The sequence below is a fragment of the Salvelinus namaycush genome, chromosome 36 (assembly GCF_016432855.1).
Source record: "Salvelinus namaycush isolate Seneca chromosome 36, SaNama_1.0, whole genome shotgun sequence".
Classification (NCBI taxonomy): Eukaryota; Metazoa; Chordata; class Actinopteri; order Salmoniformes; family Salmonidae; genus Salvelinus; species Salvelinus namaycush.
Genome location: NC_052342.1, coordinates 14,268,489 through 14,319,720, shown reverse-complemented (window position 1 = coordinate 14,319,720; position 51,232 = coordinate 14,268,489). Strand labels below are relative to the sequence as shown.

The following is a 51,232-nucleotide window of genomic DNA, read 5'->3' as shown; positions in this document are numbered from 1 at the left end:
GAGGAAGAGTGTATACAACATGGCTTCCACTCCCAATCTGAATAAAAGACAAGTGCCCAACCCATTTTTTTGAATATCTAAACCTACATATATGACCTACATACATTTTTAAGCGGTTGCCCTTACAAATGTTGAGCTGTAGCCTACTGGCTATCCAGGTAATATGGAGGTATATTCATGCTAAACATAGTCGCAAGGGTAGCCTATCAGAAGGGAATTCCCTGACATGTATTTCCTGGTTTCTTCCTAAAGGTTACTTCCCTGTCACGGGATGCTGACAGGAATGTGATTCTGAAGAATTTACATGTATTATTAGACCCTGGATTTGGATATGTGCCTAAATTTGAAGTAGCTACATGGATAGTATAAATTCCTTTGTATAGGCTATTTTATTCCTATCATCACAAGTTACAAGCAGTCTGACAAGCAGTCAGAGAAACTGAAATGGGATTACATGAAAATAAGTCTCAAAACATTTTGGGACTGTATCAACAGTGGACTACTGAAAATAAAATATAGAGGGGGAACTTTCCTTTAACAATTTAAGATGGATCATGTCACTTCATTTTCTTTAGATTATTCATGTAGGCATAGGGGACAATCAGGGACCAAGAACAATAATCAACATTTAAGATTAACAAAGAGATAATACTGAATGAAGTCTGAATTAGCTGGTAACGTAGCTAGCTAGCTATCGAGCTAGCTTTACATACTGTATAGCTAGCTAGCTAAGTTAATGAAATATCACCAGCTACCTAACTTCATATTAGCCAGCTATCTTGATGTATTTATCATTGTAAAAAAAACTAAAAATGCATTTGTAGGTAGCTAGCTAACAGCCATGGAGGAGGGTGAAAGTATAACGTTAGCAGCCCCAACTGTCAAAGAGAGAGTAGGCTATTCTGTATAGGGCAGGTACTTTCGTGTAGTTCCAGTCCCTAGAAGTGACGACAGCGATAAGAGTAACATAATATTCAGTGCTGTCTAATTTGAGTATAATGAAGTCTGTTTCTTGTGATGTTTTTTGTCCACAGATACAGAGAGCTGTGAAAGCCTGTCTGCAGATGAAGAGGTCCCAATGAAGAGCAGTGGTTCTCAGTCCTGTTCTTGGGGACTCAAAGGAGAGCATCTTTGTTTTTGCCTTAGCACTACACAGCTGATTCAAATGATCAACTCATCAAGCTTCAAATGGTATTTATGTATTCATTTTTGATGCTATCTGTAATGCTCGTCTTCCTCCTCTTCTGAGGAGGAGTAGTAGAAAGGATCGGAGGACCAAAATGCAGCGTGATGATTATCCATTTTAATAGAATACTTTAACAAGGAACAAAAAACAATAAACCGACAAAATGAACGAAGACGAAACAATCCCGTAACGTAAACACAGGAACACAGTAACAGGAACAATCACCCACAACCCAGAATACAAAACAGGCTACCTAAATATGGTTCCCAATCAGAGACAACGACTAACACCTGCCTCTGATTGAGAACCATATCAGGCCAAACACATAGAAACAGACAAACTAGACATACAACATAGAATGCCCACTCAGATCACACCCTGACCAAACAAACCATAGAAACATACAAAGCAAACTATGGTCAGGGCGTGACACTATCCTTGATATTGTCATGATTTTACTTTAACATTAATCTGAAGACTGTTATTTATCTAATCAACTAACTATATTTAATTGTTACTCGATTCAATTAATCATGTAAAAATTAACTCATTAGGATCTGGGGCACCAGGAGAGCAGTTCTTTAAAGAGTGACCATCTCCCGAATTAAACTAAAGGTCTTTACCTATCACATCTATAAACAGTCAATTTATTAATCATAACCTCGTATCATATCATCCTTCTGAACAGTCGTAACCTCCTTGCATCTGCAAAAACCAGAACCTTACTTATGATTCAGTACTACACAAATTGGTTGAATTATTTATTTACTAGCTAATTAAATGGTAACACAGAATAAACATACACACTTAAAATGTTAAAAACAGGTCCCTAGCAGACTGACAACAATATGGCTGCTCTTTACAAAAGACATATACCACAGCTAAGGGCTGTATCTAGGCACTCTGTGTTGCATCATGCGTAAGATCAGCCCTTAGCCATGGTTTATTGACCATATACCTCACATCCTCGGGCCTCATTGCTTAATTTATATACATTGCTATCTGCTGTCTGAGAGAACAGTCATAGCAGACAAAAAGTTGCCAATCATCATAATATATCCAGTAGGCTATGGAACCGTGTAAAAAGGAGGCAGATTAGTTGATTGAGGGTGTTTTATTCTGTGCAGATTCACCACAATAAAAAAAATCCCTCGGTTAGTAGGGTTTTCTGAGGAAAATATAATGATGAAAAACTGTATCTAATATTCCACACAGTATATTGGCTATTGCTTTTCAATCTCCTTATTGAACTGCGCATTTTATTAAAGCCTAAATAGAATGCATTTTCTGCATGCCACTAATGAACACCATCGCCATTTTGGCTCTGGAGAGCGGCTCGAGCGAGTGAAGTCCATTGAAGAGAGAGCTTACAGCGCCCTCTAACGGTCTCTCTCATCGAGCTCAAATGTCGACGGAGGGTGGTGCTGATGCTAGAAGGATACAGAAAGCGTCAACATAGAGGGATGTGAATATCTAAACCTGACCAGGATCACGTTTATTGCCGTAGTCTCTGTGGCGCAATGGAATAGCGCGCTGGACTTCTAATCCAGAGGCTCCGGGTTCGAGTCCCGGCAGAGATGTGCCACTCTTGATGCTTCACGGCAGACCTGCGAAATTTTTATTATAGAAAATGAATGCTGTCCCATAATAAACTGCAGCCACCATTTCATTCAATGCATCCTTCTAAGAAGTATTCTAAATATATGGCTGCACTTCACTACATCTCTATACACCATAACTTTAAAAAAAAATCCTATATACTAATAATGATACAAATGTATAATCTGGCGTTTAATTCATATCAAATAAACACTTATTTACATATTTGTATGCTTCGTTTTATTTGTTCTTTACGTGATAGAATGGTATGTTCGACCACTTATTTAGCATTACAATATCAAAGGACATTTTTGCTAGGCCTATATTATAATATATATATTTTAAATCCCATGCTACTATTGACAGATTTATTTAACCTCACAAACAATCCATCCCTAGCCTATATAGTTTTACCCGAAGTAGATCATCTCTGAGTAATCGTAGAAAATGAACCACTTATTTAGGAAAAATATATCAATGCCAGTCTACTGAATAAGCTATACTTGCAATAACGGACCAAACAATGTAACACTGTAATGATGGCAATGCCTGTAATCCTAATTATAGCGGTAAATGTTTCCGTGAACAAATTAGTGTAGCTGAATTTGTTGTTTTTAATGAGGTGCATTCGTGTGAAGGTATTTGAATAGTTGCTCCAGTTGTTTGGGGAGTAGTTCAGGAGTCAGTGCACTTGAGGGCGCTCCAACACTGCTCTATACTTTAAAGCAAAGCGAAGGGTGGGAACATGAGAGCAATAGCCTAATAGACCACTATACAGACTCAGCGGTGACAGTGAACTCCACATCTGTATAGCCTTCATCATTAAATTGAGGGAAAGGAAGCAACATATGCTGTCACTTTTGGGGTAGAACTTGGTTGTGTCACGCAGAATGAATGCAGAATGATTTGCTTTACAGTATGATTCAACTAGTCAAGTCCATAACCATGACACGTCATGAGATCTATAACCTATTGCTCCATCTCTCTTACAAATAAAAATACAGAGATAATGATGATTCAAAATTCAACAAACATGGACAAAGTATTTTAGTTGTTTCCTGGTGACAAAGAAATGCGCATCTAATAGCGGTTAACATCTAACGCGAGATTCAGACTAGAAAGAGGAGGGGTGTGTGCTGTGGCGCTGACGTGAGCGCTAGAGAGGGAGAGAGAGAGAGAGAGAGAGAGAGAGAGAGAGAGAGAGAGAGAGAGAGAGAGAGAGAGAGAGAGAGAGAGAGGAATGCGTCGCTAATGAGTAAACGGACCATCGCCGAGCACGAAAGAGCGGACAACGGAAAAGGGAAAGGAGGAAAAACGGAGAAATGTTGTAGACCTCAAAAAAAGAGCAGAAAGGGGAGGTGGAGAACGACGAAAATCGTCACATATATTAATTGGAAGGATTACAATTACCCTATACTGGTGAATAGAATCCAACTAGGATTTTTAATGCTGTCCTCACGGAGAATTGAGCTAACGGACTTACTGGTCTTCTGAACCATGCAGAGGCTTTTGCTCCTGAGTTTGGCGTTGAGTTTTCACCGTGGTAAGATTGGGGTTTTCTCTGTTACCTTCCCTAATCAATGACACACTGTTTCATGTTGTCGAACAATACCGAGGCTTTCAAACTTGATGAGGGGGAAAGTTATTCTAGTTTCGCTTCAGATGTGTGTGTGTGTGTGTGTGTGTGTGTGTGTGTGTGTGTGTGTATGTGTGTATGTGTGCGTGCGTGCGTGTGTGTGTGTGTGTGAGAGAGAGAGAGAGAGAGAGAGAGAGAGAGAGAGAGAGAGAGAGAGAGAGAGAGAGAGAGGTAGATGCTCAATTGTTCAGAGTGTATGGCGATGAGTTTGTCATTACATGCGCCGCAGTGTGTGGTAGGCTATTTCATATGGTGCGTGTGTCTAACATGATCATGGCCTGATTGGTGCAAGAACCTAGTATCCACAATATGACCCTAGTTCTGTGCATTCGGTAGCATATAGCCTTTTATTCAAATAGGATGTTAGACAGAAAGGACGTGATTTGAATGACAGTGCACGTCTAAAGTGATTGACCAAATGTGCTCGATATTGGAATGTGGGAACGGTTTGCTTCAATCATTCAAACGTTGCTTGCCATATTTGATTGGTGCCTGTGATATGTATAGCCTAATAACACACGCACGCACACACACACACACACACACATACCACGGACACTGGAGACGAGGTATGGCCAACATAGCTTCAACTATAATACTCCTAATGTCGTCTAGATATCATATCTGAGTAATGACAGGTAGGCTATTGTTATAACGTAGTTCCTAGGAGACAATTGCTCAAGGGTAAAGTGATTTCTCAGGCTACCTGTTAGATTACATCTTCCTCGTGCTCACGCGCACGGCACAAGGCAACCCTCCCTTTTCATTGTCTACCTTGTGCGTGTGACAGTAAGAGAGTGTGTGTGCTGTGGATGTGCAGGCGCGCGCAGGTACTGACCATCCGACCACTTTATCATATTGTAGGTAGGGGGCGTGTTTGAAAAGTCTATAGGATGATGTCATCCATGTGTCTCTTTTTAGAATGCTATAGGCCAGAGCTACTCCTTTGTCCTTCTCTCAACATCCATACACAATATTAGGCTACTAGTTATTAACTACATACTCAATGTTAGTATTGTATTACTTTTTCACTGCCTAATCCTGTATAACAACTCACAAATGACCTATGTTGTGGCTGCTGTAATCAGTATTCCTTATGAATAGTCATTACACACATACATCACATTTACACATGGAATGAAGGGAAACAACTACTTCAAGGTCTCAGAGCGAGTGACGTCACCGATTGAAACGCTATTAGCGCGCACCCCGCAAACTAGCTAGCCATTTCATATCGGTTACACACACACTAACACATGCACATACACACGCATGCACACACACACACACACACACAATCATACCAATTCCAGTTGTTTTTCTGCAGTGATGTTTCTCCTGGGCTCATTGCCACATGCTGAATGCATGATGTGTCCAGTCTTCTCTCTCATAAACCCATCATTGCACATATACACTACATTACCAAAAGTATGTGGATACCTGCTTGTCGAACATTCTCATTCCAAAATCATTGGCATTAATATGGAGTTGGTCCCCCCTTTGCTGCTATAACATCCTCCAATCTTCTGTGAAGGCTTTCCACTAGATGTTGGAACATTGCTGTGGGGACTTGCTTCCATTCAGCCACAAGAGCATTAGTGGGGTCGGGCACTGATGTTGGGCGTTTAGGCCTGGCTCGCAGTCGGCGTTCCAATTCATCCCAAAGGTGTTCGATGGGGTTGAGGTCAGGGCTCTGTGCAGGCCAGTCAAGTTTTTCCACACCGATCTCAACAAACCATTTCTGTATGGACCTCACTTTGTGCACGGGGGCATTGTCATCAAGCGTTAAGATTTCCCATCACTGGAACTAAGGGGCCTAGCCCAAACCATGAAAAACAGCCCTAGACAATTATTACTCCTCCACCAAACTTTACAGTTGGCACTATGTATTGGGGAAGGTAGCGTTCTCCTGACATCCACCAAACCCAGATTTGTCCATCGAACTGACAGATGGTGAAGGGTGATTGTCACTCCATAGAACGCATTTCCTCTGCCCCAGAGTCCAATGGTGGCGGGCTTTACACCACTCCAGCCAACACTTAGCATTGCACATGATGATCTTAGGCTCGTGTGTGGCTGCTCGGCCATGGAAACCAATTTCATGGAGCTCCCGACGAACAGTTATTGTGCTGACGTTGCTTCCAGCGGCAGTTTGGAACCCGGTAGTGAGTGTTGCAACAGACGATTTTTACTTCAGCACTCAGCGGTCCCGTTCTGTGAGCTTGTGTGGCCTACCACTTCGCGGCTGAGCCGTTGCTGCTCCTAGACGTTTCCACTTCACAATAGCAGCACTTACAGTTGATCGGGGCAGCTCTAACAGGGCAGACATTTGACAAACTGTCTTATAGGAAGGTGGCATCCTATGACGGTGCCACGTTGAAAGTCACTGAGCTCTTCAGTAAGGCCATTCTACTGCCAATGTTTGTCTATGGAGATTGCATGGCAGTGTGCTCGATTTTATACACCTTTCAGCAACGGGTGTGGCTGCAATAGCCGAATTGACTCATTTGAAGAGGTGTCCATGTACTTTTGTATATATAGTGTAAGTGGCTCTGCTACAAGCCACGCACGCACTCACACACACACACACACACACACTATGTAACATAGCCTGCATGTCTCTATGTTATGTTTGTGGCATGGCTGTAAACTATCTCACACACTGTGCTCATTATGCCAAAGTGCAATGTCACCATTTCATCATTCATTTGTAGGACATACTCTTTGAACTGCCTGTCCAATACACTGTTCTCAAAACACTTGAAGATACAAGCTATTCTGTTGTTTTTATTCTATGTTTCCAGTTTTCTTAACAGACATTTCACATGGTTTGAAGGTAAATGAATGTGCTGCTAACCATTCAACTACAAAGACTCTTTATAATTCATGAAAATGTTATTGTTGATAGTAGACCTACACTTCCTAATCTTGCCACACTGCAACTTGCTGTTGCTACTGTTCCTACCTGGACTGCTTGAAGTGCTGGCTATAACAAAGGCCTCAGTGCAGGTGTAACATTTGTCCATTTGTCAGGCTCTGTCCTTGTGACCATGCCACAACTACTGACACATACTGAGACACACACACACACACACACACACACACACACACACACACACACACACACACACACACACACACACACACACACACACACACACACACACACACACACTACTGACCAAAGAAACCAACCCTTATCAGTTATATAAGACCTGCTGTTTTCAGCTCTTAATGATCGGCTATGAAAAGCCAACTGACATTTATTCCTGATTATTATTTGACCATGCTTGTCACTTATGAACATTTTGAACATCTTGGCCATGTTCTGTTATAATCTCCACCCGGCACAGCCAGAAGAGGCCACCCCTCATAGCCTGGTTCCTCTCTAGGTTTCTTCCTAGGTTTTGGCCTTTCTAGGGAGTTTTTCCTAGCCACCGTGCTTCTACACCTGCATTGCTTGCTGTTTGGGGTTTTAGGCTGGGTTTCTGTACAGCACTTCGAGATATTAGCTGATGTACGAAGGGCTATATAAAATAAACTTGATTTGATTTGATTATATATCCCATTTGAATGTTTTTGCACATTTAGTAAAAAAAAGTTTAAAATGGAACATGTAGCTCATGCAACTGTGTAGTTCGAATCACATGTGGATCTATTCATAGTGTGGATCTATTCATAGTGTGGATCTATTCATAATGTGGATCTATTCATAATGTGGATCTATTCATAGTGTGGATCTATTCATAGTGTGGATCTATTCATAATGTGGATCTATTCATAATGTGGATCTATTCATAATGTGGATCTATTCCTAATGTGGATCTATTCCTAATGTGGATCTATTCATAATGTGGATCTATTCATAATGTGGATCTATTCATAGTGTGGATCTATTCATAATGTGGATCTATTCATAATGTGGATCTATTCATAATGTGGATCTATTCATAATGTGGATCTATTCATAATGTGGATCTATTCATAGTGTGGATCTATTCATAGTGTGGATCTATTCATAATGTGGATCTATTCATAATGTGGATCTATTCATAATGTGGATCTATTCATAATGTGGATCTAGCTGTAAGGTTTTGAACCATACTCCCAATTCCAGAATGTAATCAAGGAATGCTTAGTATTTTTGGCACATTAGTTATGGCTGTGCTACAGTGTTACTTTCACTGTCAACACAATGTGACTTGATGCTTTAGTGCATGTTTGTTTGGTAAAACTATTTGTCATAATAGTATGACTGTATTAGTATGTTTGTTCTAGAAAAAAACTAAAGCTACAAATTAGATGAGGCTCATTGTCCACTTTATACTAATATATAAAATGATCTTAACCACTGTAACAAATTATATTACGCATTATGTAGCTCAAAATTACAGCTAGCCATTTGGTTATGATCATTCAAAGTCATATAGCAGTAGGGGTTAAAGCCTCTACTACATTTATCATCTGTTTAACTGGGCGAACAAATGGAGTTCTGAAAACATTCTCATAATATGTTCTCTGTCTCCACAAAGCGAGACAGAGCAAGAGAGAAAGAAAGCGATAGAAAGAGAAAGAGAGAGAGAAAGAGCCAAGTTTATCACATATGACTCAGCCTCTTTGCCATGTTTTCAAACTGTGTCTACATTATACCCGAGCATATTTTGGGGGTGGGGGAAGGGTGACAAAAAGTTGTGGTTGGGGCATGGGGGGGGGGGGGGTCACTGGTAGTGGGAGTGGTCTGGTGGGCAGGTGGGTAAAGTCGAGGGGGCCAGAACAAGACCGATTATAGTTTTTTGGTGAGTGGCTGTAGTGGGGGATGGGGGGATGAAAAGAAAGAAAGCGAGAGAGAGAGAGAGAGAGGCGGGGAGAGAGAGGAGGGGTGGACCAAGGGACGATTACTCAAGCCTGACTGGCTCCTCTGTGGGGACAGCTAGCCACACACACACACACACACACCTCATTCACAGAGAATATGGAAGAGCGAGTTCAAAGGGCTATGCTCAGATCAGAATTCTTTAACCCACATCTGAGGCCTCTCCCTCCTTCCCTGAGCTCCGGGTCCTTGGAAGATGCCTCTGCACATGCCTTGGCTTAGACTAGAATTAATTGGTATTAATCGCTTTTGAAACTTCTCGCCTTATCCCTCTTCATTCAGATGTATTTTTCTCCCTCCCTCCATTTTTCTCTCCCTGCTCTCCGTCCTTCCATTTCTCCTCTTCCTTCTTTCTGCTAGCTAAGCTCGATTCCCTTCTCTGTCTTTCTATCTGTCCCTTCATACTTTTAAAAATATTTTCCCCTCTCCCTCTATTTCCATTTACCCCTCAGCCTTTTTCTCTTTCTTTCTTTCTTTCTTTCTTTCTTTCTTTCTTTCTTTCTTTCTTTCTTTCTTTCTTTCTTTCTTTCTTTCTTTCTTTCTTTCTTTCTCTCTCTCTCTCTCTCTCTCTAATAAGTTCCAGATGTGGTTCTCACATTCCTTTAGTCAGTGGAGAGGAGAGGAAAGGAGAGGGGGAGGGGTCAGAAGAAGCACATGAATTAAAAGAGGGAGCACATGATGAAGGAAGAGTACAGAAACCCTGTACTGAAGACACACACACACACACACACACACACACACACACACACACACACACAGGAGAGGGATTCTATTCTGTTGTGGGTCGTGTTCTTCTCCTAAAAAGTTTTGGGACATTTCCCCTTCCCCCTCTTCGCCCACTGTCCCCCAATCCCCCTCCCTCCTTCCCTCCATCCCTCCCTCCTCCCCCTGTAGGAATGTGGCCGACGGGTGATGATGTCATTTCATTTCTCCCTCGCTGAGTTTCTCCTCGGGAAGGGGAGGGAGATTTGTGTCGCTCCATCCATCTCTCTCCCCCTCTCTACAATAACAACATTACAGCTAGCCAACTAACTAATAAGCTTATTGGCTGGTCTACACTGCTATCCATACAGCCATTTAGCCTGCGGGGAAATAGTCAGGATAACCAGATAACTTTTTAGGGGGGAGAAGGATATGGTTACTTACAGCTTATCCATATAAATTCCATACTGTTGACATGTAAACATTTCACTAATAACTGTTAAACTATTGAGCTTACAGTAGACTTTCAATTGAGAATTCCTTCAATTTTGCAATGATACACACCTGTAGGTTAGCACTTTGCTATTAAGCCCCTTACATAGTGTGTTGCTATAGCCATACACCTCCTCCTCGACAGCCTGCAGATGTTAGTGATCCAGGGGTGTGTGGTCTGGCCCATGAATATATAACCTAACATCGCTCCAGGGGTCAAGGCCACAGCTTTTATTAGATTGTTGGTGACGGATGACATTGTAAGAAGCGACATACTAATACAATTAGATTGAACTGGATTGAATTAAAGTAGACCTTGAAGAACATGAGTTATGGAAAGCACTGAACACAGAAACTCGGCTATTTGAATAGTTAAATCAGTGTTTCCCTTAGGTTGGGTAGGTCAAGGTATGGGCGATTCGCGGTGATAGACTGAGGTCTGGCTGGATACAGCATATTGTTTGTTTATGTGGTGGGTCACAGGGTAGGCCACAACTAAACATAGTTTTGAAACCACTGTGGTGAAATATTGATTCAGCTACCTAATTCAGATTTTGAATTACAATATTCTAGAACAAGGATCTAGCTTAGTATAAAACAACCACTTTGATATTTGTGGATCGTGTAGCCATTGATCAGGGTTGGAAGCTGTCATTGGTAGTCCGTGGTAGTCACCCTTGGTTACCCTCAAGTATTCTTTTGTCACTCATTCACATGCTCGTTTCACAATGGAGGGCCGGGGCTGGCCTATTTTAAGGAGAAGGGTTGTGAAAAGCCCAGGCATATTCCTGTGGTCCCGTAACGTGTCAGACACTTTGACCATGAATTATCATATTACCCTACACTGATCACAAGAGGTTGCCATGGCCACTGTGTCTATCATTGTGTCAGTGGTCCTCACTGGCTGTAGCCATGGTAACAATGTCTGTAATGGTGGTTCAATACAAATAAAGCACTTGAGATGTGAAATATGGGTGATTAGCCCTGGAGAAGAGGGCAGAGAGAAAAAACACGCAGGGCGACAAATGGAGAGAGAGAATAAATAATTATCTTCCCTCCATTTCCAAATAAATCTGTTTCTATGGCAACCATTTTACCAGGGTCTGCATGGATAGAGGGAGCGAGAAATAAAGAGAGGGAACAAGGGAAATAAATAAGATAGGAGGAGTGATGGAGAGGTAGAGAGGGAAAATGTAAAGAGATGGGGAGATAGACTGAGGGAGGGAGGGCGTGATTATTTCTTAGTATGTGCCACTGGACAGACAAAGGAAAGAAAGCAAGAGAACTGGGAGAGCAAGGAAAGGAACCGGGGAAACATGGTGACAAAGGGACAGGGAAAGAGAGGGGTCTACGAGTGTTAAAGGGGAGGATAAAGAGGTAAGATGAGACAGAAGGGAAAAAATGGACACAATGCTTCTTTCTCTTTCTCCTTTTCTTCCCCTTGTTCTTTCTCCACCTCAGGCCAGTCATCTTTGTGTATTGACTAACATGATGGCAGCATGGTCCCTCTTTCAGTCCCTCTATCCTTTCTCTCTCTATCCTTTTTCTCCCTCTATCCTTTCTCTCTCTATCCTTTCTCTCCCTCTATCCTTTCTCTCTCTATCCTTTCTCTCTATCCTTTCTCTCTCTATCCTTTCTCTCCCTCTATCCTTTCTCTCTCTATCCTTTCTCTCTCTATCCTTTCTCTCTATCCTTTCTCTCTCTCTATCCTTTCTCTCTCTCTATCCTTTCTCTCTCTCTATCCTTTCTCTCCCTCTATCCTTTCTCTCCCTCTATCCTTTCTCTCTCTATCCTTTCTCTCTATCCTTTCTCTCTCTATCCTTTCTCTCTATCCTTTCTCTCTCTCTATCCTTTCTCTCTCTCTATCCTTTCTCTCTCTCTATCCTTTCTCTCTCTATCCCTTCTCTCCCTCTATCCTTTCTCTCTCTATCCTTTCTCTATCCTTTCTTTCTATCCTTTCTCTCTCTCTATCCTTTCTCTCCCTCTATCCTTTCTCTCCCTCTATCCTTTATCTCTATCCTTTCTCTCCCTCTATCCTTTCTCTCCCTCTATCCTTTATCTCTATCCTTTCTCTCCCTCTATTCTTTCTCTCTCTCTATCCTTTCTCTCCCTCTATCCTTTATCTCTATCCTTTCTCTCCCTCTATCCTTTCATTCCTCTATCTTTTCTCTCCCTCTATCCTTCCATTCATCTATCCTTTCTCTCCCTCTATCCTTTCTCTCCCTTTATCCTTATAGCCATATAGCAGTATTACCATTACGATAGGTTATGCCCAGTCTAGTCTGCCATGCCTCCATGTGGTTATTGTCAGTTAGACTCAGGTGGTGTCAGGCAGCGACAGTTGCACTGCTAACTTTTTCATTGTGCCCTTATCCTCAAAACTATAATCATCCTCATCCTCATTTTCATCACAGTTTTGTCACGCTTCCACCTCTTTGCTTGTTCTGCATTTTAAATATCACCAACTGCTGTCCACATATACAGTAGGAGAGACGTATTCCATATTGAATGGTTAACATAGTGAAAGTGGATAATATGAGCTGAAAGGGAATAGAGAGAGAGAAAGAGAAACAAAGGGAGAATGAAAGAGAAAAAGAGACAAAAGCGGGCTGGACAATTAATTGGATAGGTGGAGGGATGAGGTCATGATTAATGGTTTGCAGAAAATGGGTGTATCAGACACAAGGGAGGGTTTCGTCAGACACACACACACACACATGCATGTATCCACACAAACACATAGACACATGCATGCACACACACTTACACACAAACTTTTTGGGGGGCAGTTACTTTAGACGTCAGCTGTTGCTATGGTGATGTCTGTGATCCAACGACAGAGCAGGATTGGCTAGAGTGGAAAGAGGGAGAGAAAGGTAGAAGGACTGAGAGAGGGAGAGAGAGAGGGATAGATAGGGAGCAATACAGAGATAGATAGACAGATAGAGATAATTAGATTGATTAGTAAATCCGTACAAATGTAATTTTATCAAACATTATTGCTTTAAAAGGATTAATAAAATGCACTCAATTCATTCAGGCACATCAGACAAAGCCCTGACGTCATGACATCATACTGTATGTAGCCTTTTGTTGCTCAGGAGACAATAAAACTTCATGACATATATGTGGTGAGATATCCGAGGGCATCCTCTCTAGCAAAGACGAATGTTATCTGTCCTGATGGCATTCCTCTTAGCAGGGTGGCTGGAATAGTTTTCACACAATATTTCACACACAGCTAATAGGGCAAGTCTGTAACATGTTGTGTTATTGTTAAGATTAAGGGATTGTCAGGCACAAGAGGTGTTAATTGTAGCTCTTCGTACCATTTCACTGTGTGCTCAGGCTGTGGTGTGTCAATGTGGCTTTGTTAACAGCAGGGCTTGGCTTGTCGTTGTGTCTGTGTGGATAGGGTTTGGTGATCATGATGTGTCTATTCGACCGCATGTTATAGATAGACAGTCAATGTGGTCGATGTTTGGTTTGACGTGTGTGTTTATGTGTGTGTGTTGACAGGATATGCTATTTTTATGTGGTCACTGGTCAGGGTTAGGTTTGACCGTGTGTGTGTTTGTGAGGCCACAGTATAGTATGTCAACATATGTCATTGTGGCAGAGGTTTGGTTGTGTGTGCGTTCGTGCGTGCATGTGTGACTGTTTCATAAGGGTTCTGTGAAACTGTGTGTGTGTGTGTGTGTGTGTGTGTGCGTTCAGGGTTTTTTGTGACCATGTCTTTGTGCGGTCAGGGTACTCGGAGTCTCTCGATGGTATCTGGGGATCACTGACTCAAGGAAATCAGGACACTCTAAATTTGTCACTGCAGCATAGCCCACATAATGGAAGAATACAAGAGCTCTCTCTCTCTCTTCTGTCTTTTCTTTATTCCTATCTACCTCTCTCTCTCTCTCTCTCTCTCTCTCTCTCTCTCTCTCTCTCTCTCTCTCTCTCTCTCTCTCTCTTCTGTCTTTCTTCCTATCTACCTCTCTCTCTCTCTCTCTCTCTCTCTCTCTCTCTCTCTCTCTCTCTCTCTCTCTCTCTTCTGTCTTTCTTCCTATCTACCTCTCTCTCTCTCTCTTCTGTCTTTCTTCCTATCTACCTCTCTCTCTCTCTCTCTTCTGTCTTTTCTTTCTTCCTATCTACCTCTCTCTCTCTTGTCTTTTCTTTCTTCCTATCTACCTCTCTCTCTCTCTCTCTCACACTCTCACACTCTCACTCACTCTCTCTCTCTTCTGTCTTTTCTTTCTTCCTATCTACCTCTCTCTCTGCACTCTTTCTATAGCTTTTTTTCTCATTGTCTCCTACTCAGACACACACACATATTGAAGAATTATATGAGTAAGTAGTATGGCCATACACAGAGCATATAACATATTGATATGGTTTATGGTATGATATGGACCGTATTTTCAGTTTGCCCCTAATGTAGGCCTAGCATTACCTGGGAAGGTATTGTGTGCTCTCATTGTCAAGCTATTGAATATCCTCCCCATAGTCCCAGTGTGGATCTTGTTTGTGGTTTCTTGGATGACAGTGAAGGGAATATCTTGTCCAGTGGTGTTTAAGGTAGAGGGAGTGATGCCTCGTCTGCCCTGGGGCTGTTTGGTCCTTAGTTCTAGCCTTATACTCAGTGGTCAGAGGAGGTTAACAGATCAGATAGTATTTCTAGCGAGCTACGTTGATTTGATCTGACTGGATAAGAGCCTAATTTAGAGGTATTTGTAGTCATCCCATGGCTTACATTTGGACTAATGGTGGATCACATTGATATTGTCACTTTCGAAGCAGCCTTTTCTTTAATGTGGTGTGCCACAGGGCTCAAGTCTAGGACCACTGCTCTTTTCTATTCTATTTTCATCTGTGATTTACTTGTAGTAGGCCTATGCTAGACATACAAATGCACATTGTTTGAATGAACATGTTCTTTCTCTTTGGAATCGTTTATGTTCTGCTTCTGTCAGAAGCCATTGCTATTATTGTCCGGGACATTTTTTACACATGACTGTGTTTTTCATGATATCAGGCATACTGTAGGCTACCTCCTCGAATCACACACATTCAATCTGGTTTGGAGGGGGTACAGTATGCCCACACATGAGAAAGGGAGAGATAGAAAGAAAGAGAATTGGAGGGAGTTAGAGAGACAGACTTGGGGTCATGGAGGGATGAGCAGGCATATGCCAGTTGTTAAGAAAGTGAGAGAGATGAGGACCTACAGAGGAACGCTGGAGGGTTCAGAGAGCAAGAGAGAGAGGAAACTGGGGAGAGAGAGTGAAAGTGCTAGAGGACTGATATTTAATGTGATAAATTGGTTGTGACAGTGTGGCTCTAAACCCCCTCCAACCAGAAGAGGAGGAGGAGGAGGACCACCGAAATAGAAAGCAGTATGGGTAAAGAACATATAGTATATACATATATTATGTATGTATAGTATATAGTACATTCAGAAAGTGTCACGTTCCTGACCTATTTCTGTTAGTTTGTTGTATGTGTTAGTTGGTCAGGACGTGAGGTTGGGTGGGCATTCTATGTTTTCTGTTTCTGTGTTGGTTTTGGGTTGCCTGGTATGGCTCTTAATTAGAGGCAGGTGTTTGGCGTTCCTCTAATTAAGAGTCATATTTAGGTAGGCGTTGTCACAGTGTTCGTTGTGGGTGATTGTCTTCCGTGTCTGTGTTTGTACACCACGCGGGACTGTTTACGGTTTGTTCGGTTTGTGTAGCCTATGTTCCTATTCGTGCGTTTTCTTGTTTTATGTAAGTACGTCGTCTAGGTCTGTCTACACCGTTTGTTGTTTTTGTTAGTTTAATCAAGTTCGTGTTTCGTTAATAAAATATGTCTTTTCACTACGCTGCGCCTTGGTTCCCTCAATACTCCTCCTCTTCAGATGAAGAGGAGGAGGACCGTCGTTACAGAATCACCCACCAAGAATCCAGAACCAAGCAGCGTAATTTGGAGCAACGGGGAAGTATACAGGACTTGTGGAGTTGGGAGCAAATATTTAACGGAGAAGGACCATGGGCTAAAGTGAATCACCGTCCATGGGAACAGCTGGAGGCAGCTCGGAGAGTGGAGGAAAAGAGAGAGAGGAACCGGAGTTATGAGGGAACGCGTCTGGCACGGAAGCCCAAAAAGCCCGTGAGTAACACCCAAAAATTTCTTGGGGGGGGGCTAAGAGGTAGTGGGCCAAGGGCAGGTAGGAGACCTGCGCCCACTTCCCAGGCTTACCGTGGAGAGCGGGAGTACGGGCAGGCGCCGTGTTTTACGCAGTAGAGCGCACGGTGTCTCCTGTACGAGTGCATAGCCCAGTGCGGGTTATTCCACCTCCCCGCACTGGTAGGGCTAGATTGGGTATTGAGCCAGGTGTCATGAGGCCGGCTCAACGCGTCTGGTCTCCAGTGCGTCTCCTCGGGCCGGCATACATGGCACCTGCCTTACGCATGGTTTCCCCGGTTCGCCTACATAGGCCGGTGCGGGTTATTCCACCTCCCCGCACTGGTCGGGCGACCGGGAGTATTCAACCAGGTAAGGTTGGGCAGGCTCAATGCTCAAGAGTGCCAGTACGCCTCCACGGTCCGGTATTTCCGGCGCCACCTCCCCGCCCCAGCCTAGTACCTACAGTGCCTACACTACGGACTAGGCTACCTGTGCGTCTCCTGAGCCCTGTTCCTCCTCCACGCACTCTCCCTGTAGTGCGTGTATCCAGTTCGGTGCCTCCAGTTCCGGCACCACGCACTAAGCCTCCTGTGCGTCTCCAGAGCCCTGTACACACTGTTTCTTCTCCCCCTACTAATCCTGATGTGCTTGTCCTCAGCCCGGTGTCACCAGTGCCGGTACCACGCACCAGGTATAGAGTGGGCTTTGAGAGTACAGTGTGCCCTGTCCCTGCTCCCCACACTAGTATGAAGGTGCGTATCCTTAGCCCGGTGCCTCCAGTTCCGGCACCACGCACCAGGTCTACTGTGCGCCTTATCTGGCCAGAGCCATCCGTCTCACCAGCGCCATCTGAGCCATCCGTCTCACCAGCGCCATCTGAGCCATCCGTCTCCCCAGCGCCATCTGAGCCATCCGTCTCCCCAGCGCCGTCTGAGCCATCCGTCTGCAATGAGCCTGCAAAGCCGCCCGTCTGCCATGAGCCTGCAAAGCCGCCCGTCTGCCATGAGCCTGCAAAGCCGCCCGTCTGCCATGAGCCTACAGAGCCGTCCGCCAGACAGGAGCCGCTAGAGCCGTCCGCCAGACAGGAGCCGCTAGAGCCGTCCGCCAGACAGGAGCCGCTAGAGCCGTCCGCCAGACAGGATCCGCTAGAGCCGCCCGTCAGACAGGATCCGCCAGAGCCGCCAACCAGACAGGATCCGCCAGAGCCGCCAACCAGACAGGATCCGCCAGAGCCGCCAACCAGACAGGATCCGCCAGAGCCGCCAACCAGACAGGATCTGCCAGAGCCGCCAACCAGACAGGATCTGCCAGAGCCGTCAGCCAGCCATGAGCGTCGAGAGCCGTCAGCCAGCCATGAGCGTCGAGAGCCGTCAGCCAGCCATGAGCGTCGAGAGCCGTCAGCCAGCCATGAGCGTCGAGAGCCGTCAGCCAGCCATGAGCGTCGAGAGCCGTCAGCCAGCCATGAGCGTCGAGAGCCGTCAGCCAGCCATGAGCGTCGAGAGCCGTCAGCCAGCCATGAGCGTCGAGAGCCGTCAGCCAGCCATGAGCGTCGAGAGCCGTCAGCCAGCCATGAGCGTCGAGAGCCGTCAGCCAGCCATGAGCGTCGAGAGCCGTCAGCCAGCCATGAGCGTCGAGAGCCGTCAGCCAGCCATGAGCGTCGAGAGCCGTCAGCCAGCCATGAGCGTCGAGAGCCGTCAGCCAGCCATGAGCGTCGAGAGCCGTCAGCCTGCCATGAGCGTCCAGATTCGTCAGTCAGCCATGAGCTGCCCTTCAGCCAGCAACGGCTATATACCCAGAACTGCCCCTCAGTCCAGAGCTGTCTCTCTGTCCGGAGCTGCCTTTCAGTCCGGAGTTGCCCCTCTATCATGATCTCCCTCTCTATCTTGATCTACCTCTTTATTCTTATCTATCCCTCTGTCTGGTGCTATCCCTCTGTCTTGATCAATCTCTCTGTCCCGGTGCTGTCCCTGTCATTTATGTTACTAAGAGGATTTTGTGGGGGTAAATTGAGGGTGGACATTTGTAGGGGGAGAGGGAGGCTAGGATTGATTATGGTGGGGTGGGGACCTCGCCCGGAGCCTGAGCCACCACCGTGGTCAGATGCCCACCCAGACCCTCCCCTAGACTTTGTGCTGGTGCGCCCGGAGTTCGCACCTTATGGGGGGGGTTATGTCACGTTCCTGACCTATTTCTGTTAGTTTGTTGTATGTGTTAGTTGGTCAGGACGTGAGGTTGGGTGGGCATTCTATGTTTTCTGTTTCTGTGTTGGTTTTGGGTTGCCTGGTATGGCTCTTAATTAGAGGCAGGTGTTTGGCGTTCCTCTAATTAAGAGTCATATTTAGGTAGGCGTTGTCACAGTGTTCGTTGTGGGTGATTGTCTTCCGTGTCTGTGTTTGTACACCACGCGGGACTGTTTACGGTTTGTTCGGTTTGTGTAGCCTATGTTCCTATTCGTGCGTTTTCTTGTTTTATGTAAGTACGTCGTCTAGGTCTGTCTACACCGTTTGTTGTTTTTGTTAGTTTAATCAAGTTCGTGTTTCGTTAATAAAATATGTCTTTTCACTACGCTGCGCCTTGGTTCCCTCAATACTCCTCCTCTTCAGATGAAGAGGAGGAGGACCGTCGTTACAGAAAGACATCGTGAGAAAGAGAGAGAGAAACAATAAGTGTCATTTTTTCATTGTTTATCAAGAAAGCAGTATGAAAACATGGCATATACAACAGTATATATGTATGTACAGTTGAAGTCGGAAGTTTACGTTCACTTAGGTTGGAGTCATTAAAACTCGTTTTCAACCACTCCACACATTTCTTGTTAACAAACTATAGTTTTAGCAAGTCGGTTAGGACGTCTACTTAATGCATGACACAAGTAATTTTTCCAACAATTGTTTACAAACAGATTATTTCACTGTATCAGAATTCCAGTGGGTCAGAAGTTTACATACACTAAGTTGACTGTGCTTTTAAACAGCTTGGAAAATTCCAGAAAATTATGTCATGGCTTTAGAAGCTTCTCATAGGCTAATTGACATAATTTGAATCAATTGGAGGTGTACCTGTGGGTGTATTTCAAGGCCTACCTTCAAACTCAGTGCCTCAGAAAAAGACCTCAGAAAAAAAATGTTGACCTCCACACATCTGGTTCATCCTTGGGACCAATTTCCAAACGCCTGAAATTACTATGTTCATCTGTACAAACAATAGTACGCAAGTATAAACACCATGGGACCACGCAGCCGTCATACCGCTCAGGAAGGAGACGCGTTCTGTCTCCTAGAGATGAACGGACTTTGGTGTGAAAAGTGCAAATGAATCCCAGAACAACAGCAAAGGACCTTCTGAAGATGCTGGAGGAAACAGGTGCAAAAGTATCTATATCCACAGTAAAACGAGTCCTATATCGACATAACCTGAAAGGCCGCTCAGCAAGGAAGAAGTCACTGCTCCAAAACCGCCATAAAAAAGCCAGACTATGGTTTGCAACTGCACATGGGGACAAAGATCGTACTTTTTGGAGAAATGTCCTCTGGTCTGATGAAACAAAATAAAACTGTTTGGCCATAATGACCATTGTTATGTTTGGAGGAAAAAGGGGGAGGCTTGCAAACCGAAAAACACCATTCCAAACGTGAAGCACGTGGGTTGGCAGCATCATGTTGTGGGGGTGCTTTGCTGCAGGAGGGACTGGTGCACTTCACAAAATAGATGGCATCATGAGGCAGGAAAATTATGTGGATATATTGAAGCAACATCTCAAGACATCAGTCAGGAAGTTAAAGCTTGGTCACAAATGGGTCTTCCAAATGGACAATGACCGCAAGCATACTTCCAAAGTTGTGGCAAAATGGCTTAAGGACAACAAAGTCAAGGTATTGAAGTGGCCATCACAAAGCCCTGACTTCAATCCTATAGAAAATTTGTGGGCAGAACTGAAAAAGCGTGTGTGAGCAAGGAGGCCTATAAACTTGACTCAGTTACACCAGCTCTGTCAGGTGGAATGGGCCAAAATTCACCCAACTTATTGTGGGAAGCTTGTGGAAGGCTACCCGTAATGTTTGAACCAAGCTAAACAATTTAAAGGCAATGCTGCCAAATACTAATTGAGTGTATGTAAGCTTCTGACCCACTGGGAATGTGATGAAAGAAATAAAATATGAAATAAATCATTCTCTCTGCTATTATTCTGACATTCCACATTCTTAAAATAAAGTGGTGATCCTAAGTGACCTAAGACAGGGAATTTTTACTAGGATTAAATGTCAGGAATTGTGAAAAACTGAGTTTAAATGTATTTGGCTAAGGTGTATATAAACTTCCGACTTCAACTGTAAATATAGACACTACTGTTCAAAAGTTTGGGGTCACTTAGAAATGTCCTTGTTTTTGAAAGAAAAACAGATTTCTGTCCATTAAAATAACATCAAATTGTTCAGAAATACAGTGTAGACATTGTTAATGTTGTAAATGACTATTGTAGCTGGAAACTGCCAACATAGGCGTACAGAGGACCATTATCAGCAACCATCACTCCTGTGTTCCAATGGCACGTTGTGTTAGCTAATCCAAGTTTATAATTTTAAAAGGCTAATTGATCATTAGAAAACCCTTTTGCAATTATGTTAGCATAGCTGAAAACTGTTGTTCTGATTAAAGAAGCAATAAAACTGGCCTTTAGACTAGTTGAGTATCTGGAGCATCAGCATTTGCGGGTTCGATTACAGGCTCAAAATGGCTAGAAACAAAGACCTTTCTTCTGAAACTCGTCAGTCTATGCTTGTTCTGAGTAATGAAGGCTATTCCATGCGAGAAATTGCCATAAACTGAAGATCTCGTACGACGCTGTTGTGATAAGGTGCGTCTAGGTGATAGGTGTAGGAGTCAGGCGCAGGAGAGCAGGGATGTCTGAGAAGCGTGTTTTAATAAGACAGTCCACCAACACTGGAATGGCACAATCGAAAAGGACGACGCCCTCGTAACAGAGAACCCCATGCAAACGCACGGAGGAACAAACACAGTTCCGACACTCATACACTTACGTAACCGTGAAAACAAATAACGGTAAATCCAACCGAGCACATCACAATGAAAGACTAATCCCGCACAAACCTAGGCAGGCAACAGGGTACATATATACACACAGAAATGAACGCAAATGAAACCAGGTGTGAACCAAAGACAAAACAAACAGAAAAGGAAAAAGGGATCGGTGATGGCTAGTAGACCGCCGAGCGCCGCCCGAACAGGGAGAGGAGCCACCTTCGGTAGAACTCGTGACAGCTGTGTACTACTCCCTTCACAGAACAGTGCAAACTGGCTCTAACCAGAATAGAAAGAGGAGTGGGAGGCCCCGGGGCACAACTGAGCAAGAGGACATTAGAGTGTCTAGTTTGACAAACAGACGCCTCACAAGTCCTCAACGGGCCTCCCACTCCTCTTTCTATAAAAATCTGCCGTTTCCAGCTACAATAGTCATTTACAACATTAACAATGTCTACACTGTATTTCTGATCAATTTGAGATGTTATTTTAATGGACCAAAAATGTGCTTTTCTTTCAAAAACAAGGACATTTCTAAGTGACCCCAAACTTTTGAACGGTAATGTATATACAGTACCAGTCAAAAGTTTGGACACACCTACTCATTCCAGGTTTTTTCTTTATTTTTACTATTTTCTAGTGAAGTGAAGACATCAAAACTATGAAAGAACACATATGGAATCATGTAGTAACCAAAAAAGTGTTAAACAAATATTATATATTTGAGATTCTTCAAAGTAGCCACACTTTGCCTTGATTACAGCTTTGCACACTCTTGGCATTCAACTTCAGCTTCATGAAGGGATGCAAACTAGTCACATTTCGGTGAAATTCGCCGTTTTGAATCCAAAGTAGGTGACCTACATGATTCGTGTTGATCCGATGAGAAAAGTTGGAATCACTACTGGCTGTAAGCAAACGAGTGATGCACGTTTGGAGCAATACTGGCTGTATCCAAGGCTCAGCCAATCATTCACGTAACAACAGAATGCAGCACGCGACTGAAGAGAGGAGAGACAACCAACTTACTAGTTACAGCATCAGCGAGTGCTCTGGAAAGGCAGCTTGTCAGTTACAGCAGCGCGTCCACTGAACGATAACGAAACGGTAACGTTAGTTGAGAAGCCTGACCACGGAGACAAGGGGTGAGAAAGTGATGAAGCGTACTTCATGAGCTCTAACCAAAAAACTACTAGCATTTGGAAAGTTTGAGGTGAGGCAGAAAGTGTGGTGGAACAAGTATTGGCATTGTTAAGTATCTTGCTAGCTGGATCGAATTCTCCGTAGCTAGTCAGAGAAATGTTGAGGAACATTAGCCAACTTATCTGATCAAATAATTGAGTTTATGGTGTGACAATTAGCTTGAAAATGAAGTCAGACAGCTAACATTAGTAACCTAACCAATTCGCTATAGCATTAACTGGTATACAACTCCTTGCCGTTCCTCAAGTTATAATGCGTTAGTTGCTTCCTGGACCCTGGCAATCTGTGTGAAATGTTGACTACTAATAAACTAACCTGTTAACAAACCTGTTAACTAATGTTTTCCCTCTACAGTATGTGGTTAATTTTCAGAATTAGTTGAAAATGAGGCGTTGCTTGTTAAACAAGTGGATTCAGGGATGAAGTGTAGCTGGAGCTGGGCCTGGCTTAAGCTGGATGCCACTATAGAGGTGAAAGGAACACCACACACTTTCCCTCTTTCTCACTTTTGCTGGTACATTGTAGAACAGATGTCCACAGGCAGAAAGTGTACAATGTAATAATGTGTAGCCCAAATATATTGTATTTGTTGTGTTGAACACGACAGTAACACTTGTGTGAGTGAGGGGAGATTATATATTTTTTTACTCAGTGAACGTTATTTTTGCACACATCGCCTTGTGCTCTTGATCGATGTCTACTGTAGTGGCCACTATAATAGAGCAAAAATAGAATGTCTGTTTGTTTCATTCTATTTCTACTTTAAGATGTGTTTTTCTCAAGTGCAATATTTAGATGTTTGTGGTCACAAACGTTCTATTATAAAGGCTGTCATGGTAACAAGTGTTCTATTATAAAGGCTGTCATGGTAACAAGTGTTCTATTATAAAGGCTGTCATGGTAACAAGTGTTCTATTATAAAGGCTGTCATGGTAACAAGTGTTCTATTATAAAGGCTGTCATGGTAACAAGTGTTCTATTATAAAGGCTGTCATGGTAACAAGCATTCTATTATAAATGCTGTCATGGTAACAAGCATTCTATTATAAAGGCTGTCATGGTAACAAGCGTTCTATTGTAAAGGCTGTCATGGTAACAAGTGTTCTATTATAAAGGCTGTCATGGTAACAAGCGTTCTATTATAAAGGCTGTCATGGTAACAAGTGTTCTATTATAAAGGCTGTCATGGTAACAAGTGTTTTATTATAAAGGCTGTCATGGTAACAAGTGTTCTATTATAAAGGCTGTCATGGTAACAAGTGTTCTATTATAAAGGCTGTCATGGTAACAAGTGTTCTATTATAAAGGCTGTCATGGTAACAAGTGTTCTATTATAAAGGCTGTCATGGTAACAAGTGTTCTATTATAAAGGCTGTCATGGTAACAAGTGTTCTATTATAAAGGCTGTCATGGTCACAAGCGCTCTATTATAAAGGCTGTCATGGTAACAAGTGTTCTATTATAAAGGCTGTCATGGTAACAAGTGTTCTATTATAAAGGTTGTCATGGTAACAAGTGTTCTATTATAAAGGCTGTCATGGTCACAAGCGTTCTATTATAAAAGCTGTCATGGTAACAAGTGTTCTATTATAAAGGTTATCATGGTAACAAGCATTCCATTATAAAGGTTGTCATGGTAACAAGTGTTCTATTATAAAGGCTGTCATGGTAACAAGTGTTCTATTATAAAGGTTGTCATGGTAACAAGTGTTCTATTATAAAGGCTGTCATGGTAACACGTGTTCTATTATAAAGGCTGTCATGGTAACAAGTGTTCTATTATAAAGGCTGTCATGGTCACAAACGTTCTATTATAAAGGCTGTCATGGTAACAAGTGTTCTATTATAAAGGCTGTCATGGTAACAAGTGTTCTATTATAAAGGCTGTCATGGTAACAAGTGTTCTATTATAAAGGTTGTCATGGTAACAAGTGTTCTATTATAAAGGTTGTCATGGCTAACTGCAATATTAGTGTATTGTTTTTTCTCAAAAGTGTCATTTGCAGTAAAGTTTAGGCAACAAATAACATTGGATTGCTTTCTTTACATTTTGTAGCTGTGAGTTAGGGTCACATGAACCTTTTTATTTTACACACAGCGACATGCAGATCATATTCTTTGCTGTTTAATTAGTTAAAACCTGCATTTCCCCCTAGCAGGGATTTTATTTGCATGTTTCAGTGCAACAACAAAAAAGTGTCACCTTTTGGGCCCTGACCAGTTAGGTAGTGAGGTCGTCACCTGGAATGCATTTCAATTAACAGGTGTGTCTGGTTAAAAGTTCATTTGTGGAGTTTCGTTCCTTCTTAATGCGTTTGAGCCAATCAGTGTTGTGAGAAGGTCAGGGTGGTATACAGAAGATAGCCTTATTTGGTAAAAGACCAAGTCCATATTATGGCAAGAACAGCTCAAATAAGCAAAGAGAAACGACAGTCCATCATTACTTTAAGACATGAAGGTCAGTCAATGCGGAACATTTCAAGAACTGAATTGCAGTCGCAAAACCCATCAAGCGCTATGATGAAACTGGCTCTCATGAGGACCGCCACGGGGAAAAAAGACCCAGAGTTACCTCTGCTGCAGAGGATAAGTTCATTAGAGTTAACTGCACCTCAGATTGCAGCCTAAATAAATGCTTCACAGAGTTCAAGTAACAGACACATCTCAACATCAACTGTTCAGAGGAGACTGTGTGAATCAGGCCTTCATGGTTGAATTGCTGCCAAAAAAACACTACTAAAGGACACCAATAAGAAGAAGAGACTTGCTTGGGCCAAGAAACACGCGCAATGGGCATTAGATCGGTGGAAATTTGTCCTTTGGTCTGATGAGTCCAAATGTGAGATTTTTGGTTCCAACTGCCGTGTCTTTGTGAGACGCAGAGTAGGTGAACGGATGATCTCTTCATGTGTGGTTCCCACCGTGAAGCATGGAGGAGTAGGTGTGATGATGTGGGGGTGCTTTGCTGGTGATACTGTCAGTGATTTATTTAGAATTCAAGGCACATTTAACCAGCATGGCTACCACAGCATTCTGTAGCGAAACGACATCCCGTCTGGTTTGCACTTAGTGGGACAATCATTTGTTTTTCTACATAACAATGACCCAACACACCTCCAGGCTGTATATGGGCTATTTGACCAAGAACGAGATTGATGGAGTGCTGTTGGAAAAGAATTCCAGGTGAAGCTGGTTGAGAGAATGCCAAGAGTGTGCAAATCTGTCATCAAGGCAAAGGGTGGCTACTTTGAAGAATCTAAAATATATTTTGATTTGTTTAACACTTTTTTGGTTACTTCATGATTTCATATGTGTTATTTCATGTATACGTTAATAAAAACTATACACATTCAGAGAGAGCGAGACAGAGGGAGGGGAGAAACATCACAGATAAGTGAGACAGAAATGCAATTCGATTGCCATTCTTTCATTGTTTACCAGTCCAGTCAAGAAAACAGTACATTACACTGTATGTATACGGTACATTCAGAGGGAGAAGGAGAGAGAGATGGACAAGAGAAACAAAACAACACAACCAAAAGACTGCTCGACATAAATCTGACTTGGACTGTCAGTCTCTCATTGTGTAGCGGTCTTGATGAGCAGTTTAATTACAGCGTATGTCATTATGTACCATGGAACAAAACTTTTTTCATATTGGACAAGCAGTCACAACACTTTATCAGATGAATACAGTACAGGTTTACATTGCAGAAAGAACTATGATGGCTCTCAGTAGAGCTGGAACAGCCCTGTGGAGTAGAGACAATGACATGTACTGTAGTTAGACATGAGAGAGAGAGAGAGAGAGAGAGAGAGAGAGAGAGAGAGAGAGAGAGAGAGAGAGAGAGAGGAAGCCTGGGAGATGACTCATACTGTAGGGAGGAATGGAGAGAGAGAGAAAGAGAAAGAAAGAGAGGGCAAGACAAAGATAGAAAGAGAGGTTTGAGACAGGGAAGCCATGAGGGACTGGGAGATGGGGTGAGACTCGATGGGTTAAATCGTAAGGGTTTGATCTATCTCTCTTCTCCTCTCTTCTGAGTCAGCTCAAGTCTCACTCCCTCGTTCCCACTCTATCTCTCTCTCTCCATTGTTGAAATCTTTTTCTCACTATTTTCCTAATCTTTCTATGTCTCGATGTCTTAATGCTCCCTCGATCTCCAACTAGTTATCCTTGTCTTCAGTTGAAGGAGAACGAGATACCATATCAAACACACCATCATAAATGGTAGATCGTAGTAGATGAAGAACAATTTAACTTTTAGGCCTAGCTACTAATTTTACCACAAAAACGCCAATGAGTGAAATCCACCTCTCTGTCCCTACATGGCCCCTTTAAACAGTTTATTCTCAGTTTGTGTATAATGACGCTGTATGTATGTACTGTAACAACAATCTAACAACAACACAGCTGTGGGCTTGTAACAAAATGTGATGTTATAGGTTTGTATTGATGCTTATGCACCCTTCTCTCTCTCCCCCCATCTCTCTCCCTCTCGCTCCCCCCTTCCCTTCCTCCCTCCCTCCTTCTCCTACCCCAGTGTGGACAGCGCGTTTCTCCCAGGAGCCAGCGGACCAGTCGGTGGTGCTGGGCCAGAGGGTGATTCTATCCTGTGTTGTGTTTAACTACTCGGGCATTGTGCAGTGGACCAAGGATGGACTGGCCCTGGGCATCGGAGAGGACCTCAGGGGTGAGACTACAACAACTCTAAGACCCCCCCCCCCAACAACACCCAACACCCATCATTTCTAGTTGCCCTGCTTAAAAGGCCTCTCTGTATATCGCCCTGTTTGTCACTCAATCGTGTTGTGCTGTTGTGGTGTTTACCTTTTCTCTACCACCTCTCCCCTTCTTTCTATCTCTACCCTCCCCCTCTTTCTATCTCTACCCTCCCCCTCTTACTCTCTCTTTCTCTTTGTCTCTCTCCCTCTTTGTCTCTCTCTTTCTTTCTCTATGTCAGGCTCTCTCTCTATCTGTCTATCAATTTCTCTATACCTATACCTATCTCTATCACAAACACACATGTTCTATCTCCCCTATCTGTAAGAAATAAGGCTTGTTAAAAATAAAAAATAAATGTAAACTCATTGCTTTTCTCACATTCTTTCTCTTCCTGCTTCATTCCCTCTTTCTCCCTCTATCTCCCCTTCTCTCTCTCTCTCTCTCTCTTTGCCTCTGTTCAACCCCTCACTCATTCTTCATTCTCCCTCCCCCTCTCCCCCCTCTGCTGCTCTTTTCCTCTCCTTCACACTCGCTCTTCTTCCCTCTCTTTGTCTCTGCTTTCCCTCAAACCCTCTCTCATTTCTCTCTCCCTCCCTTCCTCTGCTGCTCCTCTTCGTCTGTCCCCTCACCATTCCTTTCCCTCTCTCTCTCTCTCTCTCTCTCTCTCCCTCTTTCTCTCTCTCTCTTTGTCTCCCTCTCTTTCAATCATATTGATACTGTAATGGTTCAGTGCTTCAAGCCAAAGCTTTTAAATAGAAACATGTGAATGAACACTGGTTCCATCATACACACGCTCCCTCTCTCCCTTTCTCCCTCGCTCTCTCTCACCCTGCCTCTTTCCCTCGCTCTCTCTCACCCTGCCTCTCTCCCTCTCTCCCTTTCTCCCTCGCTCTCTCTCTCCCTGCCTCTCTCCCTCGCTTCCTCGCTCTCTCTCACCCTGCCTCTCTCCCTTGCTCCTTCGCTCTCTCTCTCCCTGCCTCTCTCCCTCGCTCCTTCGCTCTCTCTCTCCCTGCCTCTCTCCCTCGCTCCCTCGCTCTCTCTCTCCCTGCCTCTCTCCCTCTCTCCCTCGCTCCCTCGCTCTCTCTCACCCTGCCTCTCTCCCTCGCTCCTTCTCTCTCTCTCTCTCCCTGCCTCTCTCCCTCGCTCCTTCGCTCTCTCTCTCCCTGCCTCTCTCCCTCGCTCCCTCGCTCTCTTTCTCCCTGCCTCTCTCCCTCTCTCCCTCGCTCCCTCGCTCTCTCTCACCCTGCCTCTCTCCCTCGCTCCTTCGCTCTCTCTCTCCCTGCCTCTCTCCGTCGCTCCTTCGCTCTCTCTCACCCTGCCTCTCTCCCTCGCTCCTTCGCTCTCTCTCTCCCTGCCTCTCTCCCTCGCTCCCTCGCTCTCTTTCTCCCTGCCTCTCTCCCTCTCTCCCTCGCTCCCTCGCTCTCTCTCACCCTGCCTCTCTCCCTCGCTCCTTCGCTCTCTCTCTCCCTGCCTCTCTCCGTCGCTCCTTCGCTCTCTCTCTCCCTGCCTCTCTCCCTCGCTGCCTTGATCTCTTTCCCTCTCCCTTTCATAAGCTTTCGCTATCTCGACATTTCACATGCAATCACATGCATAGGCAACATACAGACACACATGATATGTCAGGTACAAGGACACACAAGGTTAAGGGAGGGTAAGCTCATTTGACGCATATGGATATACATACAGTACATTCTACTTTGACAGAATGATTCAGATGGAATATATTTGTGAAGAGAAAGGACATGAAATCTTCACCAGCATTTCTGTCCGTTTGGAGTCCTCTAAAACGTTGTTGTCATAATGCATGCATATTTTTCTCTTGCTGGTGAAAGAGAGCACGGCTGCCACCTGCTGGTAAGAATGTATAGCACCACATGAGCTGTGTGAGCGCTAGAAGAGAGAGCGAGAGAAGGGGGAGGGAGGGGGCGAGAGAGAGAGAGCGCATACATACGAATATGTGCATGGTTGTGTGCATTTGCATAAATAATTATGCACAGGTGTTCTTTGTTTATCATTACCTTCAATATATTCCAAATGAGCCTACCCTGCTCATTTATCGTTTAACCAGCCTCCACTGACTGTCCCTATGTCTGACTCTCTCTCCCTTCCCCTCCAGCCTGGCCGAGGTACCGTGTGTTGCGGGTGCAGGAGCTGGGCCAGTATAACCTGGAGATCATCTCAGCTGAGCTGTCTGATGACTCCCTGTACGAGTGTCAGGCCCCTGATGCTGCACTACGTTCTAGAAGAGCCAAACTCACGGTCCTCAGTAAGATACAGCAACTGTGTGTGTGTGTGTGTGTGTGTGTGTGTGTGTGTGTGTGTGTGTGTGTGTGTGTGTGTGTGTGTGTGTGTGTGTGTGTGTGTGTGTGTGTGTGTGGTTGTGCGTGTGGTTGTGCGTGTGTATGCATGTGTATTCCAGTACATGTATGTGTATAACACCCCTGTCCTATCTCCAGTCCCCCCAGATGACCCAGTGATAGACGGGGCCCCTGAGGTGCTGCTGAATGCAGGGGACCACTATAACCTGAGCTGTGTGTCCCGCGGGGCCAAGCCCCCTGCCATGATAGAGTGGCAGAAAGATGGGATCCCTGTAGATGGAGCAGTCAGCACCACCGTGAGTCAATGAAACAAGTGTGTACACATACAAACACATAGTATTATAACACACACATGCACACACACACACACACACACACACACACACACACACACACACACACACACACATATCACATGCACGCATACACGCACACACACACACACACACTCAAATCCATACACACAGTCACTGACTTTGATCGTGTTACTCCTACCTTTTCTCATCGTTGTATTGGCTGTCGTCTCTTGAGTCTATCGTTACCCCTCTCTTGACCATTTCTGTCCCTCCCATCCTCGTTCCTTCTTTCCCTCCCTCCATCTCTCTCCATCAGGAGGTGCTCCCGGACAGGAAGAGGGTGACGACCCACAGCTTCCTGCCCGTCCACCCAGTGGACACAGACACAGGGAGGAACTACAGCTGTGTGGCCAGTAACCTGGCTATCCCCGCCGGGAAACGCACCACCGTCACCCTCAACGTGCACCGTAAGTCACCCTCAACATGCACCGTAAGTCACCCTCAACGGACATCGTTAAAGACTCGTTCATAACCGTCCCCCTAGCTTGACATAGTGTTCACGACAGACTGTGATGACTGAATATCTGATCTTATTCACAGACAACAGCTCCTAATGAAAACCAGTACATCACTTAGATCACGGGACCGGGATCCTTGAGGGGGTTCTCTCTCTGCCCCGTCCTCCCTCCTTCTCTCTGTTATTTGCTTTTGTTGTCGGTGTGCCTCAGTAACCCTTTGTGGCCTCTCTTTCCAGACCCCCCCACGGTGACACTGTCCATCGAGCCTCGCTCCGTCCTAGAAGGGGACAGAGTTACCTTCACCTGCGCCGCCTCCGCCAACCCTCCTATCATGGGATACATGTATGTCCTCTATCTACCTACAAGTATCTGTTCACCTTTCTGTCTGTCTCCAGTATATGTCCACCTGTCTCTCTCTCTAGCTGTGCATTAGTCTGGCTGGATAGTTGTGTTTATCTACAGTACCAGTCCAAAGTTTGGACACACCTACTCATTCAAGACTTTTTTCTTTATTTTTACTATAAGCATTCCTCATGAAGCTGGTTGAGAGAATGCCAAGAGTGTGCAAAGTTCTCATCAAGGCAAAGGGTGGCTACTTCAAAGAATCTCAAATATAAAATATATTTTGATTTCTTTGAACACTTTTTTGGTTACTACATGGTTCCAAATGTGTTATTTCATAGTTTTGATGTCTTCACTATTATTCTACAATGTAGAACATAGTAAAAAATAAAGAAAAACCCTTGAATGAGTAGGTTTGTCCAAACTTTTGACTGGTACATGTGTTAGTCGTGGTGACCAAGTGTTTGGCCAATGTGGGAACCAAACCTGGCAGTATATGTTTATTCATACAACATGTGTGTTCTTTCTCAGGTGGGCTAAAGGTGGAGTGATCCTGCAGGGGGCCAGAGAGAGTGTGTTCACCACCAAAGCTGACCATTCCTTCTTCACTGAGCCAGTGTCCTGCTCAGTGTTCAACGCCGTGGGCAAAACCAACGTCAGCATCCTGGTCGATGTACACTGTGAGTCTAACTAGACCTCCATGGCTGGCAAAGAGCATCTGTCTGTCTGTCTGTCTGTCTGTCTGTCTGTCTGCCTGTCTGTCTGTCTGTCTGTCTGTCTGTCTGTCTGTCTGTCTGTCTGTCTGTCTGTCTGTCATTTCTCTTTACCTGGTCATTTGACCAGGTATTGTATTTGACTTTGTTATCAGTAGCTGACCTGGTTAAATAGAAGTCCCCTCTCTCTCTCGCTCTCTCTCTCTCTCTCTCTCCCTCCCCCTCTCTCCCCAGTTGGTCCTATTCTGGTAGTGGAGCCCAGGCCAGTGACAGTGGACATAGACTCTGATGTCACTCTGAACTGCAAATGGGCCGGCAACCCTCCTCTAACACTTACATGGACCAAGAAGGGCTCCAATATGGTGAGAACCAGTTCTCTCTTCCTTCTGTCGCTCTCTTTATCTTTATAGACTCCCTTTCTTTTATATCCTCTGTCTCTCTCCGTCTCTCTATTCTCTTTCGCCCCAATGCTCTGTCCATCTCTTTCTCCTGGCTTCTTCCTGATGCTCCCTCTCCTCCTTTTGTCTCTCTCCCACTCCTTCATCTCTACTTTATTCTCTTTTGCATTCCTTCTCTGTCCATCTCTCTCTTTCTCTCTCGTTGTGTAGGTCCTCAGTAACAACAACCATCTCGTCCCCCCTTTCTTGTCTATCCCTTGTCTGTCTCCTTTCTTCTTATCTCTCATTTCTTTCTTTCTCAAGTCTTTCTCTTTTAATATCTAAAAAAGTAGAATGGCGTCCGGCCACATCATCGCACTCCCCCTTTCTTCTGTCCACGTCGTTCTCTCTGTTTGTTCCTGACTCTCTGTTTGTTCCTGACTCTCTGTTTGTTCCTCTCTCTCTGTTTGTTCCTCTCTCTCTGTTTGTTCCTGACTCTGTTTATTCCTGACTCTGTTTGTTCCTGACTCTGTTTGTTCCTGACTCTCTGTTTGTTCCTCTCTCTCTGTTTGTTCCTGACTCTGTTTGTTCCTGACTCTGTTTGTTCCTGACTCTCTGTTTGTTCCTGACTCTCTGTTTGTTCCTCTCTCTCTCCATCCCTTGTGTAGGTCCTTAGTAATAACAACCAGCTGTTCCTGAAGTCAGTGAGCCAGGCGGACGCTGGGCAGTACGTGTGTAAGGCCATTGTCCCCAGGATCGGAGTGGGAGAGACAGAGGTCACGCTCACTGTCAACGGTAAGGAACACCACACATCACACAAGAATAGATAAGCTTGAGTTTATAGTTCAAAGGTGTGTGATGATGGGATGTAGGCTTTAATACTGCTATGAAGACCAGAGTGTGCAACTTTTATTTCAAACTATTCATTGGTGTAGTATTTATTCTTGTTTATACATGGAGCGGAATGTACCACCCCTCACTCGTTCTCACGCTCACTCTCTTTATCTCTTCCTATCCAGGTCCCCCCATCATCTCCAGTGAGCCCGCCCAGTATGCGGTGAGGGGGGAGAGAGGAGAGGTCAAATGCTACATCGCCAGCACTCCTCCACCGGACAAGATTGTAAGTTGACAGTCGATAGTGTACAAACTCTACTGCAGGCTTTTACATGACCACCTATACTTTATCGCCATGAGATTACCACCTATACATTATCGTCGTGGGATTACCACCTGTACATTATGGTTGTGAGATTACCACCTATACCTTATCGTCATGAGATTACCACCTATACCTTATCGTCATGAGACTGACATGGTTGACACTCTAGCAGCGGTTCCCAAACTCTTTCTGTTTTATGGCAGCCGCCAATTCTTTTTTGAATTGTCCTGAGACCCACCAAGTAAACTAGATTTCTAGTCGAGGGACACTTCTAGTGCAGCCGGTCAGTGTCTGAAAGCAGCTGATATCTCCTCTCCTCCACTCGTCTCTCTGGTCCGGATGCTCTCAGGCATGGCTGCATCTGAAATGGCACCCTTCTCCCTCATAGTGCACCCTATGTGCCCTGGTCAAAAGTAGTGCACTGTACAGGGAATAAGGTGCTATTTGTGACACAGTCAGTGTGTAGTTGGTCTCTCCTCTCTAAGCCTTGTGAGTTTGATTCTCTCTGATGCACCAGCTTACTGTACGTCCTTAATGCAGGGACAGAAAAGCAGTTATAAAATATGAAGGACTGGAACAGTTGTCCCGGTAAATGCCTCCGCCAGAGTTTCTCGTTTTTCAGAATAAATGGTAGATTACAGGAACATGTGGCCTCATGCATTTTTAAATACTCTTTCATACTTCAGTGTGAATAATAGCTTTTAGTGGGTTAGAAGTTGCGGAAGTGTGTAAGATTCTCACCAGCTCTAAAACCACTACGTGTTACTCTATAGTCCAAGGATAGAGAGATAGAGAGGCTTGGAACAGTCGCTGTTGGTAGTGTGGGAATCTCATTCTGTGTGCGTTGTAAGTGTGTGTGAATGTGTTTTTAATGGTTGCATGTGCTTGCTTGTTTACTTCAGTGGGGATGTGTCTGTGTGTACGTCTTTGTATGCCCAGTTGTGTGTACTGTTGCCTGCATGTGTAAAATATGTGTGTATATGCCTAATGCATATGTATGTGTGTGTCAGTACACATATTTCAATGGAGTCCATATGGGTGTGTTAACTTGCGCCTGTCTGCCTGCCTGCCTGCCTGTCTGTCTGTCTGTCTGTCTGTCTGTCTGTCTGTCTGTCTGTCTGTCTGTCTGTCTGTCTGTCTGTCTGTCCGTCCGTCCGTCCGTCCGTCCGTCCGTCCGTCCGTCCGTCCGTCCGTCCGTCCGTCCGTCTGTCTGCCTGCCTGCCTGCCTGTCTGTGTTTCAGGTGTGGGCGTGGAAAGAGAACGTATGGGAGAAGGAGAAGGGGACTCTGTTGGAGAGGTACACGGTGGAGCAGAGTAAACCTCTGTTTGAGGGAGGGGCTGTCCTCTCCACCCTCACCATCAACAACGTCATGGAGGCTGACTTCCTGTCCACCTACAACTGTACCGCCTGGAACGCCTTCGGACCCGGGACCATGATCATCACCCTGGAGGAGACTGGTATGACCAGAGACAAACAACAACAAAAACAGCAACAACAACAACAACAACAACAATAACCACCATTATATTCACCACCATTATATACACCACCATTATATTCACCACCATTATATTCACCACCATTATATTCACCACCATTATATACACCACCATTATATACACCACCATTATATTCACCACCACCATTATATTCACCACCACCATTATATTCACCACCATTATATTCACCACCATTATATTCACCACCATTATATTCACCACCATTATATACACCACCATTATATTCACCACCATTATATACACCACCATTATATTCACCACCATTATATACACCACCATTATATTCACCACCATTATATACACCACCATTATATTCACCACCATTATATACACCACCATTATATTCACCACCATTATATACACCACCATTATATTCACCACCATTATATTCACCACCATTATATTCACCACCATTATATACACCACCATTATATTCACCACCATTATATTCACCACCATTATATTCACCACCATTATATACACCACCATTATATACACCACCATTATATTCACCACCATTATATTCATTATCCTAACTTGATACAACAATAACCACAATGTATATTCATACCTGCTCTATGACAATGTTTTAGCTGAATCTGCATGTTGTATTGTGTTGAATAGTGTTTCTCTCTCTCTCCCTTCCTCTATCTCGCTCCCTCCTTCTCTCTCTCCGTTCCTCTATCTCTTCTCTCCCCATTCTCTCTGTCTCTTTCCGTCCCCCTTTCCTTCCTCCCTCCTCTCTACCCCCCCTCTCGATCTCCCCATTCTTCTCTCCCTTCATTCCTCTCTCCTCTCTTCCCTCTCTCAGAGGAGGTCCCAGTGGGTATAATAGCAGGAGGGACTGTTGGCTGCACCATCCTGCTGTTCCTGTGTTTACTAGTCCTGGTCCTCATCTTCTACCGGCAGCACAAAGGCAGTGAGTGACACCTGCATCTATTCCCCACAGACAAACCATCTATAAAGTATCAAACACACACCAATACATGTTTCAGATGCCCATGCCCTAAAAACACCATACACCTGATTGTCTTCAGGTATCTACCCTGTACCCCCACACATTATCTCAGTACCGGTACCCCCTGTATATAGTCTTGTTATTTAGATCTGTCACTTTCTCTTCTTTTTCTCTTTTTCTTCTACTTTGGTCCCCCTCTTATGTTGGATTCCTCCCCACCTTTGTTGTTTTTTCGTTGTTTGATGGTTTAGTTTCTGCCCTCCTCTCTCCCTCCTCTCCCTCCTCTCAGCCCTTTAAATTGTCGTCAGATATCTAACCTGTACCCTCGTTATTGTTATTTTATTGTGTTACTATTTATTATATTTTTTTACTTTAGTTTATTTAGTTAATATTTTCTGAACTCTATTTCTTGAACTGCATTGTTGGTTAAGGCCTTGTAAGTAAGCATTTCACAGTAAGATCTACACAGTAAGATTTCACAGTAAGATCTAAGATCTGTTGTATTAGGCATGTGTCAAATACAATTTTATTATTTTTGATTTGATATCAATATATGAACCCATTATTCGCATAATCCACATGCACGTATACATATGGTATCTATCTAAATCAATATACCCTGACATATCCAGCAGTATTCAATTGTGTGCTGTGCTGTTGTGCCGTGCTTCCAGGTCGTCGCGGGGTCACGCTGGGTAAGCCAGACATCAAGGTAGAGACAATAAACAAGGAGACCCACAGTCTGGAGGAGGACTCCGGCAGCGTTTCCACGGCATCACGCATGGTCAAGGCCATGTACTCGGTGAGTTGCCATGACAACGGGACAGCAGGTTGCCTTGAACTTTCCTGCCTTTGGTTTATGTTACCCAAGTTTCCCCTCAGGGGATCAATAAAGTTTATTCAATCATTCCAACGATGCCTGAACTCTGAAGCTCTCACATTACACAACCAACCTCTTAGGAGAAATGCTAAAATTATTTTTACCTCTCAATTGTATCAACTTTTGCTGTTCTATCTTTTCAATCACAATACTCACATTTTTAACACTTATGATGACCCTTTTTCAACCTTAATTTAGATCTGTCACTTTCTCTTCTTTTTCTCTTTTTCTTCTACTTTGGTTCCCCTCTTATGTTGGATTCCTCCCCACCTTTGTTGTTTTTTCGTTGTTTGATGGTTTAGTTTCTGCCCTCTTCTGTGCCCTTCTCTCCCTCATCTCAGCCCTTTAAAGACGATATAGAACTGAAACAGGACCTACGCAGCGACACTCTAGACACACGCCAGGAGTACGACCTTAAGGTGATATCATCACACACAAACACACACACACGCACGTACACACCCACGCACACATTCACACGGACACCCACACACACCTTATCTACAATATGTCTTCTTCTCTCTCTCCAGGATCCCACCAATGGCTACTATAACGTGCGAGCCTCCACCCACGACGAGGGCCGTCCCGCCTCCCGCTCCATGCACTACTCCGACTACCGGCCCTCCAACACCCCAGGGGGCGCTGCCTCCGTCAGCAGCAGTGCTGGAGGATCAGGGGCCACGGCCAGCGGAGGAGGCCCTCCAGGCCCAGGGCCTCTCAACACCCCTGGCCGCCCCAGCTGCTACGACCCCCGTCCCCCCTCCAGACTGTCCCATAACAGCTATGCTCAGTTTAACACATTCACCCGGGCTGGACAGAGCCAGCCGCCCCCTCCCAACCCCCCGCCGCAGACCAGCGACTTCCCTGGGGACTGCAGCCTGTTGGACTCCTCTCAACTGGCCTACGACAACTACGGCTATCCCTCTCACCCCTATACCCCCTACCGCATGGGCTTCGCCCCGCCCACTCTGGCTCCCTTGGAAGCCGGTCCGTCCTATGAGATGTACGGGGTTGGGCCGGGGGTGGGCCCTGTGCCAGGGGTGGGGCCTGGTGTGGGGGTGGGGCCTGGGGCAACTCCGTCAGGGTCAGAGACTGGACTGGGGAAGTATGGAAGCTCGACCCGCTTCTCCTATACCTCGCAGCATTCTGACTACGGCCACAGAGGGCACACACAGAGGATGCAGACACATGTGTGAGATACAGTACATTCTCACGTAGAGGGTGAGGGCGCATTCTCATACACACTGTCACTCAGTCGCACACACACATTCGCATTCTCAAACATACACACACAAACACACTTGAGTGTACACAGACACACACACTGAGACACACATGCAGGCACACACACAGACACACACACACACACACACAGGAGTTAGGATTTGCCCACGAGACAGGGACGGTATGAGAAAGAGAGATAGTCTAGATCAGTGGAAAATAGAGAGTATCCCAATGAGACAGAGGGGAATTCCTTGTAATCAGAATTCCAACACTCCCAGTGTTCAATTCTTCGCTCTGAAAGAGCAGAAAGCGAAAGTCACAATCAAGACCAGAGAAAATAGGACTAGAGAGAACAAGAGATCTTTAGATCTTAATTGTCAAAATAAATAGCCGAAGTGCTATGAATTTAGACTGTAATGAGTGACGAGAGGGAGGGTGGGGGCGTTACAGGCAATTTATTCCATATACGATTGCCAAATATTAAAGTAAGGCATATCATGGAGAAATTGACCATCAAATATGGTACTCGTTCGTTGGGCGGGAGAAACCTCAACCAGTGAGGAGTAATGACTGTCCGCCATTTTGTTTTAGCTGGTGTTTGTTTCATACAGTGATCTTAGAGCACATATATATCCCAGAATGCTTTACTTCATTCGCGCCATTGGTGCTGGTTAGTGGGGCCATGGTACATTTTGCACTGCATTACAAACAGTATTCATTGCTTAGACATCCGTTATCTATATCTATAGCTGTATTATATATATGTCTGTTTTTATTTGCACACCAACAAACTAGAGCTTTGTATTCTATTTTTTAACATTTTACTGAATTATTTTTGTCATATTTCTGTGAAGGAAGTGTCTGTGGACCAAAATGTTGAAACTTGAGAGGGTTTAGTATTTGTTGGGGTGATATTCACCCCAACAAACAAAGAGAAACATGAAGAAGTATTTGTGGACCTGTTTCTGTCAGTCATGATGACTGGCAGAATTCAGGAAGGGGGGGTGTATACAGGAACCTTTTTACCAAGTGTCCATGTTGCTCTTTATTTTGATGTAAATCTTGGGTTACAAGCATTTATGCAGTAGATAGCATGCAGGAGGTCCTTATATTGGCAGGTGTTGTGTGTTGCTAGGCCTACCAAGGGTTTAGGTATTGAGGCAGTTCCGGGCATATGGAACTACAAGCCTGGTAGCCTGTGATTCAAACTGAAATCGCTTTGTTACACCATTTATATGAATATACTACATAATTGATATGATGAAACATAGCAAATTCAGCTTGGATCCAGACTATAAGCCTTAGCCTGGTGCCCCCTGCTGAAATAGAAAGAGGTGATGTGGTAGCCTGGTCCCAGGTCTGTTTGTGCTGTCTTGCCTACTCCTATGGCCATTGTCACACTTGCGAACAAACAGACCTGGGACCATGGCTAGTGAGATGGTGTGTACGGAGGTTTAGAACAGAGTGGCCTTCGGGAACATGTGGTAAACGCTTTCATTACTCATACACAATCAGCCATGATGACGAGGCCTGAGGAGAATGTGTATGGAAAGGTGCAATGAAGGTTTTTCTACAGTATTGACATATAGTGGTGTGTGATTGTGTGAATGTGTATGGGTAAAAGAAAGAATGAGCAAAAGGGAGAGAGAGTGAGAGAGTGTGTGTGTGTGTGTGTGTGTGTGTGTGCGTGCGTGCGTGTGTGCGTGCGTGAGTGTGTGTGTGTGCACATCTATTTGTACAGTTTTTGTATAGATGTGTGAATGGCTGTGTGTGTATGTAACACATATACATACCGTACTCTACCTGCGTGTGTGCGTGAATATTGTATGCGTGTGTGTATGTCTGTATGTGTTTATGTGTGTGAGTGTTTCAGTAATACAGCGTTTCCCAAACTCGTTCCTGGGGCCCCCCCCTGGGTGGATGTTTTGGTTTTTGCCCTAGTACTACACAACTGATTCAAATAACCAACTCATCATCAAGCTTTGATTATTTGAATCAGCTGTGTAGCGTTAGGTGCAAAAACCAAAACGTGCCCCCTTTGGGGTCCCCAGGACCGAGTTTGGGAAACGCTGCATTAATATGTCCATATCATTTCTCTTTGCAATCCTGTTCCAATACTTGTATACCTCTGGTAGGACTGTATCCTGTATTATTGTGTCTTTGAATTTAGAAATACAATGTTTATCTTATTGTACTGTTCAACGTAGCAGAGAAAAACTGTTCAAAAGATGTACAACAAAAATCACATTTTCATTTTTTAAGTTCATTATCTCCAATATTTTTTAAAAATGGTATGTAATTATTTTTCCACAGTATTACAGAAATAAAAAGCACTGTTTTTTATAAAATAAACCATATTGTGTGATGCTTTCAGGGGAATGGGATAACTTCCAATTCAGAGAATACAGTTTATTTTGTTTTCCCCTACAATCAACATATATTATTACCTACAACACAATGTAATATAAAAAACAAAATAAATGGAAACTTCTTTAATTAGAGCGAAATTTGAACAATGTCTGAAAATGCTATTAATCACAGCAAATCAATACAAGTAACTTTATTAATGATTTTAAATCATTTGACAGCCTTTATCGGTACACATTAATTGTACTAATAATTATATTATATAAATGTCAAAAAGCACAACAACACTGTGCTATATACTTCTACTGGGCAACAGTCACTTGACTATTTCCACTACCACTGTATTCACTATTTCTACTGTTACTATTCCACTAAAGGCTTCTATCCTACTACTACAGTTATACTTCTACAATACAATAGCGTCAAATTTTCAACACTAACCATTTAAACTACTTCCACTATAATAAAAAAACTTATGGTGTATTGTCACACAATTTTTCTAGCGCCAACTCAACTTCCATTATATTTCAGTACGATAGGTGGCAGTAACATAACTCTGTCATCTTTGCTTCCTAAACCAAAAAAATAAGAAAATCATTGTTGCCGACTGCACAGCCAGAGATACTTTTGAGGAGATAGGAAACTTTCTAGGAATTTAACTATGGTGATTAATGGCACTGCCAAAGTGGAGAGGAAATCCAAGAAAATAGCTATTATTGTGGATGCGGCGGAATGGTTCCTGGGACTGAAAGACTTCTTGGCGGAGGAGTTGCATGGACTATTGTCACAAGCAGTACCTCCCTCTCAGGTCATAGAGCTTGAGAAGGGAGATTTGAAGGAAGGAAGAAGTGTACGTGTTTTGGTTTTGTCAATGTGGTTTTTATTGTTTTATTTTTGGTGGATTAAGTTTTTCCTATCAAGTATGGGTTTTATTTGTACCTTGTTTTTGTTTTTTTACCCTGTCCAATTGGTGGCGGTAATCACCTTTTGGGGATGTAGTCGGCTATACATTCCACAGAAGAAGACAGCCAAGATGGTGGGGACAGTATTGAGGTCGCTTAGCAAACTTGGACGTCATTCAACAAAATGTATTTTAAATAGTAATATGGTCAGCACTGGTTGCACTATCCTGCAAAATAGGTGAGAAGTTAAAATTTTGATAAATGCAATAATAATTTCACTTGTTATTAATGATATCCAAATAAGTCATTCGGGGATACAAAAAAAATATACTGTCACATAACCGCTAACGTTACTGTAGCTAACGTTAGTATTAGCAAGCTAGAAAATTAGTCCATAGGGCTTACCTGCTCACCATATAACAGCGTTTTGGTTTTTTGTTCAGACTTAACAGCCCACCCTACAAGGGGGGGGGGGGGGGGACATGCATTTGTGCCTTGACAATTAGGCTATGGACCCTACCTACCTCTGCTGTGTGAAATGTGATTAGTGACCCGTGTTAGTAAAACGTTTACTGTTGACAGGAGAACAAGAGGAGACAATAGGACGAGGTGGATAATTTTATAATAAGGCCGTTTAATCACATGTAAAGATATCTTAGTAAAATCTTGCAGCAAGGCTCTTTCTGTCTGACTCCTATTGAATCGTCCGGGAAAGAGATAGTTTCAAGAACCGTACAGTATTATATAGACAACAAGCAAAGTAGGTAGATCTGCGAGTCTGGCCTTCCGATTGGTCGATCTGGGTCTTGGGTAGTCCTGAACAGGCCTGGTGTCCACGTTCCATTGGTTCCTGAGATAGTTCTTTGTCCTGAGCTCCAAGCATGAGTTGTGTGTGTCTGTGTGATTGTCATGGGGGAGGGGAGTTGTGGGTATCGTGTATATGTCTAATGAGTCCAGCATATGTCCAAGAAAAAGAGGGGGTGTGTATGTTGTGTCAACTATAGCTAATGTTGAGAAGTTGTTAAAACAAGTTACCAATATCTAATACAATTTCTTACACCCGTCTGTTTTGGCTGACCTAGAGCGTAATAATGCCCAACCCTGAGCTCTGTCGTCATTACGAGGTGTTTCCTTGGTACTTGTGGTTGCTCAAGACTGAGTTGCCTTACCTCAAGAGCCATTGTAGGTTAAACACTGGCTAAACAACATCCACACCCACACTGTGCCTTAGAAACAGTACTGATTCCCTATTGACACATCATGGTTGCTTGTTCTTTTCTTCTAGACAGAAACAACGGCAGCCAGATGTGGCGTGGACGGAGCGGTATGCCGGGGCGGTGATGTATCCCAGCTCCATCACTGAGAAATGGGTCCCCCCCACCATGGAATGGTACGCCCCTATGAATAGGCTAGTTATTTAGGTAGAGACCTCTATAAATATTGATATGTATGGTAGTTGTATTTTATTGCCTCCTATTTTATTGAACCAGATTTGCACTTAGTCAAAGTGGTTGTCAGTGGTTTCTAAACACAGCCTGTGACTTGATAACTTTATTATAGATTTAGTCATACGCTGTGACTTTATCATAGTCATTCTACATATAGCTTTATCTCAACTCGTATGCATGAATTCCAAACCAACTAGCCCCTCTGCAACCTATCAATCTGCAAATCCCTGATGGCCAAGAGCCGAAACGCATTGGTTTTACTTTTTAAAAGAAGCTTTCTTATCAACTTCAACTGTCCTCCAAGAGTTGCTGACTCTCCTCTCAACCACTCTTTCTCTCCACAGATAAAGATGCTCCTATGGAGAAGGAGGTGTCTAACCTGACCATTAACTTTGGGCCCCAGCACCACACTGCCCACGGCATGCTGCGTCTGGTGCTGAAGCTCAGCGGGGAGTCGGTGAAGAAGTGTGATTCCCATGTGGGTACAAGACCAACCTGCAGGTACGTAGTTGCTACCCTGTTATAGCACACCCAGAGACAGTAAGGTATGCGCAGCGGATATGAAAATTGGCTGAAAGTAACTTGCATCAGTGTCCTGGATTGTAATGTACATGATGCATGTTTAGACTCTTCTGTATCAGGCATGTTTTTATTGGATGAATTGCATTCACGTGTGTGTGTGTGTGTGTGTGTGTGTGCACTTTAGGCGCTGCCCTACTTTGACAGGCTGGACTACGTATCCATGATATGTAACGAGCAGGCCTACTCTCTGGCCGTGGAGAAGCTGCTCAACATCCAGGCCCCACCCCGTGCACAGTGGATCAGAGGTGAGACTAGGTGCTGCTAGATGACCATGCCAGAAAGGACAAACATACCAGTATCTCAGGTATTCATTAGTGCACACACCGTTGCAAAATGTTTTGCAACATAAAAAGGGTTTCCTATTTCAGACGGTTTGCTGCCATTTGGTTTCGAGTGAATGTCACTAATAATCAAGCCAAGTATATAAGCTTTTTGCCCTTAATTTAGGCTTAGAGATAAGGGTACATTTTGAATCAGGGATGAACATTTGTGGTTAGAGAAGTGCTGCACCTCCCTCCTTTACCAGCAGGACAGTAACAAGCGTGAGAAGCATAACCTTGTAAGATCCTCTGGACCCAAATTGCCATTTTATACAAGGTCACTAGGGGGCAGTAGTTCGCAGTCAACATGGATATTCAAGTTCAACAGTCAACATGGATATACAGAGGGAATGTGGCCTGTCATGGAATGCAATCTTCACACAGGCAGAAGAGGGGCAGCAGTAGTGAAGTAAGTATGCATTTTCAGTGTGTTTTTCTGTGTGGTAGTTCTTTTCTGACTCGCAGAGCTGACTCGCATCATGAGAGCTGACTCGCATCATGAACCACATCATGGCCATCACCACGCACGCCCTGGACATCGGAGCCATGACCCCTTTCTTCTGGATGTTTGAGGAGAGGGAAAAGGTGAGGGCACTGGGTAGACTAGAGTAGTGTATGACCTTTCTTTGAGGTGATAGGTCGCAGGTTGTCATTGTTAATAAGATTTTATTAATTGACTTGTGTAAATAAAGGTTTGCTGTAGAAGCCATTTTGAGCTCATTCACAGGTAGTGTTTTTTTTAGGGATGTTCTGTCTTGTCTCTATCCTTCTCCTAGATGCTTGAGTTCTATGAGCGTGTCTCAGGGGCCAGGATGCATGCAGCCTACGTCAGACCTGGAGGAGTACACCAGGTGAGGGCTCCCCTAGGTCCAAATCTAGGATCAGCATCCTCTTCCCCCAATCCTAACCTTAACTGTAACGCAAAACTGACCCAAGATCAATAGACGAGGTGGAGGAGATGTTGACCAACAACCGTATCTGGAAGAACCGAACTGTGGACATTGGGGTTGTGTCTGCTGAGGACGCACTCAACTATGGCTTTAGGTGAGGCAAATAAATGTGTATATATATATATATATATATATATATATATCACACTACCGTTCAAAAGTTTTGGGGGCACTTAGAAATGTCCTTGTTTTTTAAAGAAAAGCTCATTTTTTTGTCCATTAAAATAACATCAAATTGATCAGAAATACAGTGTAGACGTTATTAATGTTGTAAATGACTATTGTAGCTGGAAACGGCAGATTTTTTAAATGGAATATCTACATAGGTGTACAGAGGCCCGTTATCAGCAACCGGCACGTTGTTAGCTAATCCAAGTATATCATTTTAAAAGGCTTTAGCCTTTTAGCCTCCCGGCTGCGCCCACCAACATCCTAGTAAGGAAAAGGAGCAAAGAGAAATAATTCGGCAGACAGAGTGGGAGGGTGAAAACTGTTGTGCTGATTTTAAAGAAGCAATAGTTTGAGAAACAGACGCCTCATAAGTCCTCAACTGGCAGCTTCATTAAATAGTACCCGCAAAACACCAGTCTCAACGTCAACAGTGAAGAGGCGACTCCGGGATGCTGGCCTTCTAGGCAGAGTTGCAAAGAAAAAGCCATATCTCAGACATGACAATAAAAATAAAAGATCAAGATAGGCAAAAGAACACACACTGGACAGAGGAACTCTGCCTAGAAGGCCAGCATCCTGGAGTCGCCTCTTCACTGTTGACGTTGAGACTGGTGTTTTGCGGGTACTATTTAATGAAGCTGCCTTCTAGGCAGGGGCTAATGGAAATCAAGGACATTTCTAAGTGACCCCAAACTTTTGAACGGTAGTGTGTGTATGTATATATGCACTCTCTTACAGTTGAAAACCTAATGACATCTGTAACTAACTCTGCCAGTGGTGTGATACTGAGGGGTTCAGGCATCAAGTGGGACCTGAGGAAGCCTCAGCCCTATGACGAGGTGGAGTTTGACATCCCCATTGGCAGCAAGGGAGACTGCTGTGACAGGTGAGAAGAACTCCTATTATCCTCTCAGCCTCTTCTTTTAACCCTCTAAATTGACTGAAAACATTATCATTTACAGCAACGACCTGGGGAATAGTTACAGGGTAAAGGGATGAATGAGCCAATTGTAAGCTGGGGATGATTAGGTGACCGTGATGGTATGAACGCTAGATTGGAAATTTAGCCAGAACACCAGGGTTAACACCCCTACTCTTACAGTAAGTGCCATGGGATCTTTAGTGACCACAGAGAGTCAGGGCACCTGTTTAACATATCATCTGAAAGACGGCACCCTACACAGGGCAATGTCTCCAATCACTGCCCTGGGGCATTGGGATGTTTTTGTAGACCAGAAGAAAGAGTGCCTCCTACTGGCCCTCTAACACCACTTCCAGCAGCATCTGGACTCCCATCCAGAGACCAACTAGGACCAACCCTGCTTAGCTTCAGAAGCTAGCCAGCAGTAGATTGCAGGGTGGTATGCTGCTGGCTAAGTATTGCCTTTGCAGACATGAGTGTCTGGTTTCAAGTCATTTCTTTTTGTGCTGCCTGACCCAGACCACATACAGTACCAGTCCAAAGTTTGGACACACCTACTTATTCCAGGGTTTTTCTTTATTTTTTTACTATTTTCTACATTGTAGAATAATAGTGAAGATATCAAAACTATGAAATAACAACGTGGATTCATGTAGTAACCAAAAACGTGTTAAACAAATCAAAATATATTTTATATTTGAAATTGTTCAAAGTAGCCACCCTTTGCCTTGATGACAGCTTTACACACTCTTGGCAATCTCTCAACCAGCTTCATGAGGTAGGCACTGAATTGCATTTAAATTTACAGGTGTGCCTTGTTAATTTGTGGATTTTTTTCCTTAATGCGTTTGAGCCAATTAGTTGTGTTGTGACAAGGTAGAGGTGGTATACAGAAGATAGCCCAATTTGGTAAAATACCAAGTCCATATTATGGCACGAACAGCTCAAATAACCAAAGCGAAACGACAGTCCATCATTACTTTAAGACATGAAGGTCAGTCAATCTGGAAAATGTCAAGAACTTTAAACGTTTCTTCAAGTGCAGTCGCAAAAACCATCAAGCGCTATGATGAAACTGATTCTGAGGACCGCCACAGGAAATGAAGACCCAGAGATACCTCTGCTGCAGAGGATAATTTCATTAGAGTTAAACTGCACCTCAGATTGCATCCCAAATAAATGCTTCAGAGTTCAAGTAACAGACACATCTCAACATCAACTGTTCAGAGGAGATTGCGTGAATCAGGCCTTCATGGTCGAAATTGCTGTAAAGAAACCACTACTAAAGGACACCAATAAGAAGAAGAGAGTTGCTTGGGCCAAGAAACATGAGCAATGGGCAATCAGACCTGTGGAAATCTGTCCTTTGGTCTGATGAGTCCAAATTTGAGATTTTTGGTTACAACCGCCTTGTCTTTGTGAGACGCAGAGTAGGTGAACGGATGATCTCCGCATGTCTGGCTCCCACTGAAGCATGGAGGAGGAGATGTGATGGTGTGGGGGTGCTTTGCTGGTGACACTTTTTTTATATATATTTTTTAATTCAAGGCACACTTAATCAGCATGGCTACCACAGCATTCTGCAGCGATATGCCATCCCATCTTGTTTGCGCTTAGTTGGACTATGACCCAAAACACATCTCCAGGCTGTGTAAAAGCTATTTGACCAAGAAGGAGAGTGATGGAGTGCAGCATCAGATGACCTGGCCTCCACAATCACCCCACCTCAACCCAATTGAGATGGTTTGGGATGAGTTGGACTGCAGAGTGAAGGAAAAGCAGCCAACAAGTTCTCAGCATATGTGGGAACTCCTTCAAGACTGTTGGAATAGCATTCCAGGTGAAGCTGGTGGAGATGGTGCCATGAGTGTGCAAAGCTGTCAAGGCAAAAGTTGTCTACTTTGAAGAATCTAAAATATATTTTGATTTGTTTAACACATTTTTTGGTTACTACATGATTCCATATATGTTATTTCATAGTTTTTATGTCTTCACTATTATTCTACAATGTAGAAACTAGTAAAAATAAAGAAAAACCCTTGAATGAGTAGGTTTGTCCAAACTTTTGACTGGTACTGAATGTCACTGGAAGCAGTGGTTCACCAATCCCCCGTTCCTCCATCTACATATCTAACCGGTATCTGTCAATAAAATGTGATTTTATATATATCACATTTTATTGACAGAACTTTTTTTTTTTAATTACATCTCCTTCCTTTCCTCCTTGGTGTTGGTCAGGTACCTGTGCAGGTTGGAGGAGATGAGGTAGAGTCTCAGGATCATGATCAAGGGCCTCAACAAGATGCCAGCAGGAGAGATCAAAGTGGATGACGCCAAGGTGGCCCCGCCCAAGAGATCTGAGATGGTGAGACTCAATTAATGGCTGGAATTTTATTTGGAATGAAGATGCATTGGATTTAAAGCGCCTTTCGAAAAACCCAAGCAAACTGCAGCAAAAACGTTTTTATTTTAGGACATTTAGATCATCCTCAGACTATATCCGCTTTACTCTATAGTCAAACTCAATAAGTCCTGATTTCTATGTGCACGGTGGAGTGTTGCACATTGAGTCTATTATATAAGCATTAACATCAGTTGTAATGGTGGTTTAATTATGTTCCCATGTTCGATGTCCATGGAGTCTCTGATCCATCACTTTAAGCTGTACACAGAGGGTTACCAGGTGCCCCCCGGATCTACATATACAGCAGTAGAAGTACCCAAGTTAAGCCCACCCTTCCTCGGACAGACATGGATATAATGGATTTGAGACGCTCTCTGTATTTCACCTATCATCAAATACTGATAAGTGCAGTTTACATTTTCTAATAGTGAGATTCTCCTTCACCTGGTCCATTTTGTAGGTCATAGGATGCCTATAGATCAAACACAATATCATGTCCTTTATTGCAGATATTACATGTATTTGACAGCCAGGGACAATGTACCAGATCTAACCAGCCGGCTAATTCTAATCTGTAGTCCCTGTGTAGGTAGATGAAGACATTTAATGTAATGTGCTATAGGTGGGGCTGTTGTGTAATGCAATGTCCTGTCTCGTTCAGGGAGAGTTTGGTGTGTATCTGGTGTCTGACAGCTCCAGCAGGCCCTACCGCTGCAAAATCAAAGCTCCAGGATTCGCTCATCTGGTACGGGGAGTTTAAACTACGCATGCACACTCACACAGACAGACTTCACACCCCGCATTGTTCAATGTAGTTATTCATTATTCAATGTGTTAAACTACTTCCTCAAGGCTACTTATAGTTCATTCCCCTTAGAGTCGATGTCCCTGCCCCGCTAACATCGAATTAGCATAATTTAACAAATCTCTGTTAAATTCTGTCTAAAGTAGAGAAATCTGTTTTTGCATGGGTTGCGTCTTAATCCACTGTGTCGGCCTTCTGCAACTGCGGTGGAAAGTGGCAAAGCAACATCAAGGTTTGTCAGACCATGAGACATCCCGAAAATCGGTCTTATCACGAAATTGTCTGAACGGTTAGGCCTGGAAAACTATTATGACCCCTTTTTGGAAAGATGAGACTCACGAACACAATGGTGTTCTCAGTTTTGCTCTACGACCCCCCCACAAGCGTCTTGGGACTCGTCTGAAGTCGGTACAGATGATCTGCCAACTTCTGTCCTTTAAGTTTGGGCTACACACTAATTTGTGGAAAGTTGAGACTTTCCCCAACATGTACATGTCTGTTGTTTTGCTCTAGGACACCCACAGGCCTCACAAGAATTGTCTGAAGGTCCCCTAGTACCAGTTTTAAAAAATGGAGGCTGTTTAGTGCAAAAAAAAATAAGGGGTTAAACGTGTGTGTGTGTGTGTGTGTGTGTGTGTGTGTGTGTGTGTGTGTGTGTGTGTGTGTGTGTGTGTGTGTGTGTGTGTGTGTGTGTGTGTGTGTGTGTGTGTGTGTGTGTGTGTGTGTGTGTGTGTGTGTGTTCTTTCTTATACTTTATATATCTCTCAGATATAGGACAGACACTTCAAAACAAACTTCCTTTAGTCCCCCCCCCCGCCCCCCAAAAATAAAATCTATCTGTTGTTCCATGTAGTGAATTTGTTATTCTATGCGTTTATATGGGCTAAAGGCAGTACGGCCAAATCCATATTTTTCATCTAATATTTTTTCCATATAGCTTAGTAGAACCCCTCCCCTCGCTTAGACCGTAATGGGTTGATAGTTGGTTAATAGTTTTGTGATGTCTTCCCCAGGCTGCCCTGGATATGATGGCTAAAGACACATGCTGGCTGATGTGGTGGCCATTATTGGTAAGACATGTTTCTACTTGGTCGTGTTCAGTAGAGCACACTGCAGCAAGACGTGTTGCAATGGAAAACAAAAATCTGTTATATAGGACAAGTTCATGTAGTAACCCTCTGTTTCCCCAAAGTATCCTTGCTGAACATGACTCTTACATTATCAGTGAAACCATTGATTATCAGTTTACTTATAACTCATACAGCAATTCTATTTGTGTTACTTCCTGTTCAAATATTTATGGTTAATGTACAGTTGAGGTTTAACAAATGATTTTATCGTTTTTCCTCTTGTGACAGGAACCCAGGACATTGTGTTTGGAGAAGTTGACCGTTAAGTTCAAACAAAAGACTCTTGTGTTGATAACAATGGTTCCACTCTGAAGAGGGATTTCTCCCCTCTCGGTCTTCACAATCTGTCTGTCTCAGATGAAGGCTCTGTCCGTAGCCTCACATAGTGTATTATTTATATGATCTGCAGTGACAAACTCGTAATCATCATTGTGTGATAAACCTAATAACTATTTTTACTGATCTGTCAAATGGTGTAATTTTCTCATGGTTAGTCTCTTGAAATATACTGTAAAGCACTTAAGAATTTTTGGACGTGTGATATTTTCTTCCGAAATGCCCCGTTCCACAAAACTAAATGGACTGAGCTCGACCACAACTTCCCCCCCCCCCTGCTTTACCCTGGCTTTTTTTGCAACACTACGTCATCACCTCAAACCACTAACTCTTCAGCCCTGCTCAACCTACATGCTTTTTACTAACTGAGCAGTCAGACGTCCAGTAAAAAAGCATCTTGCTGCCTACTGTTGCTGTGTCCTTTTGTATACCTGTTGCTGTGATGGGAGGCAGATTCCCAGTTCTTTCAGCTCTTCCTCTGTGGATGAGCTTTGGCAGTGCTAGTGAGTATGGAGTTTGATACTATAACCGCTGATTGGTATTGACCTTGGTTATGAAAATGTATGTATGTGGGATTAACATGATGAGAAATGAGCAAAACAGTTTCTGTTTAGTGTAATTGCAACTAAATGTAGTCCCCCACTGGACTAAATATTTGTAAATATTGTGAATGATAAAGAATCATGGTTTAGTCCTATGGTTAAGATCAGATCTCATGTGCAAGTCCAGAGCATATGTCGGTATTCAGTAAAAATATTTGAAAATGTAATCTCTTTGGAACTCATTGAACTTTTATTTGGTAATATGAATTATTGACAATTTTCAGTTGATAGAAACCCTGTAACGACATGTTTCAATAGTTATTGAAGTGGGTAACATGTTAATTTATTCTTCCGGAAAATTAAGTAAATCATAGTAGAAATAGCTGTAAATGGTTTTGCTCATGATTGTTTTTAACCTGGTTTTATTTATAGATTTATTT

At 43.7% G+C, this 51,232-nt stretch overlaps 1 protein-coding gene, 1 non-coding gene and 1 pseudogene across 2 annotated transcripts; all 3 read left to right on the top strand.

Moving 5' to 3' along the window:
* Positions 1-2,692: 2,692 nt before the first annotated feature.
* On the top strand, positions 2,693-2,766 carry trnar-ucu. The gene has a single exon. It is a non-coding gene; the product is annotated as a tRNA-Arg (tRNA).
* Positions 2,767-4,028: 1,262 nt separating this feature from the next.
* LOC120030572 (kin of IRRE-like protein 1) lies at positions 4,029-39,814 on the top strand. The gene is made up of 16 exons (XM_038975989.1): positions 4,029-4,328; positions 27,426-27,575; positions 29,724-29,873; positions 30,064-30,221; positions 30,538-30,688; positions 30,976-31,081; positions 31,613-31,761; positions 32,029-32,156; positions 32,840-32,966; positions 33,191-33,291; positions 34,572-34,788; positions 35,663-35,770; positions 36,484-36,611; positions 37,031-37,108; positions 37,220-37,739; positions 37,779-39,814. The coding sequence occupies exons 1-16, from the start codon at positions 4,283-4,285 to the stop codon at positions 37,883-37,885; spliced, it is 2,424 nt and encodes an 807-aa protein (XP_038831917.1). The 5' UTR covers positions 4,029-4,282; the 3' UTR covers positions 37,886-39,814.
* Positions 39,815-41,203: 1,389 nt separating this feature from the next.
* LOC120030243 lies at positions 41,204-50,440 on the top strand (annotated as a pseudogene).
* The last annotated feature ends 792 nt before the right edge of the window (positions 50,441-51,232 follow it).

Bases quoted from the DNA above. Each gene is read 5' to 3' on its own strand.
- LOC120030572 (XM_038975989.1), top strand. From the start codon at position 4,283: ATGCAGAGGCTTTTGCTCCTGAGTTTGGCGTTGAGTTTTCACCGTG. The intron at 30,689-30,975 runs GTAAGTCACCCT...CTCTCTTTCCAG, and splicing joins CGTCACCCTCAACGTGCACC to ACCCCCCCACGGTGACACTG. The intron at 37,740-37,778 runs GTGTGGGGGTGG...CGTCAGGGTCAG, and splicing joins TGTGCCAGGGGTGGGGCCTG to AGACTGGACTGGGGAAGTAT.